The sequence below is a fragment of the Lepidothrix coronata genome, unplaced genomic scaffold (genome assembly GCF_001604755.1).
Source record: "Lepidothrix coronata isolate B3197 unplaced genomic scaffold, Lepidothrix_coronata-1.0 Scaffold44, whole genome shotgun sequence".
NCBI lineage: Eukaryota > Metazoa > Chordata > Aves > Passeriformes > Pipridae > Lepidothrix > Lepidothrix coronata.
In genome coordinates, this window is record NW_016690224.1 from 2,384,576 (window position 1) to 2,454,455 (window position 69,880).

General features: G+C 53.5%; 1 protein-coding gene across 1 annotated transcript; it reads left to right on the forward strand.

Annotated features, from left to right (window-relative positions):
- The first annotated feature begins 1,164 nt into the window (after positions 1-1,164).
- MYO18B (myosin XVIIIB) lies at positions 1,165-54,303 on the forward strand. The gene is made up of 41 exons (XM_017814391.1): positions 1,165-1,587; positions 1,829-1,895; positions 2,110-2,222; positions 2,415-2,591; positions 3,171-3,369; positions 4,029-4,171; positions 5,075-5,175; positions 5,692-5,755; positions 7,018-7,162; positions 10,788-10,958; positions 11,372-11,462; positions 12,278-12,470; positions 13,841-13,921; positions 14,339-14,489; positions 14,607-14,766; positions 15,544-15,727; positions 16,501-16,693; positions 17,107-17,216; positions 19,788-19,853; positions 21,204-21,332; positions 21,587-21,730; positions 22,370-22,459; positions 23,781-23,900; positions 24,016-24,124; positions 24,729-24,853; positions 25,938-26,092; positions 26,430-26,553; positions 27,245-27,445; positions 27,570-27,680; positions 28,391-28,495; positions 30,815-30,961; positions 34,034-34,147; positions 34,587-34,703; positions 35,367-35,450; positions 36,528-36,665; positions 36,922-37,107; positions 45,018-45,151; positions 46,173-46,214; positions 46,508-46,669; positions 51,487-52,787; positions 53,574-54,303. Exons 1-40 carry the CDS (start codon positions 1,270-1,272, stop codon positions 52,784-52,786), a joined length of 6,564 nt encoding a protein of 2,187 aa, XP_017669880.1. The 5' UTR covers positions 1,165-1,269; the 3' UTR covers position 52,787; positions 53,574-54,303.
- The last annotated feature ends 15,577 nt before the right edge of the window (positions 54,304-69,880 follow it).

The following is a 69,880-nucleotide window of genomic DNA, read 5'->3' on the forward strand; positions in this document are numbered from 1 at the left end:
ACGACACTGGCCAGAGTCAGGAATCTGAGGGTGTTTTGCATGAGCTGGGCTGGACAGCGAGGCCCAGGCTTGCAGCGTGGTGGCTGCAGCAAGCTGCAACCCTGCCCAGCTCCCAGCCTCGAGCAATTAATGCTGGAGAGTTCCTTAATGCAACTTGCCATTCTTGACCTGCTTAATTGGAAGGTGAGTAATTAAGCAGAGTGTGAGGCTCTCTGGTTCAGTGAAGAGTGCAGGAAGGGGAGCACGTGGGGCGTCTCCAGGAACAGCACCAAGCAATGACCCAGAACGTGGCAGGTGGAGGGTCGGGATGTGGCCAAGGGGGAGGAGGAGGCCACCACTGATTGCCACCCTGCAGCCAGGTCCAAGAAACCATGCACAGCCATTGGCTGCGCTCAGAGAGAGCGGGTCAGGGCTAGAGCTCCGTACAGGGCGAGGGCTGTACGTGGCATGGTCAAACCATGTGGGGTTGCAGCTCCCAGGGCTGGGCTGAGGTTGGGTTCTTTGCCCTGTCCCTGTCAGATTCAGCTCCTCTCCTTTGCTTGGCAGCCCGTGGGGAAGGACGGTGAGGCCCGAGCCAGGGACGCCCCAGCTGCCAGAGGAGGGGGGGCCAGTGAGGAGCCACTGCGGAACGGGCTGAAGGTAGAGGGGCAGGGGGGCAAGGGGGTCACAGCCCCCCCATGCAAGGAGCTGCCCCCTGAAAAAGCTGCACCGGGGGCCATCCCCAGAAAAACTCCATCCCCTGCACCCAGCCTGGCAGTGGCTGCCCTCAAACCAGCAGAGACACCCCCAAAAACAGCAGAGACCCCCCGCAAATCAGTGGTGGCATCCTCAAAACCAGCAGAAACATCCCCAAAAACAGCAGAAACATCCCCAAAACCAGCAGGAACACCCCCAAAACCAGCAGAGACCCCTCGCAAACCAGAGACAGCATCCCCAAAACCAGCAGAGGCTTCCTCCAAACCAACGAAGATCCCTCCCAAACCAGCAGAGACCCCTCGTCTGGAGGTTCCCAAGGTGGCAAAGCTGTTGTGCCCCAAGAAGAGCCCCAAGGACACCCAGCAAGGGGGCATCCCTCCAGCTCCAGTCCCTGCCCCCAGCCAGGGCCCCCAGCGTGGCAGCAAAGTCCCACCAAAGGAGGGGGACTCATCCAAGGGGATAGACCCCAAGAGCACCAAGAAGGAGAAGGGGACACCCCCAAGGCACGAGGAGCCCCCAGCCAAGGTGAGAGCCCAGAGGGAGCTGTTTCCAGCCAAGAAAGAGCTGGAGAAGATGAAGAAAGATGTTGGAGGTGGCAAGAAGGAGCCAAGGGAATTCAAAAAGCCTGAAAAAAACACAAACAAGTCAGAGGAGCTCAAGGGGGAGCTGGGAGGAATCCAAGAGAAGTCCAGAGATGTGGGAAAGGAGATGGGGAAGGTGAAGGAAGAGCTCGGAAAGGGTGAAGAGATGCTGAGAGAGAGCAAAGGGATGGACAAGAGCACTGACAAGGACGAGGCTAAAGAAACACTTGGAAAGAGCAAAGAGATGAGCAAGAGCATGATCGAGGACCAGGGCAAAGAGGCATCAGGCGAAAGCACAGACAAGGACCAGGTAACGTGGATGTTACTCAGGGTTTTGGGGCACTGATGTAATTTTCTGGTTTCATGCAGCTCTTCCCATTCCCATGGGCTCAGCTGGGGGCTGGAGGGAAGGCACACCTGGGGCTGGACGGGCAGGAAGCAGAGGGCCAGGGGGTCTGGCTGGAAGTGTTGCTGTCCAGGGGGGCAAAGGCAGTTTGTTCAGCTCAGTTTTCCTCCCACTCTTGCCCAATTCCCCTCTATCCTCCCTGCAGGCTCCGAGGGACGTTTGGTATGAAGCGGAGAAGGTCTGGCTCATCCAGCAGGACGGGTTCACACTCGGTAACTTGCCTTGCTCTGCCCTTGCTCTCCAGCACCAAAGATGTGTTGGGAGCAGGGTGGGCACTGGATGCTGTGCTGGTACAGTGCCCATCTGTGCCCCAGTGGAGCCATGGTTGGATTTGACCCCTTGGCACCTCCCCACGCCACAGCGGGCTCTGCCCCGGCCTGTCTCAGCTGTGCCAGGCTGGAGAGACTCATTAGCCTCTCATTGCAGCCACACAGCTGAAGCCAGATGTGGGGACACCTGAGCTGCCAGCAGGGAGGGTGAGGGTGCGCCGGGACGAGGACGGCACCGTCACCGAGGTGGACGAGGACAGCGTGCAGAGGGTGAGCCCCCTCCCCATTTTGGGCTGGTGCAGGAAAAGGAGCCCTGGTGCAGGGCAGTGCCTGGGCATGATGATGCTTCTCAGGCCATCACCCCAGGCTGGCTGGCTCCCAGGTGTCGGGGTGCCACCGTGGTCCGGCACAGCCTGTGCCATGAGAGCAGAGCTCGAGGTGTCTCTGGCTCTCCTCCCACAGACCAACCCACCCAGCCTGGATCAGGCCGAGGATCTGGCCGCGCTGATCAGCCTCAACGAGTGCAGCGTCCTGAACACACTGCGGCAGCGGTTCCGTGCCCGCCTGCCCTGCACCTACGCGGGGCCCAACCTGGTGGCCATCGCGCCCGGCCCCGCGCCCGCCGGCGGCGCGGGGAAGGTGAGCGGGGGGAACCGTGCGACAGCGGGATCTCCCGTGGGAAGCGTCACCGACCCCCGTGGGGACAGTGGCGGAGGGCGCCGGTGTGGCGGTTGCCGGCAGGTGGCACCGTGGGACCGTCACAGCGCGGGGAGGCTCTGGGGACACTTGGGACCGGGGGTGCTCTGGGGACACTCGGAACCAGGAATGCTCGGGGCGGGGATGCTTTGAGGATGCTCAGGGCTGGGGATGCCCTGAGATCACTCAGGACCAGGAATGCTCGGGGCAAGGATGCTCTGGAGACACTCAAGACCAGGGTAGCTCTGAGGGGTGCACCGAGGTCACTCAGGACCAGGGATGCCCGGGGAGGGGAGATGCTCTGAAGATACTGAGGGCCAGGGATGCTCGGGTCTGGAGGGGCTCTGAGAACACTCACGACTAGAGATGCTTGGGGAAGGGATTGATCTGAGGACACAATCTTGGGGGCTTCTTTACCGTGGGGAGAAACCTGTCACCCTGAGTGTGAATGTCTTCAGGTTTTTGTCTACAAAAACCTGTTTGGTTTTGGGCTGTGCTCTACCACTCTCTCCCTGCCCGCAGGCTCCCAGGGGGAAGCAGGACAACCTGCCCCCACACATCTCCTCGCTGGCACACAGAGCCTACAGGAACCTGCTGATGCAGCGGCAGGACCAGGCCATCATCCCCCTGGGGCGCAGTGGGGCCGGGAGGACCAAGTGCTGCCAGAGTGCCCTGGAGTACCTGGTGGGCACGGCGGGCAGCGTGGACGGCAGGGTCTCAGGTACAGGGCAGGGGGCTGCTGGCAGCCCCCACAGAGACAGTGCTGGGTGCTGGGCAGGGGCAACACATGGAGATTATGCAGGCTGGGTGCACCCAAACACAAAGGTGATGCTGTTTCCGTCTAATGGCCTCGGTTTTCCCCATTCCTGGCCTAATTCATGCTCCTTGGGGTGCCTTCCGAGCGGCCGATGTGGCTGCAAGTGCCACTGGCGCCGGTGTGGCTGTGAGCACCACGATCCCCATCGCAGACCCAACGGATTTGCCAGCATGAGCACCAGGAGGGAATTACTTGAATTATTCCCGTGCTTGAGGCAGCACTTTCCCACCTGATCAGGTTACTGGTGACGTGAGAGGAAGTGCTGCTCAGCACTCAGTGGCTTTAGAGGGCAGGGTTGGATTTCGGAGCTCTCTGGGTACACGGTGCTCCTGCAAAGGGCTGACGAATGGCCCGGACCAGGGTGGAGGCGCGGTCAGGACAGCACATCCCTTTCCTATCAGCAAGCACCTGCTCCCCTGGTGTGGGATGCTGACCCCATGCCCAGCCAGCTCCCCGAGTGCTGGGACAGACCCCTGGGAGGAGCAGGCAGAGGTGAGCCAGGAGGAGATGCCTCCTCCAGGAATGCAGCAGGACTCAGCGGGGCTCTGGTGCTGGTTTTGCAGTGGAGAAGATCCAGGCGATGTTCACAGTCCTGGCAGCCTTTGGGTCAGTGACCACTGGCCACAACAGCAGCTCCACGCGCTTCTCCATGGTCCTGTCGCTGGATTTCAGTGCCACTGGCCAGATCACTGCTGCTCATCTCCAGGTACCTGTCACCTGGTGAGATGGGAGGGCTGTGGGTGAAACTGGGGGTCCTTGGGGTGGGGATGAACCACTCCTGTGCTGTGCTTCCCGGTCAGGCTGGGTGCAAGGAGTGATGCTCTGCCCCCTGCTCCACTCCCTGCTTCTCCTGGACCACAGGTGCCTAAATGGCACCTGAGCAGGAGCTCTGTCAGCCCGTCCCCCTCCCTGGCAGGGAGCTTGGAGCAGAGCTGGGATGAAATGTTTATGAGGAAATGTATAATTCAGCGTTTCATTAGCAGTACCTCACACAGCCGCCTCAAGCTGACACCTCTGAGGGCTTTTATCACCATCAGGGCTCTTATCAAAGGCTCTTTAATCAGAGCTGCCTATGCCCCCGGGCCTCCTCTGAGGGAGGACAGGCCTGGAGCACCAGGGTTTCTCACTGCTGCCCCTGCTCTGCCCTGGGCACTGGCAGGGAGCCAGTGGCCTGGCAGGGCTGTCCTTGTGCAGGAGTGGGAATGTGTCCACTATTACCATCCTGGGATGTTCATGGGAGGATGGGACAGTTGGCGGGGGACACACACACCCAGCTCTGGGGTCAGCGCTGACACTGAACACTTTTGGCAAGGCTGGAGCTGATCTGAGCTTGTTTCAAGCCCAGGCAGTGACTTATCCAGATCCTGCAGTATCTTTGCCAGGGCCATCACACTTCTCAGACCTCTGGAGGTGTGGTGGGACTTTGAGTGCTGCACTCATGGACTGAAATATTGTCCCTTTATTCGTGGGGCCCAATTTGCTTGCACAGCCCTGGGCAGAAAGAGCAGCCTCCAAATCCAGCCTTGGCCCTGCAAGGAGAAATCCAGCCCCTCCTTGACAGATCCCAGTAGCACCTTACCATCTCCAGTGCCCTCTGTTCCCTCCCCAGACCTTGCTGCTGGAGAGAGCCCGTGTTGCCCAGCAGCCTGATGGAGAGAGCAGCTTCAACGTGTTCCCCCTGATGCTGGCGGGGCTGGATGTGGCAGAGAGGTGGGTGTGAGGCTCCCATGGCACCAGGTGGCTCCGCTCCCCCCCCCCGGCTGCCCAGCTGGTGGGTACCCTCTGCCCAGAGGCTCCCCACTGTATATATGTAAATTCTGCCCATCCAGTGGGATTTTTGAGACCCCTCTGATAAGAGATTGTGAAAGCGACTGTGTTAGTGACACTGCAGGGGTCTGTATACACTTATATTAGAGATTTTTGGTGAAACAGGGGCATTTTCTGGCACTTTTTTGCCTCTTCACTAAAGCTGAAATTGAGGTGACAAGTGAGACAGGGATCCCTTTCCCTCTTGCTCTGGTTCCCCCCAGGCTGTGTGTCCCTGGGTGAAGGCTCCTGGTGTGTCACATGTCAGCTCGTCCCCCTGCATGGAGCAGTTCTGTGGTGACCTGTCCCACCCAGGTCCCTCAGATGGTGCCAGAGCTGCTCCCAGGGGGAGGGCAGGGGATTGGTGGTACTGGGGCAGGTGAGGAGGGAGCTTGACTCATTTTCTGTAACTACTCCCAGGACGATGCTGCATCTGCACCAGCTGGCTGAGAGCAATTCCTTTGGGATCAAGCCATTCACAAAGGTAGGGAGAGAGAAATGCTGGAGCCCTGTGTCCACCTGCAGTGGAATGCTGCAGTGCACTCCCTTTGTCACCCCCAGTAAGAGGATATCTTGGGGTCCTTGGGTGCTGAGTGAGTCGTGATGATGCCCCTATACTGGAAGCATGGAGGGAGGGAGTGAATGTCAGGATGTGAGGAAGGGTCTGCCCAAACAGCCCTCAGCACTCCTCCAACAGTCCCAGGGGAGCTGTCAGGACTGGGGCTGCCCTACCTGGGATCTGTGCTTGGGTTTTGGAAATGCCCCAGCCAGGTTGGGAAGAGGTTCTGCTGCTCTGGGGTCCGCTGCCCTGATGTTCCCCTGCAGCAGCAGCTCTTGGGAGCAAGTGTATCCTTTCAGGAGCCCAGAATGTGATTTTTAGGGGCTAAAAGCTCCTCAGCTGATTCCCAGCTCCAAGCCCTCATTAGCCTGAGCCTTTTGCAGAGCCAAAGCGCTGGGATGAATCGCAGCAATTTGCAGTTACATCATCTATCGATGAATCCAATATTCCATCTTCATTAGGGAGCTCCTGTGCCGGTCCAGCAGCCAAGGGAATCAGTTGCTGGAGCAGCAGCTCCAAGGAGGGCACAATGAGGTCCTCACACTGCTGATGTAGCACATTTGGGTTCAGAGATGGGGTTTTACTCTCTTTTCATAGCCCACAATTTGTGTGGGTTCCCCATCCCAGCATGGAGGTTTTTCCCACTGGTCCTGGCCAAGGTGGGATGCTGGAGCCTGGAGCGCCAGGGCTGCACAGAGCAGCCTCAGCTCAGGGAGCACAGGAGTGCTGGAGGTGGGAGATGGCAGGTCCTGCTGGTGGCTGGGACCTGCACAGCTGTGGGTAGGTGTGTTTGGTGAGAAGTGAGGGGATGTGGTTGGATGGAACCTTGGGCAACCTGGTCTAGTGGAAGATGTCCCTGGCCATGGAAGGGTGTTGGGATGAGCTGAGCTTTAAGGTCCCTTCCAACCCAAACCACTCTGGGATTCTGTGATATAAAACATCTCCAGCTGCTGCTCTGTAGACACTCTCAAAGTGGGAATTATGTGTCCTCGTATGACAGCAATGTACACCAAGCTCTTGAGGAACCTGTTGGGGACTTCTCCATCTGCCCAAACGGTTGCAAGGGTCCCTTATTGCTTTTCCTTGCTGGCCTGATGGTTTCCATACTCCCTTTTGTCGTGTACCAGCCGTGCCATGATGCTCTGGCAGAGGCGGTGATGTTCCCCCCCATGTCTTCCTTCCTGCAGCCTGAGGAGAAGCAGAGAGCCTCGACAGCCTTTGCCCAGCTCCGGGCTGCCATGGGCACACTGGGCATCACCGCGGAGGAGCAGGCGGCCGTCTGGCGTGTCCTGGCCGGCATCTACCACCTGGGAGCTGCCGGCACCTGCAAAGGTGAGGGGGCTCCTGCAGAGGTGAGGGGCCTCCTGCAAAGGTGAGGGAGCTCCTGCCTCTCCATCCCTTACACCTCATCTTGGGGCTGGGGGTTGGAGCGGGGAGGAGACGTGTCCTGGTGGTGTTTGGTGCTGGGGTGTGTGGGACATGGGGAGGTGTGCGGGGGTGATGCTCATCCCGAGGCTGTTCCATTTCTGGTGGCTCCAAGCTCCTTGTCACCCATGGAGGAGCTGGGCGATGTGGGGTGCTGGTCTCCTGTCCCGCTGGGGCTTCTGGAGGGGATCCCCAGCTGCATGTGGATAGGACAGGGCTGCAGGACATCACCTTGTGCCAGCTCCTTGGGAAGGACTAGGGTGGGTGACTTGTTCTTTTGCACGTTGTCCCCAATGACACTGCAAAGGGACAGCTTCAGGTAGCACTGATTTTATGATCTCTTGAGTGTCTGCCACAGTAACTGAATTATAATAGGCTGAGTCTGGATGAAGATTGTATTTATAAAGACTTTGTTAATACAGGCGAATAGAAATTGCCTTATCCCTTATAAATTATTTTAGGACGTGCTCTAACCTGGTTTAGATGCAGCCACATTGATTTACACACTTCAGTTTATGAGGGCTGCATAAAAGCTGCCATAAACTAAGCCATAGACATTTATAAATGTCTCTGCAACATGTCATAACACATCTTATGGTAATTTATGCCATTAATCATTTATTAATTGTTTTAAAAGGATGGATGCTGGCGTCACTTAGAGTTCTCTTTCTCCTCTCTGGTGTTCTCTTTCCCCATCTCCATCTCCTAATGCCCTTCCAACTTCTAAAGATGACCCCCTGGTCTCAGGCTGATGTGTGTGAGAAGGTTTTTGCCAAAAAAAAAATGAAGGCCCTTCTGGCCTGCGAGTTTTCAGGAGAGCAAATTTTGGAGGCACGTCTCGTTTTGGGAGTGCTCAGCTCAAGGGCAGGTGGAAGGATGGTCACAGTGGTGGGGAAGCTGAAGCTGCTTTGCTCAGACTTCCTGCACATTCTGTCCTGAGCCCCCTGTAAGTCTGGGAGGGAATTGAGCGCTGTATCCAACAAATACTGTGCAATTCTTTCAGCGTGAACAGGAATGGGAACAACGGGTCCAGACAGGGCTGCGGCTCCCAAGCACACTCAGGTGTGGGATTAACAACCAGAGCATGTCTCAGTGTCGCTCGCTCTGGTATTGATTCCCCCATCGTGTGTCAACGAAAGGGGAGAAATGAAAGGAAATATGGATAAAAAATGGATCAAAGCCAGATGGAGCAAAAGTCTCAGTGGGGGCGACGAGGCTTTTAATGTGGTTCAACCTGTCTCAGGATAGCCATCTCTTCCCTTCCCCTTTCACGCCCTTTGATGTTGTGTATTCAAAATCCTCTCCTTGAAATCTCACCCAAGGGAACCTCAGTGCTGGTTTTTCACGGCATTCAGGAGCCATCCCCGTCCCCGCGGCGGCCCCGGCACGTGTTAAATGGGCCCCAGGGTGGGTTAAAGGCACCTTTTCCCCTTCTCTCCTCACACATTCAGTTTGTTCAGGGATAAATTAGGAGGGAACAGCACCACCTCTTCCTGGATGAGAGTGGAAAATGCATTTGCAGCTACAAAAACACCGAGAAGAAAAGGTTGAATTTCAAAAGCCTTCTTTGCTCCATCCCGGTGTCAGCCCTTCCCGCTGCCTTTGAAACGTGTTAGAGCAGCTCTTAGTGGGAAAGCAGCCTGGAAGCCAGAGGCCAGCGGGGCATCCTGGGTACCATTCACCTGAGTGCTTCAGTCCCTTTGTGGGCTGCAGGATATCCCCTGTTTTCCTTTATTCACTGCCTCTTTAAGCGGAAGGGAGGTTTGGGGCGCAGCAGGGGTCGGCGTTCAGCTCACTCTCAAGCTGTCCCTTTTGCTGGCTGATATAAAAATAAAGCCCTGTGGCTCCCTGAGGGCTCCCAGCCCTCACCTGTAATGGAGGTGATGTGATTCCAGCAGCTGCAGATCACCAAATCCTCCTGGTGCTACCGCAGGTCTGTGTCATGGTCAGAACAACCCCCCCCCCAGTCACTGCAGTGAGGCTGCTGCAAACCCAGGGTCCTGAACCCCTGAGAGGGAGGAAACCACACAGGAGGTGGGGTCTGGAACCTGCTGGTCAGGTGGGGAAGGCTCTGAGCTCCTCCAGACCCTGCAGAGGGTGGTGGTACCAGGGGAGCATCGTGCCCTGGGAGGCAGGAGAAGGAACATCCCTGTTTCAGACCCAGGAAACCAAGGCACGGAGCAATGCAGAGATGGCCTGGGCCTGTGTCAGGGCTGTAGCAGGAAAGGCTGAGCTGGGGTCTCTGTGAGCAAGGCAAGGCTGATGCTGACCCTGTGTTTTCCTCCTGCTCCTCTTAAATATCAAATGGGTCAAAGTAATTCCCTTTATGTGTTAAAGCTGTTGAGTTTTCCATCGTCACATTGCACCCAAGAGGGTCGTGTGATGCTGCTGCTGGTTATAGTCTATGAAGTGTGAAATGGTGCCTGGGCTCCTCTGGGGCTGAGTGGAGCCTCTCATTTTTCTCGGGGTGCTGGAGTGGCCAGTGTGGAATGCCAGCTCTGGGAGCCCGGCTGGCACAGCAGGCCTGTGCAGCCCTGGCTCCTCAGCCTCTCCGCTCACTGGCAGGCAGAAATCTTTTGTCTGTCAGGAATCAGCCTCTGTCCAGCCAGCTCAGATTAGAACAAGTGAAAACAGAATAAATCAAAGCCGAGAGTGTTGAGGCAATTCCTCTGCCTGCTCCAGCACAGCCCTTGATGTTGGAGTCCTTCAGTCAGCATAGAAAATACTGAGAAAGGATCAAAGGGGAAGGGAAAGGGGGGTTGACTTTCATGGGTGTGCTGTGAAGCAGCACCCAGCCCTCAAGTCCTGCTTTGTGCATCCCCTTGGCTGGGAGTGGGTCCCCCATGGGCTTCCCAGGGTGTGCCACCTCTCGCTCTCCATCCCAAAGCCTCTCCCCTGCCACCAGCCACCAGCTGTGTTTTAAGGGTCCATCTTAGCTGTGACCCCTGAGGCTTCTCATCCACCACCCAGAAGTGCTATCCTGAGGTCTCTGGGCAACTTTGCCTGCCTCCTCCTGTTTCTGTTCATTCCCTGTGTTCCTGAGCATGTGCTGGCCAGCTGCCTCCACAGCACCTGGATTTGTAAAAGGATTAATCCTATAGATTACTTCCCTATTGATTTTAATCATTAAGTTGGTGTCCTTATCACTGGATATAAGTACCAAGTGGAGCTCTGCCGCTACTGTGGGGAGGAGTGCTGCTCCTGGGCTGCCGGGACAGCAAACACTGCTGGGGCCAAGAAAGGTGATCCAGGATTTCGAGGGATTGCTTTGTAAACCCATCAGTTCCCATCAGCACATCTGCTGGTTTGCTCCACCGAAACTCTTGAAATTCACGGTGTTACCGATGCCTGGCTGGTGGAAGCCTGGATGGGTCGCAGGGTTCATCTGGTCCCTGGACTTGGCCTTAATAATTTTGATTTTGGAGATGCACATGGGAGCAGGTGGGATGTTTGCTGGAGACATTGAGCCTGCACCCAGCTCTGCTGGTGCTGGCCCTGCCTGACTCCCTTGTGCCCCTGTCCCCCTCCCCAGTCGGCAGGAAGCAGTTCATGAAGTTTGAGAGCGCGAGCCGCGCCGCCGAGGTGCTGGGCTGTGACCCGGAGGAGCTCAGCACCGCCGTCTTCAAACACCACCTGAAGCAGATCCTGGCACAGGTGACGGCACGGGGCCGGCAGCCACCCCTGGCTGAGGAGAGTCCGGCAGGTACTGGGATGCTGCATCCCTGTTCCCTTTATTTTGGGGGATAGGGAATTGCGGGGTGCTGCACTGGGAGCAGGTGGAGGGTCTGTGTGGAGAGGCAATGCACCCTGTTCTTCTCAGGCAGTGAGGCCCATTTAGGTATGTTAATATTAATTAAATCACTGACTGTGCTGCCCTCAGTTTTCCAGCTGGCCCTGCCTGTCTTTCCTTAGGGACACACAAAGATCAGGCGAATTTAGATAAGTGATTTGTCTTAAACGCTGTGAGAGCCCTGCCTATAAAAAGGGGAAAATCCCCAAACTGAGAGGGCAGCAGAGTGGGCTGCAGTCCTGAGTACCATCTCAGCTCCATGCTGGCTGAACTTGGCTGGAAAGAAATGACGTGTCTGTGCCTGACCTTCCCTCCGCCTGTGCCAGGGCCGAAGATGACGGGTGTGGAGTGTGTGGAGGGAATGGCCTCGGGGCTCTACGAGGAGCTCTTTGCTGCTGTCGTCTCGCTGATCAACAGGTACAGAACTGCCGGGCACTGGGGGGCTGGGGAGTGGCAGCCCCTTTTCCAGGGGCTGCTGAGGAGGGATCTTTGCTGGGGCTCTCCAGAGAGAGGAATGAAGCAAGTGACTGCTGCCTGCTGGAAAAATAGGAAGTTGTGTGAAAATCTTTGTCTGGGAAAGCACACTGGCACTTGGGACCTCCCTTGTCCTGCCCTCCTGCGGCACAGGCAGCCTGGCACAGAGACCTGGCACCATGAGTGCCTGGTTGGGATCACTTCTGCTGTCTGTTGTGGCAATGGATTTGCCATATGCAGGATGGAAAAACTCCTGTCAGAGATGGATTGGTGAGAAAAACAGCTCAAACGTTGTGGAGACAGAAGTTTTTACTGTGGTTTAAACATGTTTTCAAAATGGCTTTTTTTATTTTCTACAGTATCACTGTCTCCCTCTCCCAGACACCCCCTGTGAAGCTCTTGTCTCACACAGAGTGTCCTGGGAAGGTGTCCTGAGGTGTTTCTCATTGGTCCCTTGTTAACCCCTTTCTATTGGTTGTTGACCCTTTACCTGATGGTTTTTTCTCTGTGACCCTGAACTTGTGATTGGTCCCCTTTTGCCCCTCCTAAAAGCCTTATAAACCCCAACCCCACGATAAACTTTCTCTTTCGTCCGATAAACTTTCTCTTTCGTCCGTCCCTCCCTGTGTGGTGTGTGTGCACACTTCACCTCGCAGGTTATGGGGCCAGCATCCTAAAGCCTGGAGGTCTCCCCAAATCCCACTAATCCGCCGTAGTCTGTGGGTAAATCCCAGTGATGTGTGTCATTCTTTTCCCAGGTCCTTCTCCTCCCAGCACCTCTCCATGGCTTCCATCATCGTGGTGGACACTCCTGGCTTCCAGAACCCGCGGCACCAGCGGGCCGAGCGAGCGGCCACCTTCGAAGAGCTGTGCCACAACTACGTACAGGAGCGGCTGCAGGGGCTCTTCTATGAGAAAACCTTCCTTCTGGAGATGGAGAGGTACAGAGAGGTGAGGAGCAAGGGCTGGGAGCAGCGTCCTGGGGAGCAACTTCCCAGTGCCTGGGGATGGGGCTGCCTTTGGCCCGGTAGATCCCTGTGCCCTGTCATGGTGTGAGTGAATAACTCAGTAGCTTTAACGGGAGGGGTGTCACAGAAATGGGGAGTCTGTACAGAACTGTAGGCTTGAGCTGTGTCTCTCTTTCCCTCCTGCCCCAGTCCTGGATCCTCTTGGCTGTTTCTGACGTGCCAGAGATGCCAGGCTCTCTTGGTGTCTTTGTGGAACCCCCCATGGCAGGGGCATTGGAACTAGGTGATTTTTAAGGTCTCTTCCAACCAAACCATTCTGGGATTCTATGATATACTTGCTCCAGCTCAGGAGGCTTTGTGCCCTTCTGTTGGCACAGCTGACTTTTTCCTCAGATGATGAATAATAGAGAATAGAAAAGAAAATGATAAATTATTGCAGAAATAAGCTGCTGAAAAACCTACAAGCAAAGATGAACTTATTATTAGGCTTGCAGGAGTTACTTTAATGCCTCTAGCCCTGGGAAAATGGTTGAATTCCCATGGTTTAATACTCACACATCACCTGCGCCGAGTAAGGATAGATGTGCCCTTCACTAGTGATGAATCCGTAATTGCCTGAGCCTGGAATGCCGGAGGGCTCCGCAGGCTCCTCTTGCCTGGGCTTTCCTGCTGGCTAAGGATAGTGCAGGACACATCCCTGTGAGCCCCAGGACTGCTCTGTGAGCCCTGGGATCACTCACTCCCAGTGCTGGGTCACACATGGGATGACAGTGGCACATGCCTTTGGCAGAGAGAAACTGGGTCTCCCCTGCTGCTTTCTACTCTGCCTGCAGACCCATATTCCTTGGCAGATCCTCTCCATGTTGCCATGGAGAGACACTGAAGCCATGGCTTTTGCTGAGCATCCCCGGTTCAGTCCATGCTCCCCCTGCCCCTCTGGGGGGCTCCCAGATGTGGTGCTGGGGGTGTTGGGAAGGGGGATGAGCCCTGCAGCCCTTGGCTGAGGGAGAAAAACAACACCTGCAAGCTGCAAATTAAATAATTGATTACTTTCTTGCTGCTTTCTTGTTAAGAAATAATTATCAGTTGTAATACATCAATTATTATCACCTCCATGATTTATCCAGCTTGTCTGACACACCCAAAGCACCATTCCATGGAGCAAGGGGGTCCCAATAGCCCTGCCCACAGGGACAGGCATGGCCATTCCTCCGTGTCACGGCAGAGGTAGCTCCAGTGGCAGCTCAGCTCCCCTGGATCCCTACCTTCCTTCACACCCCTGGCAATGGATCTCCTCTTGGCTTCCAAATGCCAGACCATGACTGAAGCAAGCTTTTAAATAATGTTTTCCAGGAAAATGTTGAGGTGTCTTTTGATCTTCCAGAGCACTCTCCACTGGCCACGCTGTCCATCATCGACCTGAGCTGCTCCCAGGTACCCTGTCCCTGTGGGTACCATGGGAGCTCTGCATCCTCCTTCTCAGGGCAATGTGGGTTCAAAGGGCATAGAGGGACCCTATGGAGTGTCCTAGAACAGCCTGGAGTATTGCAGGGAAGGGCACAGCATCCTCCAGGAGATTTTTTTGCTTTTTAAAATACAAGCGCCCTCCCTGGCCAAGCCCTGCTCCCTGTCACCCCTCCCAGCCTGGCTGCAGAGCCGGGATGGTGGCCTCCTCTGGAGCACTGTCACTGGGTAGGGCTCAGGGTGACGAACAGAGATAGATCAGTCTAGGAGGGTCTCATGGCCACAGCTGGACAGTGGGAGCAGGTTGGAGAGAATGGGCTGGCGTGGCTGTGGCTGGAGCCCACAGCCCTCCTGCCCCTTCCCAGCACCAAGGGCTGTCTCCCTCAGCAGCCACAGGTGCTGCCAGGCAGCCTCGGGGCTGATCGCCGGGGGCTGCTGTGGATCCTGGACGAGGAGGTGCTGATCCCAGGCTCCGGGGACAGCACTGCCTTCAGCCGCCTCTGCTCCTACTTCATCACGAAGGGACCCGACCAGGAGGGTAAGTTGGGCTCAGCTCAGCTGCCCAGCCTCTGGCATTGCCATTTGGCTTTGGAAATTTGAGAAATGCAGCCAATTAAACATCTGACTTTTCTCTGGGCTGCTGTTGCTGTTGCAGGGGACGGGCACATGCGCCGGTGTGAGCAGGCGCTGCACTTCGAGATCTCCCACCAGCTGGGCACCAACCCCGTGCGCTACGACCTCACGGGCTGGGTCAGCAAAGCCAAGTTCAACCTCTCAGCCCAGAACGCCATCCAGGTGCTGCAGCATTCCACAGTGTAAGTACCAGGGAGGTTTCGCAGTGCCAGTGGTGAGCCCTGTGCCTGCAGGAGTGGGATGGGGATAACCCTGCCATGAAGCTGGGGCTGGACATTGCAAACCTGCCCTGGCTTTGGTCATGGAGGGGGAGACACAGAATTGTGTCTGTGTCACAGGACAAGGGGGGAAATGGCTTTCCACTGACAGAGGGCAGGGTTAGATGGGAAGAAATTCTTCCCTGTGAGGGTGGGGAGGCTCTGGCACAGGTTGCCAAAAGAAGCTGTGGCTGCCCCATCCCTGGAAGTATTCAAGGCTGGATTGGATGGGGTTTGGAGCAATCTGGTCTAGTGAAAGGTGTCCATGTCCCAGGCCATGGCCTGTTGGGGGTCCAGCACATGTCAGAGCCATGAGACATCACCAGCTCCCTGTGCAGCAACTACCCAGGTTTTCCCACTGCTTTGAGGAACTTGTGAACTAAATTGGAATTGAAAAGGAACCGAGGTGCTGCAGGTGTCTGCACACGCAGGGGATTTTAACCTTCTGCTTGCACTCTCCTGGCTTGTTTCGTTTTGTGCTTCAACTCAGGGGAGGTTTTACAGCAGTGAACAGCTCAGTGCCTGGACCAGAGAGGAGCGAAGTGGGCGAGGGGCGTCTCAGCACCCTTCTCCACTCCACAGAGCAGCACAAATCTGAATTTAGGGCCCTGGCTGTTGCATCCCTGTAAAAGTGGCTGGGAAGCCAAGGTCTCCCACCCCCACTGTGGCCCCAGTGCCCCATCCCATGTCTCATCCCTGCAGCCCCTCGGTGAGGGAGCTGGTGCAGCCGCGCGCGCGGGCGCCGCTGTCCTGCCGCGCCATGGCCGGGCTGGAGGGACGATCCCAGGCCGCCCTGCACCGCAACGCCTGCCTGAGGAAGACCTTCGCCAGCAGCTTCGCAGCTGTGAGGAAGAGGTCGGTGTGTGCTCAGATCAAGCTGCAGGCGGTGAGTGCTGCTGTCGGGACCCTCGTGGCTGTGGGTTGGGGGGTTTATGGCACGAAGTATCGTGACCCTGCACTGAGACCCTGCCTTGGACACACTCCTTCTTACTGGAGGAGCCCTGCACCCCCCCATCAGACACCTGCTGCCCCAGGAGCTGGGTGACCATTGTGGCTGTGTCTCACCCGGGATGCTGCTCTGGCCACGGGTGACCATGAGCTTCCTCAGCGCTGCTGTCACTCAGGGAGAGCATCACAGGCAAACAGATCATGAGCAGATTACACAGAACCTTGCTGTGCCGCAGTTTAATCCTCTTAAGCACTCAGACAGTAAACTACCCCTTAGTGCTGGGCACATGCCAAGTTCCTGCTGCTCTCAGCTGTAATTAGGTGCCCAAACTCTCTCTCGGAGATGAGGCTCTGCTGACTCCCTTGCCAGCCAATTTTGGGGTCTCTGTCCCTGGCAAGCCCTACACCCAGTGTCCCTCAACCATGATTATCTTTGGGGTCCCTTCCAACCCAAAGCATTCTATGATTCTGTGAACCCTGGTAAGTTTTTGCATCTCATTGACTGAAAATATGAGAAGAGTCTTAGGACCTGCACCCCTGTGTTCATCTCTCTGACCAGAGCTGTTCCTAATATGCTTCCTAAGGGCTTGGAGGTGACTCCTTCACCTACCCAGACCCACTGCAGCAGGTGCACAGGGAGAATTTCCCACTGCAAGCATGTGCTGCCCCTTTGTCCCCCTCCATCCCCACTGACCTCTGTTTGCCCTACAGGACGCCCTCACCAACCTTCTCCGACGGTCTCAGCTGCACTTTGTCCACTGCCTCCTCCCGGGAATGGGGTCGGAAGGGCTGGTATCTCGTCCCCCTGCGCCACCTGATGCAGCCCCACAGCTGGACGTGGTGGCCCTGAGGACCCAGCTGGAGGGGACCCAGCTCCTGGACGCCCTGCGCCTGCACCGCGTTGGTATGTCCGGCCCCCGCCGCTGCCACATGGGCTGTGCCCGTCCCACCCACCACTGCCACCCTGCCCCTGCCTCAGCCCTTCCAGGCTCTGCCCATCGCCCGCTTCTTACCAGCCCCATTTCAGAAACACCCCAAATTTTTATTGCTGCTTTTTGCAGGGGTTCCCAACCCCTCTCCTGCCTGGGTGGCTGCGGCTCCAATGGGGTTCTCTCGTGCTCCCCTTGGAGCATGGATGCATCCATGCATTGGGCTGGACCTGCATCAACCACGGTCACAGTTAATGTCATGGGGAAAGGGACCTGCACAGGAGGACATGCCACACTTCACAGCCCTCTCTGACCAGGTCCCTCCTCAATGTCCCAGTGGCAGTGCCCCAGGAGTGGTGCAGCCCCCAGCATGTCTGTCTGCCTCCAGGGTACACGGATCGCCTGCTCCTCACCCAGTTCCGAAGGCGCTTCCAAGTCCTGGCTCCGGAGGTGATGAAGAAACACACCTCTGCCTACGAGGTGCCAGATGAGAGCAAGGTGTGTGCCAGGCTGGCTGGGGGACACAGGCTGAGACCCCCACGTTGGGCTGTGCTGATGCCAGAGCTATTTCAACCCTCCCCAATGCCATCAGGGCTGTCTTTGACATGAGGAGCAATTCCTGGAGCTCTTAGATTCGATATTAGGAAAAATTCTGTCACTGGAAGAGCTGTCAAGACCTGTAATAAGCTGCCCAGGGAAGTGATAGTCACCATCCTTGGAGGGGTTTAACAGATGTGTGGATGTGGCACTTGGGGACATGGGTTAGTGATGGCCTTGGCAGTGCTGTGGGAACAGTTGGACTTGATGATCCTATAGAGCTTTTCCAACCAAAATGATTCCATGATTCTAAACACGAGGCTGCCCTCAGGAGGTAGGAGAAGGAGAAAACCCCATTCAGCACAGCTCTGGGCAGCACACCAGCATTGGTGATCGGGTCTGGGAGTCTCTGGGCTAGCCCACAGATTGGGCTCTGGGCTCTCAGAGCTCCTTAGCAAGGATCAGGAGTGATCTGTCCATGGGGCTGCATCCTGCAGCACTGGATTTGGGGGATGGCTTTGCTTCCTGCTCCTCTTCACCCTCCCCATGGTGCCCGAGCACGCAGGGACATGGATCCTCCAGTAGTCTGGCAGGGCAGCTGAGCTCAGCTCTGCATCCCAGAGTCTCTCCCCTGAGGACTGTTTTTGCCAAGGCAGTAAATTCCTGGAGTGGGCTGTGCTCATGAGCATTATTGCACCATGGAGAGGACTTGGAGAACTCAGTCTGTTATTGTGTCTTTTTAATACTTAAGGGTAAATGGCTTTGACAATCCTGTGTGCTGAGGATTCCTGCTTGTCCTGGTTTGCAGGACAGGGCACAAACTGAGGGCAGGATCTCTGCGTTGCTGTGGCCCAGCATGGCAGCACTCCATCCCTCTTCCTGGATCCCTTAAAGCTGGCTGGCTGAGGACAAGCCAGGCAGCATTCCCAGGAACCCAAGGGAGCAGGGACCATGGGGTCTCCTGGGGTATTTGGCATCACCTACAGCCCAGGGTGGCTGCTCACCTTGTCCCACAATGTCTGAAAGTCAAAAGAGCTCAGGAAGGAAGATGGGGATGTACCAGTTTTATTTGTTTCCTAATAAATTAGTAGCAAAACCATGGAAGAACCATCCCAGCCCCTGGAATAAGGCTGTGGGCAAGCTGGGAAGAGCTAAGAGGAGAAAAATTAAAGCTGGGCACGTGCTGTGTTGTGCAAACTGCCTGCCAGCGTGTGCAAAGACAGTTAAGACCTCGGGATTTAATAAGACAAGTTTGACAGTTGGAAAAGGTCAATATTGCTCTGAAATGCTGTTGAAGGCAGAGGGTGTCTTGTCAGCAGGGTGTAAGCAGGGGATTTGGAAAATCCCATCCTCCCTGGAGCTTGCTGCTGCAAGGTTTTGTTGGCTGGGGACTGCTTCCTGGGAAGAGGCATTAACCTGACCGCTGGAGCAGGGGAGATGCTCATCAGCAGTGAGGTGACAGTGCAGCAACAACTGGCCCTATGCTTGTGCTGGGATGGGGATGAGATGGAGAGGGGGATGGAGAGGGAGTGGGGATGCAGTGGGATGAGGATCAAATGGGGATGGAGGTGGGGAGGGGGTGGTATCGTGCTGCACAGCCCTACACCAGTCTCAGCAGTGCCTCTGGAGCAGGGCACAGCCACAGTGCTGGCGCTTCTTTGCCTCCAGCACGGGATTTCATGCCCTGTGGTGGTTCATATCCCCATTCCCTGGTGTACTCCATCCCACCCCTGCATGGCTGCTGGTGAGACCAGGAGTGAAGTTCTGCTGCACAAGGTATTCCTGGGTCCATGGTGAAATATTCATCCCATGGGTTTGTCCTTTGGGAAGGAGATGTGTGAGGCTGCCAGAGGATGTTGTCTGGAGTGAAGTATCAGCAGAGGATTTCTGTTACCACCCATTCAGACAGACAGCGTTTGCTGCCCCAGGGGAATGTCTGGTGTTGCTGCCTGTTATGTTCCTGTGTCGGTCCAAAGCTCAGAGTAATTGAGTTCAGGCTTCTCCCCCTGATTAATCTCCTGCTTGAATCCCTGTGAGGGTTCTCTGCTGTGCTGGTGGGCTCGGGGGGAATTCTGTACTTTCCCACCTGCTTTGGCTTCATAGGACAAGCTGTTGGTGAGGTGAGCAGAAGGGGAGCACTGAGTGCAGGTGGTTGTAACTGGGACAGGCTCTCACTGTCCCCTGTGTCACCTCCTCCCAGGGCTGTCCAGGCATCGGGGTCCTTCCAGACCAGGCATGGCAGCAAAAGGGGGAATAACTTTCATGCAGCTGCAGATCTCTGCCCCTCATCCCACCAAAAGCCTCCAGGACAGAAAGTCCTTACACCAGGACTTATGACTGGGAAGGTGGGCTTTGGCATGGGGAAGAGGAAAGGAGAGCAGAGCTGGATGTACCTTTACGTGGTGCCCATAAGCTGGATGCACCTTACTGGGCACCCCTGAGGACCAAGGATCCTTGCACCCCATTTCAGCAGGCTCATGGCAGGGTATAAATGTTTCCTGAGCAATTCCACAATGTGCTCCTTCTCCACAGGCTATAGAGGAGCTGTTCCAGGCGCTGGATCTGGAGAAGAAGAGCATTGCCATAGGACGCAGCCAGGTACGGTGGCTCCAGTCCCTGCTTCCCCATTGCTCTTGGTGTGGGGGGGCACAGCCTACCCCGTGCCAGCTGCCCAAAGCTTCCCAAACTGGGAAGAAAGCTTCACCTTCACTGCTCGACATGGCATCAGGTGGGCTGGGAACATGAGCCTCACCAACAATCAGCACAGAAGGCTCCTAATTCGTATCTGAAAGCAGTACCCTGGATAAAATCTGTACCTGATTAACAAAATCCAGCCCCTCGTGGCATTGATGTCTCGTAGGAGGGAATGGGGCTTGAACAGTTCATGGGTTTGGTGGACTGGGGTTCACATTGCAAAGCCAGGCAGCTGTCACAGCAACAGTGTTTGAACTCAAATGTAATGGTCTCAAAGAAAAATTAATTTCCTGTGCGTGCTTGCCTTCAGCTCTGCAGTCCGTAAAGAAAGAATTCATGAAACAGCTCTGTGGAGCAAAATAACTTTCTTTTATTCTGCACAGCACAGTTTGCAATTATCTCTTCTCTGGAACCCTTGTTATTAATCAATAGCACGATGGCAGCCCCGGTCACATCTCGTTGTGGAGGAGTTCGCTTTGCCGTTGCTTTGAGCATTGATTTTGTACTGGCTTCGAAGCTTGCTGGGTTGGGGAGTTAATACAGACATTAATGAGGCAATTGAATAGGTGGTGGAGCAATCATGGCATTAGCTCGAGAGAGCGAGTTTCCTTGGGATTGTTCTTTGATTCAATTTGGCATTTTAAAATGCAGCTCTTTGAGCACCCGCTGGCCTCACACGTGTTCTTCAGGGGTTGTTAAAGCTGTGTTATGCAAATGGGCTGCGATAGTCGTGAGCACCTGTATCCCAAGTCCTGGTCCTCTGTCCCGAGAGCTTTGCCAGGCAGTGACCCAGAGATACCTTAAACACTCAGAGGTTGATACCGGGCTGAATTCAATGGCATCAGCAGATCTCTACCATTTACATGGTGTTTGTGACCAGTTCAGTGAACGAAAACAACGTAGCTCGCTATCCTAATGCACTGTTGCTGTTACCTGTTTGTAGCTGGTTTTACTTGTGCACAGCTATGTGTTACTGTGCCTGTCTGTGTGCTACCTGTGCTTATCTCTGTATTGTCTGTGTGTATCTGTGCACTGCCTGTGCATGTCTCTGTGTTACCCGTGCATAGCTGTGTCTGACCTGTCAGAAGCCGCTGAGATGTCCATCCATCCCTGCACTGGGGGGAACAGGCAGCATCCAAAGGGAAGGGTTTTGAGGAATTGCACGTTGTGATAGTCAATGCTTCTGTTAAACAGGAGGAGGGAGAGGTTTCAGTCCCTGTCCTGGGGGTGTGTAACCTCTGTACTTGCTCTCAGGTGTTCCTGAAGCCAGGGGTCATCTCCAGACTGGAGAAGCAGCGTGACAAGCTGATAACCCAGAAGATGACCCTGCTCCAGGCTGCTTGCAAGGGCTTCCTCAGCCGCCAGAAGTTCAAGAGGTTGAAGGTACCCATCCCGTTGGTTAGGGATACCTGTGCCCACTCGGATCAGCACTGCTGGGATATGGCCCAGAGCATCCAAATTACAGCTCTTTTGAGCTCCTTTGAAGGGTACCCGCTTTGCCCTGTCCCGTGGGCAGCCGTGAGATGCCACACTGCCATCCCCTGACCTCCTCTGCCACCTCATCCCCCTCCAGCCTGGTGCCCCAGCCTGGTCCTTCCTGGCTGGGTGAGAGTCACTGCTGCTGTGTCTCCCCGCAGATCCAGCGCCTCGCCATCCGCTGCATCCAGAAGAACCTGGTGGTCTTCCAGGCAGTCAGGCACTGGCTCTGGTGGCAGTTGCTGAGCCATGTGCGGCCCTTGCTCAGTGTTAACCTGGCGGAGGACCAGCTCCGTGCAAAAGAGGTGTGTACCGAGGAATGGGATGGGTGGGATGGGGCAGATCAGTGCTAAATTCCTAGTCAATCTTCCCTGGCATCCTGTTCTCCCTGTTGCCTGAGTGAGGTTTTAACAAGGTGTTTTCAGGCTGGTTCAGCTGAAATAAAAGCTGCCTAAACCCACCTGGGAACCATCAGGCCCCATCACCCGTTAACCCCTGTTTTTATCAGGACTCTGCACTTCTGCTTCTGCTCAGTGTTGGACATCAAAGCAGGACAAGGCTGCACGGAGCAGCTCCTGCTGCCTGGAAAGGAATCACAGCCAACACTGTGCCTTTGCACTGCGCTGTGATACCTGCCAGGGCCCTGGGACACTTCCTGGGCGCGATACAGGCCTCTGGCTGTTCAACCCAGGCTTTTGAGGTTTGCTGCTTTCTCATAAAATGTGCTCTACGCACACCCAAGCTGACATTGCCTCCGATGGAATTCATGTCAAGGGCTGTAGTCCCAGCAATTTGCAGTGAGCAGCCTTCAAAACTGCCTGGTAAATTTTACTAATAAGGCAGCTATGTCTCTTCCACTTATTTTGAACAGAAAACAAGGTTTTCATAAATAAACCAAGGATGCTGGAACTCTCCATGTGTGTTTTTTTCCCAATCTTCCCTAGGAGGAGCTGGCGGCGCTGAGAAGGAAGCTGGAAAAATCCAAGCAGGCATGCAGTGAGCTCAGGCAGACTGCAGAGAGGCAGGAGAGCAAGGTACAGCCTCAAAAACCTCTGATACAGCTCCAAAAACCTCCGGTACAGTCCCCAATGCCTCTGCCACAGCCCTGCTTGGCCAGGTTGGGAATGAAGCTGTATCAGGATGAATAGGAGCACCAGTTCCACCACAGCTGGAGGAGCCGTGGGCAGCAGTGGGGTGGGCAGTGGTGGCTGCCAGCAATGACCTTATCTGGGAGTGGTTCTCTGAGCAGAACCATGATGGGCTGTGGTGCCCAGCTGCAACATTCCAGACTGGCATCACTGCAGGTTGCCCAGAGAAGCTGTGGCTGCTCCATCCCTGGAAGTGTTCAAGGCCGTGTCGGACAGGGCTTGGAGCAACCTGGTCTAGTGGAAGGTGTCCCTGCCCATGGCAGGGGCTGGCACTGGATATATTTGGGGTCCTTTCCAATTCAAATCATTCTGGGATTCCATAATCCCCAGATAGCTGCTGGTCCTTCGTGGGTTCTGCTCTCTGATGCAAGGGCTCTTGTGTGATTGTGCCTGGGATCTTGCCAAGCATCGTGGAGAGAAGGAGCTCCCAAGGTTTCTATTAATACCTGGGCTTGCCCAGATCACTGGGCTGCAGCGTGGCTGAGCTGGGGTCTAGGCTGCAGCTCTGGTTAAGGGTGCCAACAGCCCCGAGGGCCTGGAATCTCCTTCTCAATGGGAAGGAAGTAAAGATGATTTAGTTTAAGCTCTCTGTTAAAGGGCTGGGAATGCTGATCAAGTTGAATGCCTCAGGGCAGACCCAAAAAAACTCCCCAGGGACAGGAAACCTGTGGGATTTGCTTACTGAGTTTAACTTGTGAGACCCTCTAAGGAGCTGCTGCCTGCAAAATGTGAAGTGCCTTAGAATGCTGTCAGATGCAGAAAAAGAAGCATTGGAATCTTGTGTTTTCCTGTGGCCCTGCTGCCTCTGCAGCCCCTCGCTCGGCCAGCTGAGCAGGATAGAGCATGTGCCCCTCTGCTCTGCGAAAAATGAAATTGATTCTCTGAATTAATAATTCTCCCCTTCATTCATCTGCTTCTGGTTTCAAAGGAAATTTAATGTAATCAAATAGAACAATGGAGAAATCTGATGAGCCCTGGCTGCAGCGCAGTGCAGGCAGTGTGGCACAGGCAGCCTGGCAGAGGCAGCTGGACGCTGCCAAATGGGATCCTGGGCTCCCACTGGTGGTGCTGGTCAGCGCTGGTGTGCACTGACCACCTCCCCAAAGGGCAGGCAGAGAGCACTCAAGACTGTGGGGTTGATGTGGGATGGCTGACCCCACTGATCCGGCGTGCACAACCATGCCCAGACTGACCTCCATCCCCCCAGATCATCGACCTGACAACAGAGCTGTCAGACGAGTGGTACAAGGGCGATGTCATCTGCCAGGCCCTGGATGGGGAGCGAGCAGAGCGGCTCCGGGGTGCCCGTGAGCTGCAGGAGCTGCAGGTATGAGAGCCCTGAGCCCCTGGGCCATGCCAGTGTCAATGCCTTCCTCCTGGCACAGCCTTGCTGGACCCTAGACCCAGGTAGACCTGCTCCCTTCCTCCTTTGGTTTCCCCAGAGCAAACATAACCAAGTGCAGAAGAAACTGGAGTCAGTGGAAAAGCAGCTGGAAGAGGCCCAACAGCTGGTCCAGCTGCGGGAAATGAAGATAAGTGGCTCTGGAGGAGGTAGGAATGTCCCTCTGCAGGTGATGCATGCTCCAGGCATCCAGCCTGATCCATGGGGTCAGCAGAGCCACAAAGCAGAGGGCAGAGGTTTGGCCACTCCAGTCAGTGCCACTCCCCCCGCCCCTGGCATCCCAGTGTATTTTGGCAGCCTGTCATCCCACATGGCTCATCTGGTGGGATCTGGCAGTGACAGCTTGGTCACATGCAGTGCTGTCTCTGGCATGGGGCTGGGGGTGACAGCAGGGATTCTGCCCCAGGGTGCTCCTGGCACTGCCTGGCAGTGCTCAGCACTCCCAGCACCTCAGAGTGTGTCTGAAGTATGTATGGTGGGATGAGGAGGCTGCTAAGGCACAAGTGGGATGGCATGGAATGGGATGGGGTAAGATGGGGTGGGATGTGACAGGATGAGCACACGCTCTTCCTAAGGCTTGGGGCAGCTCTGGGCACACAAAGCAGCTCTGTGCCCTATGAGCTCGGTGCTGGTGTTGGTGCTACCCAGGAGCTGTGGTGTCCTTGTGCATCCACCCATCCACCCCTGGCACAGCCACTGGGGCTGGTCAGGCCCAAGCACCCACCAGCACCCCGGGGTCTCTCTCTGTGGCAGAGGACGAGTGGCAGGTGCGGTTCGACTGCGCACAGACGGAGATCGTGTTCCTGCGGAAGCGGCTGGTGCAGCTGGAGGAGCGGCTGGAGTCGGAGCTGGGCACCAGGACGGGGCTCGAGCAAAAGGCAAGTGCTGCCAGCCCAGGAGGGGACAGGGACCCCCAAGTCACGCCAGGGAGTGGGGCTGTTGCTGGAGCCAGTTGTTCTCTCCCTACTCCTGGGGCAGGCAAAGCTTTGCAGGGCTGAGGCTCAGCTTCACATGTGCTTGTTGCTGCTGCTCCCACTGACCAGGGAACACCACTTGTTTTCTGCTGGCTTTGAGAATAAATGCCCAGAAACTTCCTTCAAGCTTCAAAAATCACTTTTGCACCAGAACATGGCAAAATTCCACCTTGGTCAAGTGTGAGTGTGGGCAGAGGGTGGGAGCTGCGGGGTGGGGAGGCTTGGTGGTGCGTCTTGGTGCTGTTCTGGGTTAGGGAGCTGGACAGGGCTGTGCTCACACTATGTGTCACACAAAGAGCTGCTGATGTAAAGAGCTGGCAGTTCCTGAGCTTTGTCCTGAAAAACCAACGTGCTTCCTGAGCGGTGCCTGGGAGTCAGGTCACTTCCTATATGGAAGAAACAAAGAAATGAAGATTGCTCATGGTACATTAAATGGTAATAAGCAAAGCAGCTGATTCTTAGGAGCTCGAGTAAAGCAAAGCAGCCCATTTGCTTTTAGTTAGCTTGGAATTACAAGCTTCATTAATGCAAGATTTTGCTTATTTAAAGTCATTCCTTAATGACTCCATTCCCTGACGTGTAATAGCTCTGTGTGTGTGTCCCAAACAGGATGTGAATCCTTGGGGGATTCTTCTCCCTCCATCCAGACACTGCTTTTTGTAGAGAAATGGGATCAGGCATTGCCCCGGGGCAGCTTTGCTGACTCAGCAGGAGAGCTGGGATGCTGCAGGCACTTGAGGGGGGGCTGCCTGAACCTGAGGGTTCAGAGCACCTCGGTTTGTCCTTATTTAGTGAAAAATCTCGGGGCGAACCATCCCCTGGGACCTAAATGGGGCTGAGCCCCAGGTGGGGATCTTACCCGGGGTTTATGTGCAGTGGGGTCCCTGGGGGTCCCTTCTGCGGGGCGTGTCTGTACCGCGGGGTCCATGGGGTGCCTCCCCTGCGGGATGTGTGTCCCGCGGGGTCTCAGGGCCGTCCCTCCCCGCAGCTCGGCGAGGCGCGGGCGGCGTGCGAGGCGGCCAAGCAGGTGTCCCAGCAGCTGCGGCGGCGGTGCCAGCGCCTGTCCTGCGAGCTGGAGGACGCGTTGGTGCTGGCCGAGAGCCAGCAGAGCCGCAGCCATGAGCTGGAGAAGAGGCAGAAGAGGTAAGGCTGCTGGGAGTGCGTGGAGGGCTGGGGAGTGCTAGAGCAGGAGGGACAGGGAAGGGGAATGATTACGGGTGGGTAAGAGGATCCTGGAAGGGCTGATGTTTTCGTCTGTTTTGACTGCTGGAGGTTGCACCACACCTGGGGGTTAGTTTTACATCCTGTTGCCGCGTGAGTTTATCATGAAATCACAGAGACTGTTTTGGGTTGGAAGGGACCTGAAAGCTCATCTCGTGCCGCTTCCTTGCCATGGGAAGGGACACCTTCAACTAGCCCATGTTGCTCCAAGCCCTTTCCAGCCTGACCTAGGGAGAGGTAACTGGTGTTCCCCCTCCAGGTTTGACCTGCAGTTAGCCCAGGCCTTGGGACAGTCTGCCTTTGAGAAGAGCCTCCGTGAAAAGTTGTCCCAGGAGAACACCAGCATCCGCTGGGAGATGGGTAAACTTCAGCAGAGCTTGGAGGTAAGAAGAGTCATCCCACTTTGCTGCATTATGCCCCGTTTTGGGAACAGCTTTGGAAGCAAAGCAATTACAATTAGAGCAGAGGCAATCAGGAAACTTGATTCCAATTTCTTTTAACACAGTTCTGGGAGGCACCTGATGTGTTTAAATAACTTTCTCCTCTGCTAGAAGAAGGGCTGTTGCTGTGTATAAGTGATCCCCATCCCGTGATTTAGCTAACCAGGCCCACCCCCATTGTCACTGAAGTCATTTGTGCTCTTCCTCACACCCCTACCCCCAATCTCACGTGCGGGAAGCTGCCAGTCTGTGTCCCACGGGATGGTGCTGCACCAGGTGCCACTGAGACCCTCAGATCATTGACCTGACAGTGGCAGGGGCATGACTGTGGGGTTGGGTAGAGCCTGCAGGGCTGCTGCCAGCACCCCAGGCAGCAGAGGCTGTGGGGAACCCACAGTAGGGACACCCACAGGAGTGGGAAGGTGAGCTCAGGATCAAGAAGGAAAGGTGTGCTCGGGGCTCATGGTGGGGATAGGGTTCTCAGTGTGGGGAAGGGGCTGCCCACTACTTGCTGGTGCTCCAGGGGTCTTGGATGATGCTGTTGGGAATGCTGAGGATACTAAGAGCAGGGTGTGAGTGCCAGGGCCCCCTACTATGTCCGGGCTCTGACCCCCTGCTCCGTCTGGCCGAGCAGCAGAAGGAGGCAGAGGTGGCCAGCCTGGCACAGCGAGTGGCCGTGCTGGACAGCCGGGTGCAGGAGCTCAGCACCGCTGATGCCACGGACACCAGTGCTGTGCCTGCACTCAAGAAGCAGCTCTGGGACCTGGAGGGCAGTGCTGCTGAGCAGACGAAGGAGCTGGAGCGACAAAGGGCTGCTGTCGATCACCTGGAGCAGGTACTGTGGGGCTGGGTGTGCCGGGGGTGTCCATCCCCACTGGGCACATCGAGCCCAGACCAACACCATCCCCGTCCCTTTGGGGCTGAGTGTTACCACTGTCCTTCATCTCTGGGTCTTTCAGCTTCACGAAAGGCTGGAACTGGAGATCGAGCGGATGAAACAGATCCACCAGAAGCAGCTGGAGGACAAGGACGAGGAGCTGGAGGACGTGCGGCAGTCCTGCCAGAAGAGGGTAAGTCCTCACTGGGTGTGGGGACGATGCTGGGCGCTCCTTGGAGCTCCCCATGTGCTCAGTGCAGAGGAGGAGCTATTCCAGGGGTCTGTCCTCCTCAGGAAGTGTCGAAGTGCTGACTTCCCACCACCAACCCAACATGAGCCTTGGTCACATCCTAGGTGTGCAGGTCAGGGTTTGGGTCAGGCATGAGTCCCTGCCACACTGGAGGGGCTGCTGGGGACAGTGTGCAAGAGCCATGTCTGATGCAGAACATGGACACGCTGCTCCTGGTAACTCCAGTGTCATGCCACAAGGGCACCAACTCCAGTGTTTCATGTTTGGGGATAATTTACAGAAAATACCATTTCTACAAGGCCATGAGGTCAGTGGGTGCAAACATAAATTCCAGAACTGCAGCGACAGCCTTTGGCCATGTCTGAGTGTGTCTCACAGGCAGCATGGCTCAAATAGCCATCCTGTCTCCCAAAGTCCTGCAGGCTCCTGGACTAATTCCCCTCCTCTGCACTTGCACTGCCGGGGGGGAGGTGCTCCAGGGGACACAACCCATTCCTGGTTCCCAGTGCTGGGTGGAGGGGGAGACCTCGATGTAACCCCTCTCCTGGGGGGTGCCAGGGCCCCACTGTGGTGGTGGCTGTGCCCTGCTGGGACATGGGGCTTTTGGGAGCTGGCTGGGATCTGAGCATGGCTGGGATTTCTCACACACACAGCTCCGGCAGCTGGAGATGCAGCTGGAACAGGAGTATGAAGAGAAGCAGATGGTGCTACACGAGAAGCAGGACCTGGAAGGGCTCATTGCCACCTTGTGTGAGCAGGTAAGAGGACAGTGTCTGTCCCAGGGGCTGCTTCATGGGCCATGTCCTGGCTAAAAACACTGCCCATAAAAATTGGAGTGGGAATGCACAAGTGCAGACGGAGCAATATCCTGGTTGTTGATGCATGTGCAGCTGTCCAGGATGCTCCTGTCCATCACCTCTCCCAAATGCCATCCAACAGAGCAGCAGTGTGTGCTGCAGCAGCACTGGGATCTGGGGGCTTTGGAACTGCAAGGATCACACAGGAGCCATGTGGTCCCACTAAGGACCTGCAGAGGGGAACTGTTCCCTTTTGTATGGGAGAATTTCTGAGCAGAGGGAGGCATCTGCTTTTTACTGTTGTTTTCATGAGAGTCAGAGTAGCCACATCTAACACTGGAGTGCATCTAACTGCCTAGAAAAGCAGTTTATCCAGTCCTGCTCTTTGCAGAGAAATTCTATCCCAGCCACATCTTTTAAACAAATCCTTTCTCCCTCTCTGATGTGTCTGTGGCAGTGATTGAGGTGCAGGTGATGGGATAGCACACCCAGCTGCTCTGCGTTCAACCAGCAGGTGAGGGGCTGAATGCAGCCTCCTTGAGCAGATTTATTGGCTTGGGCATCCCTTGGCATGGCCCGGAGGCCATCACGGTGCTCTGGTGACTAAGTGAGGTCCCAGCTGGCCCTTTCCTGGGGCCTGGTGCTGCCAGGGCTGAGGATGGCACCAGCCCAGTGTGTTCAGAGTCACCATCTCAGCGGTTCTGCACCCCAGGGCTCTCCAGAGCTCAGCCTGGAGGGTCTATCCAAAGCTTCCTGTCCACCCTCACACAGCCTTGTCCCAGCGCCACTCACCCTGGCACGGTAATTAAGCACTGTGTCCTCTGGCCATTGGCACAAGCTGGATTTCACCATTTCACTAGCCCTGGCAGTCACATGTGTTCATTAAATGGGATGAATCTGGGAGATTTGCAGCACTGGAATGGTGGGTATATTTCAAGTAGACACAAAGTGGTCTGATGAGGCTTATCCATAACATCCCCCCAGCTCCTGGCTTAGAAGATGTTTTGGGAACTGTCACAATAAATTGTGCTGCATCAAAGCAGGGTATTATTATAACAGTCCAACATGTCTTGCTTATTTGGTGGAGAACTGAGATGGATGAGGAAGCAGCAGGAGCTCACAAGGAAAGGCACCTTCTCCCTCCAGGACTGTCCCCAGGTGCTGCCCTGGCATCCCCCAGTCCCCCAAGGGCAGTCACTGTGTGAGGGGAAGGGGAGATGGAACTGTGCAGCTGGGAATTGCTGTAGTATGTGTGAGATACAACTGCAGCCTTGGCAGAGCTATTAAATGAAATCCTGCCTTTGTCACCTAAAAACCCTGGGCTACAACGGTGGGAGGGGGCAGCTGCTTCCAGCCACAGCACCAAACACCCTCTGGTTTGCAGAGGACAGTTCATTAAAAAGAGAAAAAAAACAGCCAATCCAGAAAACTAATTAAGAAAATGGAGATGCCAATGATTTCTGGTTCCAGCAAATTCCAGCCAGCTCTAAACTGGGCTACAAGGTCAAATCTATGCAGTTCATTTTAGCTAGTAAATAGAAAATAGGAGAAGGGGTTTGAAGCGAGAGCCGTGGAAAACAGCCTAAATGGAAAATGCTCTTATACTTCAATTAGGCTGAAATCAAGTGCTGAAACCATGTCCCTGTTTGTTTGGTGTTTTTCTAATTCCTTTATCCCTGTAACCATGGTTGCTCTCAGCTCGAGGGGGGAGCATAGAGGGTGGGGGTTTTTACGGTGCTTCCTGCAGTCATGTGGCCAGGCTGCCCCTCTGGCCACAGGGATGGTCACTGGGCAGGGATGTGGCTGATGGAAACCAGGGCTGGGCAAATGTTTTCAGAGAACGTCTTTTTTGGGGGAGAAAAATGTGGTATTTTGGTGGAATCTGCTAGTTCTAATGTTCACAAAATTTATTTGCTCCCTTTCGTTTAACTATTAAATTATTTTTATTTGAAAGAGGTGATGGAGTCACCATCTCTGGAGGTGTTCGAGAAGTGACTGGATGTGGCAGTCAGCACTCTGGTCTAGTTGATGAGGTGGTGATGGGTCAAAGGTTGGACTCGATGATCCTGGAGGTCTTTTCCAACCTAAATTATTCCATGATTCTGTGATTCTATGATTCTATGAAAATGGTAATATTTATACATACATATTTAATGTGTTCTTGCATCATGACCTCAGCATTACCAAAATGTTCTTACGTTGTGTGGGGAATGCCTTGGGGTGAGATGAAAGGTTCTGATGGAGGTGAAGGGCTCAGGACACCCTCTGTCCCCTCCCCAGATCGGCCACCGTGACTTCGACGTGGAGAAGCGGCTGCGGCGGGACCTGCGCCGGACACGCGCCCTCCTCGCCGACGTGCGGCTGCTGCTGGCGGCCCCCACGGAGCCCGGAGCCAGCTCCCAGGAGCTGGAGCTCCTACGCAAGCAGGTGGGGACCTTTGGCAGAGCAGGGAAGCCACAGGGAATATTTCCAGCTCTCCTGCTTTGAGTCACATGCAGAGCGAGCGGTGACCCCGCGAGCATCACCCACGCAGGCAGGGTGCAGTGCCTCACACACTTCAAGGGCTCCTCGGAAGGAGCACTTCCCCATAATTAAGTCAACAGTGTTTAAGTGTTTTTCCCTTTTTTCCTGTTAATTACCTTCTGTTTGGAGTTTCTCTCTGTCTCTTTCGAGCTGGGTTGGGGCGGTGTTGCCATAGGGATGCTGTGAGAAGGAGCAGGGATCGAGCTGGGTTTGCTGTAGTTTGAGCAGAGATACCCCGTGTTCAGTGGTGCTGAGGGAGCACCTGCTGAGCAGCTACAGGTGTGTGCCAGCTTGTGCCCACCAGAGCAGGGATAACCCCAGAGTGAGCTTAGGGTGCTGCGGAGTGCCCTGCCATGGACAGGGGTCCCTCGGGGCTGCCCACCCCAGGCTGACCATGGACATGCATCCCACAGTGCTGAGCAGGGGCTGAGCTACCGGTGCCGGTCCTCCGGAACAGCTCAGTAATTAATCTGTACTGTACATTTCCCCTGGAAACAAACTAATCGGGAGGCATGAGTGATTCCAGCAACATCCAAATATAATTGGGATGGTAGTTCTGCATAAATAACAGCTGTGAGGAGCAGCTGTTCCCACCTGTGCTGAGGGAGAAGGGGAAGGTGAGCTCAGCCTGATGGAGCCAGCAGTGTATCTGTGTCCATGGCCATGCCCATGTCTATGCCCATGTTCATGTCAATGCTTGTGTCCATTATCTGAATATTCAGGGCAGGGGATGGCCATGGCTGGGACAGGCAGTGGGAATGGTCATTTTTGGCAGTCACGTGTGCTCTCTCTTATTGACCCAATGATGTAATGCTGCACTTCATAAATCCTTCAATGTTTCCCAAATCCCACTTTGGGGCTGGAGAGGTTGCACCACGCCTGTTTTTTCCTAGCCCCTGGTACTCTTAATGGGGGAAGGCCCTGTGCTCAGCTCTCTTCCATATGCTGATCCAAGGGACCAGCAGTGATGCTCTGGGATGCTCGCTCTGCCCAGGGACTGTGGCCATTCCCATGGTGTCTAGCCCCATCTTACTGGGGGAACAATGCATTTGGGCAAAGGAGTTGGTGAAGGATCTAAAGAATAAAGTCCTATGAGGAGTGACTGACAGAGCTGGGGGGGCTCAGCCTGGAGAAAAAGAGACTCAGGGGGGACCTTCTTGCTCTCTCCAACTCCCTGACAGGAGGATGTAGCTGAGGTGGGTCAGGCTCTGCTCCCAGGGAACAAGGGACAGGATGAGAGGAACTGGCTTCGAGCTGTACCAGGGGAGGTTCAGACTGAACATCAGGAAGAATTTCTTCATGGAAAGGATGGTCAGGCATTGGAAGGGGCTGCCCAGGGAGGTGATGGAGTCCCCATCCCCAGAGAGGTTCGAGGAATGACTGGACTGGGCTGGGTGACAAGGTGGGGATCGGGGACAGGTTGGACTTAGGGTTGCCTTGTGTTCAGAGTGAGTGAACAGCCTTAATTTTGGGGATTTTGAGTTTTTGCTGTGCCACCAACACTGAGACTCTGCATGTGTTAAAAATGCCACGTGATTATTCTGTCCTTTAAATTTAAACAATTTCTAATGGCATTCATGACGACTTTCTCAAAAGCCAGTGCATCCTACCACCAGCCCACGGACCTCCACAAGGAGAAAAGCTTTGCTAAAATGCTGCACTTCCGTTAATCAAAATCCATATGGCTGGAAGTATAGCATTGTTTCTTAATAAGGCTGAGGCATCCATTTTACGCAGGTATTTAACAGATGGTGTTCACAGCAAACTAATGTTGTTCTGAAGTTCATACATTATGCATTTTGGGGGGGAATTTCAATTTATTCTTCCCAAGTGGGAAAATTCCATTACGCAAAGTGAATTGGAAGCTGGTATTTAATGAGAGGTCTTGGAGATGTGTTTCTCTCTGGTTAAAATATGAGGAATTTTGGTGAGGTCATGGCAGAGGAGAGATCAGTCCCAGGGCTGGTCATGGATGCAGCTGCTTCTAGAGGAGCAGGGTTGGGGCAGCCCTTGGCCATAAAACCAGGGATCAATCCAACTGGTGTCTTCAACTCATCCCAGCAAAACACAGAGGGTATTTTTCTCCTGGTGCCCTCTCTAGTGGGAGGTCTCAATGACCTCCCACAGTGGAGGGAAATGAGCCAAGGATTGCTCCAGTTATAATCATTTCATGATTTCCCTCTTTTTGAGGGGGAGAGTTTAAAAAAGGTAAGTAAACCCTGAAAAAACAGCCTAAAATGCTCAAGCTCTCTCCGTGGCATGCAGTGGCTACTGTTGCTTTCGGGAGCTCCACAGGGAAACCAGGACCAGGCACAGGAAATGAGCAGTGAGCAGAGGGGTTCAGTTTTCTTTTTTGTAAAGAAAAGAAAGAAACCCCAGGGAGCAGGGAAAGGAACTGGATGTTCAGGTCCAACCTACGTAAACTCCTCCGTCCTGGCAGGGGAGAGTTTTCAGGATGACGCTGCAACTTCCAGGTGTTTGCAGCCCGTTGAAGATCATTGTGATCTTAATGGCTGAGCTGTAAAACCCGAGAGCAAATTAGCATTTATAAATGTGATCTTCCATGTGTATTTGCAAATGCAATTTACACCACATGAAAAGCCCATTTGCAAACCCCCGAATCATGAATTGCTCTAATCAGGAATTACATGTAATTCACATAATTTTGCAAATTAATGATCCCAGCTCTACATCCTGGAGGTAGAGGGTGGATGTACTATGGAAGGCTGTCTGCCATGCTCACCAGGACAGACAGAAGTGTTGGAATCTGTGGTGAGATGTGCTGGGAGCTGTCAAGGAAGCCTTGTTTTCCCTGTCAACCAGGAGCAGACAGGCTGAAGAGCAGCACAGGTTTAGAAGGTCAAGATTCCATGTGTTTTACTGGGGAAAAATGCTCCAGGGAAGTGGGAGTAGGCATGGCTGTATGCTGTGGGGCAGCATCATCAGTGATCATTCCCCAACCCTAATTTTTCCTAGCTGGAAGAGAGTGAAGCAAAGTGTGCAGAGGCCCAGAGGAACCAGCAAACAGCAGCCCTGGAGCTGGAGAACTTGCACATGGAGATGGAGACCCTTAGCAGAAGCAAGACCCTGGTGGGTTCCTGGAGATGTGGCCAGGGCAGGGGAGGTAGGAGGGCACAGTCCCCCTTCCTTGGGTTTGGCAGCAATCAGCAGCTGGTTTGCTAAATCAGAAACTACCAGCATGTTTAGTAAATCACCTCAGCATATTTACTACATCACCAAGTATATTTACTAAATGTCCGAGCATATTTACTAAATCTCTGAGGATATCCACTAAATCACCCAGACTGTTTGGAAACAACAGCCTCCAGGTGGTTTAATGGGTGGACAAAATTACTACAAGGGCCCAGCATCCCACAGTTCTGCTCTGTGGATATACCAGGAGCTCCCATTGCCTTTCTGGTGGGTTGGAGGCTGTTGGCAGCATGTCCCAGAGGACACTGCAGCCCGGGTGATGTGGTGGGTTCCTTGTGGGATGTGTGAGCCAGTGGTCCGGTGGATCCTCCTGCAGGTGGATGAGCAGCTGTTCCAGCTGCAGCGCGAGAGAGCTGATCTCCTGAAACTTATCGATGAGGACAAGGAAGTCCTGAATGAGCTCATGGAAAAGCACAAGGCTCTGATTGCCCAGGTAGGAGCTGGCACAGCATCTCCCTCCCAGGGAGGGCTCTTGGAAAACCCTGAGCCTGGCACAGAGCAGCCTGTGATCCCTGTGGGTGCACAGCAGGGTGGGAACCTCAGGACTTAGATGTTGTGATGAGGAAGGGACAGCTCATGGGTCTGACTCCTCTCAACTGTAGTTTTGAGTCTTTTTTCAAGTCTTTGCTTTAGTTCCAGTATTTGTGGAATCCTACAACTGCCCCTCTAGATCTTTTTTTTATTCTTTCTTTTGCTGCTTTCTCGTGCTGGGACTTTCTGTGCCCTATCCAGACTATGTCAGGCTCTCCCAAAGGATTGTACTGGGACCTGAGGGACACCAAGGCTCCCATAGGCACAGGAGCAGGCCAGCCAGGCTGACAATTCACAGTCTGGTGCCCCTGGCAGTGGTGTTATGGATCCAGGAGTCTGTATCTGAAAGGGCCCCGTGGGCAGAGATGACCTTGACAACACAGTTTCTGTCCTAATCCGCAAATATTTATTTCAAAAATTAGGAAAGCTGCACTGGGTTGGGAGACCGAAGCTCTTGCAGTGCAGTCAAGGTGTAGCTCACTGTGTTGGTGGCAGGAGGTGGCAAGAGCCAGGCCCCTGCTCCGAGCCTGGTTCTGCTCCCACTGCCAAATTTCTCTTTCTGCAGTCAGCAACAGACATCACTCAGATCTGGGAGCTGCAGACACAGGTGGAGGATGTGAAGAAAGAAAAGCAGAGCCTGCAGGAGAAGGTAATTCCTGCCCAGCCTGTGGCACCCAGAGCTGAAGAGTGGGAGCATCCAGGTATCTGATGGCATCTGAGTCCAGCACATCATCTGTGCCAGCTGTGGATGCCATGCTCTGGTCTGAAATGAGATCAAATGTCTGTCTGTGTGCCACAAAGCCATTTCTCCTCTGTGATGTGGTCAGGAGCCTCTCCTCCTCCTGATGGGCTGTGAGTGCCCTCGAGAGCAGCATGGGTGCTTCTGGGTGCCCACAGCCCTCGGGATGGGATAGGGCCAGGGCAGGCTGTGGGGCTCTGCCAGCAATGGCCTTGAGCTGCAGAAACCTTTCCATGCCAAGGCTCTTGGGATTCAGAGCCCTACTTATCCCTCCTGATCTGCTGGTGCTGTGGTTGGAATGGGGCTGACCCCAGTGCGGGGCTGGCCCTGGGTGGACACCAGTGGGTGCTGCACTCCCTCGCCTCTGCAGCTGTGCCAACCCTCCCGAGTGATGGATTTAATTTTAAACACATGAGTAATCCCATTAAGTTAAGTGCTTTATTGGAGCGTAGCTAAGCTGCCCAGGAATCAGAAGCAGGACTCGCTCCCTCCGAGGCGGAGCGGGTGGTGCTTTAGAGATAGGCCGGATAAAAGAAGGCAAATTCCTGTAGTTCTAGGTCAAATTCAAAATCCGAACCCGAGTTGTAGCGGGATCACTAAAAGGGCAGTTTCCTTTGGAGATCTCAGCGTAACAGTTGAGGATACAGCTTGGCCCAGGCAGCTTTCCACACAGATTGTGAATTTTTACGCCTGCTGTCCTCAAAGAGTGTGTGAGATGAGAAAAGCAAAGGATACCCAGACACGTGTCACTTGCCAGCAGGTTTTTCATTCAAAAATACATGTTGGTGTCAGGCCTGTGCTGTGTGGCTTTAACAGCGGGGAATCCTTTGGGAAGTGAAGGCAACGCTTTGCTGTGGTGTTGTTACCTCAGGCTTACGAGAAGCCCCCAGTGCGTGTGGGGGACTGGTGAGGGATCCAGGAGAGGTCTGAGGAGGTGTTTGCATGGCCAGGGGCCGGGAGGTGCTAACACAGCCCATCCTCACCCAGCTGCAGGCAGTGCAGGCGAGAGCGGCGCAGCTGGAGCAGTGCCCGGCCGAGCGCTCCATCATCAGCCGGCAGGAAGCCCGGATCCGCGACCTGGAGAGCCAGCTGGACTTCCAGACTGTGCAGATGAAGCGCTTTGAGGTACCCCCTCCTCACCTTTGCTTGTAAATGGCAGGCACAGCGATGCTGCCACCACCTTGGCTTTGGGGAAGGAAGCACCTGGGAAGGGGTGGGGAGGGCCAGGCGGGAGCTGCAGACAGTCCATATGGTTCATGGCACTGCTGTTATCTCTGTGTGCTTTGCTGTGGGGTTTATTGACAGTCAACACTGGCTTGATGCTCGTGGAGAGCTTTCTAACACCTCATCTCCACCCCCCTTGCTTCACCTGGCACCCCAGGTGCTGGTGCTGCGCTTGCGAGACAGCATCATCAAGATGGGAGAGGAGCTGGAGAACGCGGCCGAGTCGGAGGCACGGGAGAAGGAGAACAGCAGGTACTACCAGCGGAGGATGGAGGAGATGAAAGCTGACATGGATGAGCTGGTGCAGAGGGAGCTGGAGTCCAGCCGCCAGCGTGTGGAGCTGGTAAGGGGGTGCTGCTCCTGGGGGCTTGGGCAGTCCCATGGCCATGGAAGGGGATTACTGCTGGTGGAGGGTATCCCTTTGTGACCCCAGATTGATCTAAGAGCCCCAGAAATATATTTTCTGTGTGATGCTATGTGTGTTCTAAGTCTGGGGATGGAGCTGACCCCTCTGAAGGCACACTGTGGGTCTTGGGCTACTCCAGAGCTTGGAGGAACAAGAAATCACTTTATATCCCTCCACAGCCCCAGACTGTTGAACCAAAGCTGTCCTTGAGGCCCCTCGTGTTCCCTTTCTCCATGGCTAGGTTGGCAGCCTGGGCAGTCCTTTTTCTCCACGTTTTTTTTTAATGGGAGGGAGTTGGCTTTGACTGTTCCACTTGAAGAAATGCAGTTCACGTGTAGATGTGGCATTTGGGGACATGGTTTAATGGTGGCCTTGGCAGTGCTGGGGGAATGGTTGAATTGGATGATAATAGAGGTATTTCTAACCTGAATGAATCTGTGATTCTAAGTTGCTCAGGTCATTCCTGCACCTCCTCGTGCTGGTTTCCCTCATGTCAGGCAGAACCATAGTGGATGGGAAGTCCTCTGTCCTCCTGCCAGTCCCCAACATGCCACGTGCTGATCATGGGGCTCAGTGTGCTGGCGCTCAGGGCTCAGTGCCAACTCCTCACAGCGCTCCTGGCTTTGCCAAACCCACCCCCCTGCGCCAGTGGTGGTGGCTCAGATGGTGCCAACCAGCAGCTAAACCCACTCTGAGAGAGCAGAGCCTCAGCTGGGTTTGGAGAGCAGCAAAAATAGATTCACCTTCACTTTACAGCCCTTTACCAGTGTCTCTTTTCATGTTGTTTCTTCCACTAATCCAGGGGAAAGCCTTGCTCCCAAGCAGTAATTGAAAGATATTGCAGTTCTGCTGCCAGCAGGGCCAAATCAGGAGCAGTTATCTTATCAATGATCTTTTATTTAACAATCAAGGCGATTTCAGCATTTATTCCACCCCGAGGCTGCCAGCCTTCCTGAGGGGAATGATGTGAATCATTCCCAATCCCTTGCCTGTGCCAGGGACAGGCTTTGTCCTTGCTCTGCCAGGCTGAGCCCTGTGTGCTGGCACACCAGTCCAGCTGCTGGGACACCCTTTCCTGGGCATGGATCGAGGTCAGAGTTGTACAGCCACCGATGGGCTGCAGAGCCAGGAGGTGTTGGAGTGAGAGGCTCTGGGTGCCCCTGGGGTGCTGCAGGCATGCTGGGCTCCTTGGGCCACAGGGTTCCTTGATCCTGCTGCTTTCCCTGCGGGATTGAGGGAGCCACAGCTGTGTTTGCTGTGTTGACTGGGTGTTTCTTGCAGCTTTGTTGGAAGCACAGTGTTTGGAACACAGATGTGCTGGCTGTTAGGTGAGTTCTTCTCACTGTGTTTTTGGGTTTGTGCCAATATTTTGAGAAGCTTTTTTGATGTTTCATATGGGGATGTGAGTGATGGGTGAAGCAACGTACTTGGACTTCTTAGCACTCTCCTTTCTCCCAAATGAAGCCTGCAAAGAGGTCTGAAAGGGATTTTAAAGGCACCTCTCAAATAAGGCACAAAACTCCATAAACAGCTGAACTTGTATCTGCAGGAGGAAGGAGCCAGCAAGTCCTGCGGGGGGTGGGCTCCCCCAGGCACATCACACCATCCCAGTTTTTCCATGCTGGCTGATCAGAGTGACTGCTCCATGAGAACAGACTCCATGTGCACGACCACACCACAGCCAAGGGCTGCTGTGACTTTCCCGGGAGCAGAGGCATCCCCCAGACTGTGTGTGTCCTCTTAACAGCACTTAAATAAAACATGGGGCAGAGCTGTGATCTCAGAGCCCGGCCGTGCTTGTCGGGAGCCTGGCGGGGGTAGCATCAATAGTTAATAGAAAGCCACTTATGGCTCTGCTCCTGCTAAATCCCCCATCAATTATAAATCCAGCGTGAATTATTCACTTGACATTACTTAAGTCATGGTCTGCACCTAACAATTTTTTTTTAAATTTATTTAAATACCCAGTGGCAAGGTTGTGGACTTACCATGCACTGTTGAGGTTCAAGGGGTGCTTTGAAGGGACAAGTCCATTGCACAGACTGGGTTACAAATCCTGTCTTGTTTCCTGGGGTCCTAAGAGCTGCTGCCTGGATAGGTATATATATGGTATCTATATACCATATACAAAATAAAAGGTATTTTGTTCTCACAGCTCCTATTTATTAATGGTCAAGGCACAGGAAAATCCCGTGCCACCATCCCCACGCCCCCAGCCAGGATCAGGGAGGCTATTTCCATCTCTTCCTTGTTTTCTACCCAGCTTTGTGCAGTTGGAAGGCAGATTTGTGCCATTCAGCAGGGAATATCCAGGGAGGAGCAGGGAAGGGAGCTGGAGAGCTGTCTGCCAGGCAGAAGGCTTTGCCTTATAAATTTTGTAAGAAGGATGGATTCTGAACACTTTCCAAGTCCGGTGCCATCACAGCGAGGGAGGCTTGGTTTGTAACAAACGGCACTTGGCCCTGCTTGTCTCTGTCTTTGCTCTGGTTGCACGTACTGGGTTTCCTCCCTGGAGCTGTAGCTCCTATTCCCAATAAAATCTGGATCCCAGCCTGCAACAGCTCCTTGTTTCTCAGCTGCTGTGCTGACACCCAGAGCTTGACAGGCCACCTGCTCTCCTTGGGCTGCAGCAGACACTGAGCCACAGTGAGGAGTGAGAGATGGATTTCCAACTTGGAGTTAATCCTGGGGAGCTTAAAACAAGCCCTGATCTCTGGGCTTGTCGTGTGTGCAGATGCGCTCGTGCTTGTCCCCGTACAAGTGTCCCCTTGTGAAGCTGCAGTGCATGGAAGGATGGAGCAGGGGCTGGAAAAGATGAAGCAGAGGCTGGGAAGGATGGAGAAGGGTTAGGACCAGGCATGGGGGTCGGGTGTGGGCGATGAGCTGCTGTCACAGCAGCTGGGACCAGCCACCATCTGGGGTTTCCCTCCTGAGGCTGCTCATAGAACGGGATGGTGCTGACTGTGCTGCTGCTGACTGAACTGCCCGTTCAGCTTGGATTTCATGGCAGAAACCAGTCATCTGGGCTGGGGGTTCTGGGATGGGACTGGGATGAAAACTCTGGAATGTGGTCCAGCCATGGGCAGGCGCCCCTGGAGTCCCTCCTGCCTGGAGAGCCAGGTGCTGCCTTGATGGGATGCCCAGGGAAAAGCAGGGTCTGATCCTGCTGGGATGAAGCCCTGGCTGGCTGAGGTACAATCCAGGGAGATTTACTGTATCTCCTCCTGACCCTCAGTACCCACATACAGCTCCATTAACCCTGGAGCCCCTGGCCCTGGCACACCACGGTGAGGGAGGGGGCTGCAGGCGCTGTCCTAAAATCAGGTTTCTTTATCCTAAAATCATTTTCTTTAATGAAGCTGTGAAGTTCATCAGCATAATAATTAACTAATTTTACAGAAAACTGAAGTACAGGTGTGAAGATATTCTTCACAGGTTTGGTTTTTCCGTAAAAAAAGGTGAGACCTCAGTGTAAATAACCTTTTTTTCTGGTTCTTTTGCTGGCAAATCTGTGCGCTGCAGCCCCACTATGGCCACGCTGTGTAACACAACACAGCCTGAGCTTTAGGATTATTTTTTTGTTCCTTTGCAAACTTTAAAGCGTTCTTTTTGGTGCTTCCAGTGAACTTTAGAAGCAAAGCAAGAGCTGATTGTGCCTCCAGCTGGGAATGCCACAGTCCCACCCAGGCAAACCCTCAGCTCCCAGCAGGGTCCCAGCAAACCCTCTGATGTCTCTTCAGCCCTCAGCCCCCTCCCTGCCTGCTCCTAGGTCTTTCCAGCTGCTCTTTCCTTGAAAAGTTAATGACTTTGACGAAGTGTAACGACAATTATCATCAAAGGCAGCCAGTCCTTAGAGGTGAGGTTGGGTGATGGAGGAGCCAGGAGTGAAAACTCGGCTGTGTATGTGCTAATTAGAGCTGTTGTGATTCTGCTTTGCCTTTAAAGGAGTAAATTCCTTAGGAATCCATCAGCACTGGTGGCTGCTCACACACCAATTACGATGTGTTGTTCACCCTCCCCCCCCCACTCTTCAACTGCACAAATTTTGTCACTTCAAAATCTCCGAAAACCTGCGAGCTAATGACTTAATTAAAAATAATAATGATGGATGAATACTGCAGGTGTACACTAAATTATTTAAAGAAAAGTGATCCAAATTGGACTAATTAGATTACACTTCACTTGAGGTGGATGGGAGCGTGCAAGGGTTGTGTTGTCACAGCAGAACCACAAGCAAAAATACAAGGTGGTGACAAGGACGCGGCCCTGGATGCTCTGTGGTGCTGGCCTGGGCATCCCTTAGAATCCCACAAATCATTTCCCTGCTGATTTTGATTATTTGCTTTTAACTTCTCTTCAAATGCTTCTGCGACAAAATTAGTTGGAAAAAAAAAGCTCTTAAGAAAAACAGGGTGTAGAAATCCTTTTCCAGAGAAGCAATGAAAGCAAAGCTGGGATGAGGAGAGGTAGGGGGAGGGAGCTGCTGATTGAGATGTCCCCCCTCTCCCTGTGTCCTGTTGAGCTGCCAGCTAGTGCCCCTTGTGCTGCCCTGGCTGCAGAGGGCTTGAGCATCTCCTCCTGGCTGTTGGAAAAGTTGGATTGCAAATGGCAGGAGGAAGCTGCAATGGTGTTCAGGGAGGTGGTGGAAAGAGGGGTCTCACCTGCCAGCTGTGCAGGGGCAGGGCAGGACTGCAGCCCATCTACATCTCCTCCTGTCCTTGCTGACTGTCCTTGCTGGTGCAGAGCCTGCTCTTGCCTTGACCTCTCCTGCTGTGGCTCTGGGTTTGGTGACAGCCCTGCTGCTGAGCCGTGCCAGTGGCGGGGTGTCACGGTGTCGGGGTGCCAGGGGCTGTGTTCCTGGGCTTTCTCCTGTCAGGATTTCCGCAAAGTGTCGGTGATATTTCCCCTTTACAGCAAATCTCTTCCTTTCCCACTGTCCCTGCAGTGAGAGCGGATGGTGCTGGGAGAGGTCAGAGGGCTGCAGGGGCTTTGAGCAGGGTGGGTGCAGAGGGTCCGTATGAACCACAGGGAAAGGCATCCAGCAGGCCAGACCTGCTGCTGAGCACTTGACTGTGTCACTCACAGTAGGAGTTAATGATTTTTGCAGTTTAACTCATGTTGTCACGGTCCTTCCATCAGGGATGTGCAGCAGCCTCCTCCTGTGAGCCTGCGGGCGGGGTCACGAGTCCGGCTGTGAGCAGCAGCTCTGTGTGGGTTTGCTGTGTGCTGGCCATGGCCGAGCAAGCTTCTGTGTCCCTTGTCTTGGGAGAGCCTTTAACCCAGGCCCCCTGTCAGTAGGAATCAACCTCAGCCTTCTAAAATCACGGCTTCTGACGTGCCAGTGGGACGGTGCCGCTGGGGTTCGGGAGTCGACCTGTCCACCAATTGTGAATGGGAGGATCTGGTTTGGAAGTGTATTCGGAACCAGGCAGAACACATATTTTATTTATTGGCTATAAAATATGCATCAGCCGGGGGTTCTGAGCTGGTCAGGCCGGTCCTGCTGTGCGTGACTGACTGGTTTGGTGGAAGGAGCCAGAGTTGCTGTTGCCAACAGGGATTTGACAGCAGAGGATGCTCCTTGCAGCCCCCCGGTCAAGTTGCGGCTCTATTTGCTCAATATTAGGAGTTTTCTCAATGAACGTATTTCCTCCTTTATTTGCCCCCATTTCCTGCTCAGAGGAAACAAACAGCCAGCACTGCCCTGCAACTCATCCTGCTTGAAGAAGTCGGTGCTCAGCCCAGGAACTGTAGGAAAAGGGAAATGCTTCTTGGATTTACATTTAGATTGAAACAGTGTGTGTCAAAGGTGTCTAACAACTCCCTGAGTGCCAGGGTCCTGATGTTGGGACCAGCTTTGTCAGTTTGTGTTATGAAGATGGTATTTTGCATTTGAAATACAATTATATTGACATAATTATTCCTTTCCTTGACACATTTTAGGGTACAGAGGATAACATAAAGTGCCTCTGTGGATGAGATTTGGGCCAAGTGGGATGTGGCGTTGAGCAGTGTACGATCTTATTGATAAACGAGTATTTTATTTTCAGGCTCACATTCAAATTGCCACTCATGTGGCCTGAGGGCAGGACACCCCAGGGTTATCCACAGTCCCCAGTATCACCCCACATCCCCCTCCCAAGGCCACCAGTGTGGGTGCCACAGACTGTGGATGCCCAAGGACATCCCTGGGGGGAGCCAGGCTGGAGCCCCAGCTCAGCAGCATCAGCCCCGTGGAGGTCCCTTTTCTCCCATGGCTGTCATGCAGAAGGTAGTGAGGTCGGGGGGTACCCCACCAGCCACCGGGACACACTGTTTGCTGCTCCCACAACCATCCCTGGGGGATTTTGTTTGTCGGTGGCTGGGGAAAGCAGGGTTGGGGGGCTGGGGGAGGGGTGCTGCTGTGTGTCCGGCTGCCTCCCTGCCCATCTCTGTCAGGTTAATAAGAGAAGAACGGAAGAGAGGAATTAAATGCAGCAACTGAACTATATTTAATTTGCACCGTATCCTGAAGCCAAAGAGCAGGTTTAACAGAGGCTCTTATCAGCCTGTGGAAGGGCTGAGCTCTTTATCTGGTGGTTATTTCGCTGCCTTATCCTGCAGTCCCAAATAGCTGAGCACAGGCACATAGGCATCTGGAGCCTGAGGCTCTGTCCCCTTGGGCTTTTCTCCTCTTGGGGGTTGGTGTTTCACTGTATGCCCCATCCTGAGCCCCTGAGGTCAGCCTTGGTGTGGGAGCATCCCCACTGCCTGGGCCATCCTATGCCGTTTGGAGCAGTTCCCTTGATGAAACGAGTCCTTTCCACTTTCTGCCTGAGCCAGGAGGGAAGCAGAGGGCTCAGAAGCATGCAGTTTCAGAAAGCGTTTCTCAGAAACATTCAGGTTTTCACCAATACTGGTGCATCTCCAGAAGCCACTGTGATGCTGTGCGACCCAAACTGGGCTATTTCCTTGCATGTTTTGATGAACTGAGATGCTCTTCCCCTCGGGCCTGTGCGTCCAGTGATTCCAGGACTGCCATTATTTGGTGTGACAGTGTGCCGGCTCCTGCGCCGGGGCCTGTCTCAGCCTTGCTGCAAATCATCCCTCACCTTGTCACCGCCGCGATGGCGATTTCACAGCTGGCAGCTTCAATCACCGCAGATTTGCGGCTCGAACTCCCTCGCCCCCTCCCTCTGCCCTGTGATGGCTTAGAAACAGTAGGAAGAGTCCTTTCCTGGCTGGAAGAAGTTGGAATGTGATGAACACAGGGGTGCAGTGCCAAGTTGGCATCCTTAGTGTGCTGTGAGGCCTCCCAGCTGTGGGCGATGCTGGGACTAGGAAGCCAAGTGGGTTGTGTAAGATTGTAGAATCCTGGAATGTTTTGGTTTGGAAGGGACCTTAAAGATCGTCTTGTTCCACCCCCTGACACGGGTTGGGACACCTTCCACTAGACAGGTTGCTCCAAACCCTGTCCAAACTGGCCTTGAACACTTCCAGGCCTGGGGCAGCCACAGCTTCTCTGGGCAACCTGTGCCAGGGCCTCCCCACCCTCACAGGGAAGAATTTCTTCCCAATATCCCATCTAACGCTGCCTTCTGTCAGTGTGAAGCCATTTCCCCTTGTCTTGTCACTCTAGGCCCTTGTCCAAAACCCCTTTCCAGCTCTCTTGGAACCCATTTAGGCACTTCAAGGAGATGAAGTTTATGTTCCACAAGCCATTGCAGGTGCTGCGGGGCGCAGTGTGGATGACAAACCCTGGCAGGCACAGGGATCACTGGGGGGGGGGGGAGCTTTAGCAGACCCCCTGCTCGTGGTTTTGGGTGCCGTGTCGGGGAGCAGGCACTAACCCACTGCCACCCGTGCAGGAGCAGCAGCTGGCAGAGCTGGCAGAGGTGCGGCAGGTGCTGCAGGCTGATCTGGGCACCTCCATCCGGCGCATCGCAGACCTGCAGGTGGCCCTGGAGGAGCTGCAGTCCAGCAACGAGAGCGATGCTGAGAGGTGAGGAATGAGGGCTTGTGGGAGGCTGTGGGAGGGCTGTGGGGGCTGCAGAGGAGCAGGCTCAGCTCCTGTGTGGTGGGGAAGGATGCTGTGCTGGGCAATGCCAGGGTGGCTGTAACTGCATGTCGTTGTCCTCATGTGCTTTTGCTGCAGCAGCAAACGTGTATGAACAAAGGACTTGGTGTTAATGGAAGGTTTAATGAAAAGGTTTCACCATTGAAATCAATCTGTGTGGCCCAGCTTAAACTGAGCAAAAGCCCATTTGCAGTGTGGGTCCCATTCCTGGAAGTGTGCCATGCGGTAATGGGTGCCCTACTTTTATGAGCCACAAGAGCTAGAGGAGCCAATGGAACTGGGTGATTGGGTAGAGGATTTCACTAGCAAAAAAATGAGGAAAAAATTCCAGTGCATTTTTCAGGTGTTATTTCTACAGCCCTCCAATTTTCCCCTCTGCTACATGTCTAAAGAAGCATTGTGACAAATGGAGACAAAACAGATAAATGAGTTTAAAAAAATAAAGAGCAGAGGTGTGCTTGTCAGCACGCCGTGAAGGGAGATTTGCTCTGTGTAGTGATTAAACCAGGGAAGGGTGAGATAGAAACCGTGAGCTCAGACACTCGCTCCTTCTCAAAAGAAAAGTGATTTCCAATGCAGCCAATGCACCAGCCGGAGGTGAGAAATGCTTCCTGGCGGGAATGGCAGCTGCTGCAGGAGGAGCCGTGTGTTATGTGTTGGAGTGTTCTGCTCTCTGCCCTTTGCCCTGGGGTCCTGGCTCAGCCAGGGCCGACCCATGCAGAGAACAGTGAGGGCTCTCCAGCCGTTCTGGCTGTGCCCTGGTCTCTGTGGCACCGCTGCTCTGGCTGTTTAGGGGGTGTTTGCTGGCTCATGCAAACCTGTGCTCCGGTCATACCAACTGCCAGAGCAGCAAGTTCTGATACAGTCAGTTTTTTCCCCTTCTCAGCCTTGTGTGGTGGCTTTGGGGAGGCCCCCTGAACCATTGTTCTCTTGTTGTCCCTTGCAGTGTTCAGACAGCGCGGGAGTCGCTATGGTCCAGGAGAGAGACGTGAGTGAGCCCGGGGAGCTGCTGCTGACAGGCAGGAGCCTGTGCCTGCTTCTACCATGGGTTATGGATTACTGACTGCTGCAGGGATGGGTTACAGACCACTGGCTGTTGCAGCCTGCATGGGCAGGGGTCACAGTGACATCCGGATATCTGATGTGTGCCCCATGCCCATTGACCCGCTCCCTTTCCCTTTGAGCTCTGTCTCTTATCCCAGTGGGATGCTCTCACTCCTCTGAGCTGGTGCCTTCCCACCTGTGCCTGTGGATCTAATGGGGTCTCTCCTCTCTCCACAGGGATGCCTGCTCTAGCGTTGGCTCCACACTCAGTCTGGAACCTGCAGAGAGCGTCAAGTCCTGGCCAAGTTCATCCACAGGCTGGACATCCCTGGCAGGTACCAGCATGGCCGGGAGCATTTCGGCACAGTCCATCGGCAGCCGCAGCACCCAGAGCCTGAGGTAAGGGACCTGTGTGCATGGGGGATGTTGCAGATGCACTTTCACTGGGCTCCTTCAGGATGTACAGAACCAGAGCTCGGGGTTGTGGCGGGACCTGTGGAGTTTGAGGTCAAAACATCAAATCAAGGAAGGCAGTCACTGCCACGCCAGGATCAGTGAAACACCAGATGAAAGTCACTACATCAAAAACATGCTTCAAGCAGTATAACATCCCTTGATGTATTCTCTGGAGATAATTTAAAGAGGCGATGCAGCCTATTTGAGGATTTGTATGCCATATGCTCACCGTTACTGACTGAGGAAGTGGGATGCGTTTCTACAGTTCTAATATCAGATATGTTAATTTTTGATGGTGATGTTCATAGGCTGTGAGGGAGCTGGAGAGGGGCCCAAGCACTCACACAGCCCAACTTCCTCCACTTGGCTCCAGGGGAGACACTTCGGGGTGCCTGGGCTCAGTAGGTGCTCATGTGTCCAGCCCGAATTGGTGCCCATCAGAGGAACACCCCTACCCACACACAAACCCCATTTTACAGCCATCCCCAGCACCACCGAGTCACAGAGAAACTGGTTCTTTTTGGTTCATGTGTGAAGCAATTGCGCAAGTTTTGTTTTGAAAGGCCATGTAAATCAGGGTCTGGGGGTTGTGTCATGGAGGGAGATGGAGGGGATGGAGGAGGGTGTTATCCACTTGGAGGCTTGGGAGGGGAGAGGTGGAGCAGGGATGGAGCTTTGAACCCTGGGGCAGGGAGCAGAGCAGGGCTTGTATGGATCCAGAAAGCATTATCCCTGAGAGTATCACCCCCCTGTAGGGAAGGTGGGAAAGGTGCCAACCATCTGAATTCAGGGCGGGCAGGCCTGGCAGTGCCCCCCTTTGAAGCCCCTGTAGTGCCCCTGCCTGCAGGTTGGAGCTACTCCTGCCTGCAGCCCCTGGCTCAGGGTCTCTCTGATGCACTGCTTTCCCAGGGGTGGTGTACTGGGACATGCATCACTGTTTTCCCAGGTTTTGCCCCTATAACCAGGGCAGGTGCCAGGCTAAGGCTGGGCACAGCTCACTGCAGCTCCCACCTGCTCCCTGCTCATGTTCAGGTCCGTAGGTAGATTCTCCAAGCTGACAGAGTGTGGTCAGGATTGCAGAGTGCAATTTTGTTAGTATTAATCTCCCTGCTCTGATTCTGGTGAGATCTGTCCCCACGGCACCCACAGGCCTTGTACAGGGGAATCACTATTGTCAGAATCAATGTTCTGAAGAGCAAGTCCCCCTGCAGGAAACCCCTTGGGTGAGTTGGAGCAGTTTGGAGCGGTACAAGGCAGAGTTTAAGAGCATTTGGGCAGGGCAAGGACCTGCAGGGAGATCACAGAATGATGATCTTGGAGGTCTTTTCCAACCTGAATGATTCTGAGATTCTGGGATTCTGTGATAGGCTGGGCTGCCTATGGCCGTTGTGAAAGGTGAATTGTTCTCAGCCCTGGTCACAGTGTGGCCATCATCCTCGGTGCTGGGGGTCGTGAAGGGGCACATTGCAAATCCTGGTGTGGGGGCTGTGTTTGTCTTCAGCTAATCTAAGTTGGAAATAGGAGCGAGGGTGTATGAAGTGCAAACAAACAGAGGACGAGACTGGTAAGGTAATAAAAATGAGATCAGGGAAACGAGCTCTTCCTTATTAAGATTCCTTTGTCTTACACAAGCACCCAGTAATGAAAAATGAGCCTTGCTCTCGTTGGCTGCTCAGCGCTACATCTGGGGTGTTTGCTGAACAAACAGCTGCCAAGAGCCAGAGGAGAGTGTGGAGGCTGCTACCGCCCATGTGGTTACAGGAAGGAGAACTTTGATTAACAGAACCTTTAATTCTCTGCTTTTTAAATGCTTGTACAGAGTGCTGACCAGCAGACCTAAGCCTCCATAAATATGACACGGTGCAAGGTTGGAATAATATAATTTTTTTTTTAATAAAAAGCCAATTTAAATCTTTATGTATTTATTCTGCCCCTTTCCAGGCAAGTCAGGGTTGTGGTGCAATAGTGGGGTTATCCGGAGATGCAGGCAGGGAGTGAATCCACAGCCCAGGGCTCTACTTCTCCACCCATGGCACTGTGGCATCCACAGCCCTGGCATCACCCCAGCATCACCCTGACATAACCCTGGCATCTCTTCCCATCCCGCCTTAGTTCACAGAACCAGGAATCCTCGTCCCAAGGCTGCTGGGGATCCGACACATTTATTTTTAAGCACGATTGTGTCAAAAGCAAATCATTACATGGGAAAGTGGGAGCTCTTCTGTAGATGATGGTGTGACAAGAAAATCCTTTTCTGACAGAAATTAGGCCAGTGGCTCTTCCCTCTTGAAATGGAGTTGTCTTGGCTTTATTTATGAGCTCCTAGGAAAAGCAGCTGAGCCACGCTTTCAGCCCTGGTCATGTGTTGCAAAGCATGTGTGGATTTTATTGTATAAATTATTTCAACTAACATAATTGTAATCATGTTAATTGCTCTGTAATCGTTGCTAATTATTGTTGTATGTCATTTGCTTTGGTGTGAATGGTGTATTGCAGAGCTTGGTTGGCTTACAGGCGCCTCCTGAGTTCGGCATCCGGCCGTGATTTTGCCTTTGCCTGGGAAAATCATCTTCCCTGAGGATGATGGAGGAGCAGGGCTCTGCTCAGGGCTGGAGCAGTCTCATTGTCCTGCAGCATCACCCTCCTCCGGGACTTCCCAGGTCTCCCCAGGGTCATTCCGAGCCCTGGGAATTACTGCTGGCACATCTGCCATTCACCAGGGATTTTATGGATGAGCAGAGGATGCCACAAAATGGGATAGGATTGTTTCGCTCTTGTGCCCTGCTTTGTGAGGAGGATGAGGATAATGAAGTCTAGGCATGATTTTGGCACGATGTTTTTTGGTAGCCATCAGGGCTAAAGAAATGAATCACAGAATGGTTTGGGTTCAAACCTTGAACACCATCCCATTCCACCCCTCCTTGGACCCCAGGGCTGTGGGGTCTTGGCAGCCGGTCTCATGCCAGATGTGGAAGCTGAAACAGTCCCACCTCTGCAGCTTTCACTCCATTTCAGACCCTAAAGATTTTCATAAAAATAGTAACTGTCCATCATGCTGAACAGGACAATAAATAGTGATGTGTAACTGTCCATGTTCACAGCACATTAGCGCTTCTCTCTTTTATCTCAGCCTTAAAACCCAAATAAAAACACTTATACTGGTGTTTAAATTACAAAAGCTGCTCATGCAGCACACAGGTTACAATATTATTTGGAAACATGCAGAGTGATTGGAACAATTTTTGTACAATTTCTCATGGAAGGATTATACCAGCTATTTAACTGCGATGCAATTTAGGATCCTAAATACCCGCATTTTCGAAATGTCTCAAACTATTCCTCAGTGGTGCGGGGTGGCCCTGGAAGGTGCAGGTGTTCAGGGGGATTAAATCCCTGGTTAATCCATTTTATGTTTAATAATCAAATGGTTTGGGCTGGTTTAATGAGCAGGGAATGGTGGTGGGTGCCGGGGCAGGTGGGCACCTCGGTGCCCCAGGCTGTGCCAGTGGGCACCGGGAACCTGGAGCTGCTCCATTCCCCCTTCCCTTCTGCCATCACACGTTTCCCAGCCGTGGAGTTTGTCTTCAGCCCATGTTGGAATGTAAATTATTTCATGGGTCAGCAGAGCCTAGTCCAAGTGCATCCCACGCACTGCCTAGATTATTCACTCTCCCCCCATTCCCATGGCAACACCAACATTCCCGGGGCAGGATGCTTCATTACCAGCGATGTACAACTTGACCGCTGCTCCCGCACCTCGGAGGCTGCTGGTCTCCCAGAGCTGGGTTTGTTATTTGGGTTCTACTACCTTACTTTGCCTTTTCTCTCTTTTTCCCTCCTCCTATTTTTCTCAAATTCACATCCCAACAGACTTCCCACTCAGGCCAGTCCTGGGTTCCCCTTGACTGAGCAATGCTGGGGTACCTGAGTGTGGGGATACGGCACTGCGGTAGGTGCTTGGAGAGTGTCATAAATTGTCCCATCAGGGGCTTAGTGTCACCAGTGACCCCCAGCCCATGGGTGACTGCAGAACCTCCCCATCTCTGTGCATCAGCTGCATGAGGACAGGGACAGGCTACAGAGAAACTCAAGTGGGGTGACCAGTGTGGCTCCTCAGGGGTGAATGGAGGTGGATTTCACGTGGTTCCTTTATCAGCCCTTGTCTTGGGGTGAGGTCTCAGCCCTTGTCTCAGGTTGAGGTCTCACCCCTTGTCACAGGTTGAGGTCCAGCACTCGTCTCAGGGTGAGGTCCCAGCCCCACACATCATATTTGGCCATCACCCCTCGCTTGATGTGCAGCCCCTGCCCAGGTGTTACTGGGCTCTTGCAGTTCAGAACTCCTTGAGCAGCAGCCTGGGTGAAACATGCCCCGCAATAGCATTAAGATGCGTCTGGGGTGCACCACAAGCTGGTTTCATAAAATTTTAGTGAATAATCTTTGGCTTTGACAGAAATAAAATAAATCCTACATATTGCTATAATCTGTCAAGGAAAAGGATATTTGGGGGTAAGTGTTGGCTTGGCAGAGCTGAAGCCAGGCACACCACACACTCTACGCTGGGGATTATCCAGGCTGGCTGACCTGGAGTTATTTAAGATAAAATCCTTGAGCGCTGCCCAATGCTGGATGCAGCAGTGAGTTTATTCTGAGACTCCCATGCCAATACTGGCTTTTCGCTGCTCAGCCTTGTCCTTGCTGAATGACATTCCAGTCACTGGGAATCCCACAGACTAAACTAACACCAATTTTTGTTGTTTAGGGTGAGCAGAGACGCCAAGGACCCAGTGCTGAGCCTTCCTGTGTCTTCCCGGAGCACTGCCAGGCCCAGCGATGCTGTGGATCCAGGGAGGATGGCAAGTCCCCTGCTCGGGGCTAGAAGACGGGAATATGGAAAACCTGCAGCAGATGACGAGGAGCAGGAAAGCCCGAAAAAGTCTGTGGATAGGATAGGAGAGACGTCCCCATCGGTGCTGCAACGGGGGAGCTCCCCTGCCCCGGACAGAAGGTTCCCCAGCGCGGTCTCTCCGACGGCACCCAGGAGGAGGAGGCTCTCCGTGGCATCGGGGCCGGTGCCCAGCTCGTCGGCAGCTCTCTCCGAGTATGTGGAGGAGCTGCGGCGGCAACGGGGAGCGGAGCGGGAGCCGGGGCACCCGGCCCTGGAGGAAACCTCTCCCCTGCCCATTTACCGCACCACCGGCGCCGCGGCCCTGCGTCGCTGCAGGGCTGTCCCAGCGGCGGAGGATGCCTTGGGCAAGCTAGATGGGAATCAGGCAGGGGAAGGTGAAGGAGCAAGCGCCAGCCTCCCGCGCTCCTCCAGCCTGCGGAGCATGGCCTCGGAGCCGGCCGAGCCCTCACGCTCCCCAGCTCTGAAAAGGGCATCCAAGTTCGGCTCCTACGACTCCCTCCTGCAATCCCTGGACAGCTCCGGCCGCCGGCCGAGCTCTCCAGCTGCCGGGATGGAGGGGCCGGGCACGCTGCGGCCGAGCTCCTGGAGGAGCTGCCTGGAGCCGTCGCTGGAGGATGTGCAGTTGGAAAGGGGCTCTGAGGGAGTTCTGAGCTCATTGTCCAGTGACGGGCTGGGAGAGGGGAAGGGGAGCGACCCCTTCAGCTGGCGAATACCCACCCTCAACTACGAGAGGAGAACCAAGGTCGACTTTGACGACTTCCTCCCGGCCATTCGCAAATCCCGCTCCACGAGCAGCCTGGCCAAGTCCAGGAGGGACAGAAGGGACGGCCACCGACCCCTCACCGTCCGCTTTGAGGATGAGGCCATAGGGGGAAGTTTGGAGTCCTCTGAGACCAAGGGCACAGCCAAACGCAACCCGGCCCCTCGGGAAGACCCTGGAGATCCCTCTGACTCCTCCTCATCCTCTGGTTCCCTCCTCTCCTCCCGGAGTGCCGACAGCATCAAGCGTCGGCCACAGCCCCAGAGAGGGGATGGGGAGGGGTCCAGTGGCAAAGACATCACCCAGGGCAGTGGGACGAGCCACCGCGCTGAGGCTGAAGGAAAGGAAGACGATGTCAGCAGCATCATGAAGAAGTACCTGGGTAAAGACTAAGGTAACTGTGCTGAGCCACTGCCTGGCACTAGCTCAGGGCAGCGGGGACAGGTTTGGGCTGTTGGCCCCAAGCTGCTGCCCCTCCTCAGTGTCTGCACCAATGTGGGGGAGTGCGTGGAGACAGGGTCCCAATGCTCCTCCCAGCATATCAAAGCATCCCAGGCCATGGGAGGCTTCAGCCTCGCTGCCAGGATGTCCCATGGGGTGTGTGGCACTGGGACTGGCCACCCCTTGCCCACTCTTTGGCACCTTCAGAGCTGCAAGGGGGAGGGCAATGGGGATACTGCCAGAGCCAGAGACAGCCTCAAGAGCTGGCCACAGCACCACCCCTGAATCCACAGGGGCTTTCCAAAATTAGCATCCCCCAGCTTCCACACTACCCAGACACACACCCCCAAGCTCCACAAGCCCTCACTTCTCTGGGACCCAACCTTGTTTGGATAATTAGAAATCAGGTTGGGCTGGATGCTGGAGGTTCCCTCTCCAGAGGACCAGGCTCATGCCTGGTGCAGACATACCAGTTATCAACAGCCTCTGACACCCACTTGGATGCCATTTCTGTATTGCAGCTGACACTTGGAGAATTAGGATTTATTGCTGCAATCCAGATTTGAAAGTGAAGTCCCTAATGAATGCGCCACAACTGTAATTAAGTGTTTAAAATAGATTAGAAAAACATTTTGTAAAACCATTGCCTTTAGACTAACTTATTGGATGTCAAGCTGTGACCAAATTGACTAAGCCAACACACGAAGAGAGCGTGTGTTAATAAAACATTTCTTTCCAGGAAGCTGATTTGCATAATGCAACGTCCCACTTTCTCCAGAATTTGTTTTGATAAAGTGCAGCAGCCGAACCCCAAAGCCGCAGCGACGAGGAGCCACGTCGGGCAGACAGCTTCCCTGCTCCTGGTAGGATACACCTCATGTGAGCAGCGACTGCAAAGGGCTCCCTGAAAGTCATGGGATGGTTTTACGAACTTTTTTGGTTTTGGACATACTGTGGTTTCCTTATGCTCCTGCCCCGTTTCCCAGCACCTCAGCTTTGCTCAGGGCCAGCCGTGGGGACAAGAGACTTTCCTGTTCTCCTGCAGTTGTTTGACTCAGGAGTTGGTGCTTTAATTAAAACCCAGCGGCTGCCACAGATGCTGAGGACGTGCCATGGCCAGGGAAAGGCCACACTGAGAAGAACTGGAGTAACACCAAACCCCGTCTTTTTAACCCAGAGGTGCAGCTCAGGTGTCTCATTCCACACAGCACTACTCAAAAATCATCCCAATGGCCAAGGGTCATACTGTTCTGTCTTGGTGTGACACCAGTAAAAGGGGAGCTCTGAAGCTTTTATAATTCCTTTGGTATTTGAAGATGGATCCATATGAGCTTCCATGGTTCCTGTCCGTTTGTGGCATCCGGGCACATCCCAGTGACACGAGGCAGCACTGCAGCGGGTGGGGCAGTGTGAGGCTCTATTTGATGTCTGCTTGGTTTTTACACAATAAAATATGTGCTTCTTTGACACACAGGTCACTTCTTGTCATTCCTTTCCCTGCAGTGGGAGTGGGTCTGTGGAGGTGGTGCAGAGCCAAGCCTGTCTCTCTGCATGTGTGAAAAGCTCATATCTCAGCCTCAGCCTAGAAGAGATCCAAATTTACTCACTGGTCACAGGTTTGGGGCAAAATGATACAGGTCCATGTGCAAACTTCTCCTTTCCATCAGGGATTTCTAAGTCATCTGCTAGACTGTGAAATTTGCACCAGTTTGCACAACCTCGCTGGCCCCTCCAAGGTGGCCACGGGCAGCGGGGGCTTGAAAGGCCAATTGGTCACTATTCAGCATTTTGTTTTTCCTCTCGGGTTCTTCACATTCATGTCTAATTTAAAGTGAAGCCTTGCAGCAAGCAGCATTTCCCTTGTCAGCGATGGATGCGGAGCCTGGGGCTGAGGGCTCACATCAGCACTTTGCTTGGCAGCCCGTCAGCAATTCCCAGCAATCCTTCTGTCCCAGCGGCTCCGCAGGGCCGGCAGCCTGGAGGGAGGCAGCTCCGCTCAGAGTGACATTCCCTGTGCTTCCAGGTGTCCCTCTTGCAATGTGTGACTCATGCAAGAAGGCAGCAAATGAAGAAATTACCTCTAATTAGTTTAAAATCGGTCTTTCTAACGATTCTGCTATTTCTGGAACCAAAAGGCAAGTGCTTTTCTCTTTGCAGTGAATCTTGCTCTCCAGAGGGATTTCACAGAACCATAGGTTCTTGGAATGGTTTGGGTTGGAAAGAAAGCTTAAATATCATCTTGTTCCACCCCCTGCTATGGGTTGGGAAACCTTCCTGTAGCCCAGGTTACTCCAAGCCCCATCCAACCTGGCCTGGAACACTTCCAGGGATGAGGCAGCCACAGCTTCTCTGGACAACCCCTGTCAGGGCCTCATCACCCTCACAGGGAAGAATTTCTTCCCAATATCTCATCTAACCCTGTCCTTTATCAGTGGGAAGCCATTGTCCCTTGTCCTGTCACCCAGACCCTTGTCCAAAGTCCCTCTCCAGCTTCCTTGGAGCCCTTTTAGCCACTGAAAGGGGCTCTAAGGTCTCCCTGGAGCCTTCTCTTCTCCAGGTTGAACATCTCCAGCTCCCCCAGCCTGTTTTCAGACCAGAGGGGCTCCAGCCTTTGGAGCATCTCTGTGGCCTACTCTGGACTCACTCCAGCAGCTCCATATCCTTCCTGTGATGGGGATTACAGAGCTGGAAGCAGCACTGCAGGAGGATCTCACCTGAGCAGAGCAGAGGGGCAGAACTGGACCTGCTGCCCACATGGATGGGGGTGCAGCCTGATGCAGAAAAAATTTCAGTGAGGTGGGAATGTCAGGATGCTGTGACCTGGACAGGCTGCTCCTTTGGCATGGGGGGACAGGGAGGCAGAGAGTGTCTGTCCCATGAGATAGACGTAAAATATGGGATATGGGGCAGTACGATGCCAAGCAGGACATGGATCAGGAGTGAAGGCAGATGGGCTATCAGGAAGAGCATTGGAGCACAGCTTCCTCCTACAGCAAAACAGCTCTGCAACACAAGGTAATGGGATCCCCAGCTCACCCAGAGCCAGCTGGTGGCACCTAAAGGGGAGGGACACCAGTGGCACCTGGAGGAGGAACACACTGAAGGACACCCACTGCCAGGAGCATTGTACCACCTTTGGCCTCTGAAATCCAGCCTACAACTCCTTCTGGATGAGGAGTCAGTTTGCAGCTCATTTATAATCTAATCTCAAAACACAACATAAATTGCTCATTATTTGTGGCTGTAGCAAAATGATTCCTTTGACACCAAGCCTTTGATTTGGAATTAGTACGGCAGTGGGTTTGCTGGAAATTAAGCTGTTCCTACTTCAGCTTGCAGAAGAAAAGCAGATTTGTGTGTAATACGCTGACTTTTTTCTTTTCCTTTTGCTTTGCAGGACACAAAGGAAATTGCTCTGTCACTTGGAATGGCTGTGCACATCCTTTAATGACAAACCCGGACAAAACGATGCTTGGCCTGGAGTGTTTCAGGCTGAGTCCAGAGAATTGTTTGCCCTTGGAGCAGCCAGAGAGCAAAGCTCACGGATGGCAAGACCAAGCCATCCATCAGCGCCGGCCGATGGTAAATACGGAGCGTGCATGGCATGGGGGTCAGAGATCCTGTTCCCTGCTCCCCCCAGAATGTTCAGGAGACACAAAACTGATGGCTGAGTCAGCCGAGTGCAGCACCACGGTGGTTTATAACCTGGAGTGGGAGGACAGGAGTCATTCCCTTTGTCCCTGTGTTTTAGCCACATTCGCTGCCTTTCAGCACAAGAGCTTTGCCCTTTGCTCCTGTGAGGGATGGAGCCCACAGGGAGGGAAGTGTGGAGACTGCATGTGACCCTTGAAGAAGGGCTGGCCCAGAGCCTGCCAGCCAGAATCCTTCACGTGAGTGCACCTCAGAGCTGGGATTAGCCAGGAATGTGAGGATAACCCCCCTGCACCCCTGTGCCCACAGCAGCCGGCAACGCTGTCCCTCCCTGAGAAAGGCAGACCCTGGCAAAGAGAAATGTCTCCACGTCAGATGGAAAAGCCCTGAGCAACAAGACTGCCAAGTTTCTAATTAGCGTAATTGAAGTGTGCTCTTTTCTTCCAATGGATGTGCCTGCGGAGAGCCTTCCTCAGAGGAGCAATCTCTGTAAGAGCTCCTTCTCTGCACGATGCTCATCACTCAGGATTGAAAGTGTCTGTCCAGAGCTGTCCTGCAGTGCTTATGGAGCCGGGGTCAGCTGCTTTCCTGCTGGTAGAGCTTCCTTTGGCGCGTCACATCCATCACTGATGGAGCATTCAGCGGCAACGCAGGCGAGCTGGGCAGGCTCAGGTGCAATGCCTGGTCCCTGCTGTGGGGAGTACCAGTGCTGGAGACCCCCCAGGCTCCCCATCCCTGAACATAACACCTTTGCAGGAGCTGCATGTCGGCGAGTCATAGAATATCCTGAGTTAGAAAGACCCACAAGGATCATCAATCTCACCCCCGTCCCTGCACAGGACACACCAAGAATTCCACTGTGTGCCTGAGATGCTCTGTGATCCCCTCCAATGCTCTCAGGGCAGTCAGGAATCTCCATTCATTACACTTCAAGGTTATTAGCTGGATCTGTAAGCCTCTTTTCTTACAAATAAGCTGTTTTTCCCAGTGCCTGTATCTGTGAACGCTCAGCTTTGACTCCTAACTCTGCTCAGTGGGATGGGAAACACTAAGTGTTGCCCATCCTCACCTGGCAGAGCAGCTGGGGCTCTCCTGCAGGCTGGTGGCTCCAGCAGCAGGATGGGGGTGAGGGACCCCCCCAGCCTGCACAGGGTTCAGCTCCCGCCTGCAGTGACAGGATTCAATTTCACGGCAGTTGGATGCAGGGAGTTAATTCCCAGTTGCTGCCATGCACGGAGCCTCTCTGCCACTTAAATGTGTCCCTTCCAAAAGGGGGTTATAATTGAAATTAGTCTTCCTGCAGGCAGTTCAGCAGCCATGGAAGCCTCCTCCTTCTCTCTTCACTGTTTGCTGTTGTGGGTGGGCTCGTGCCCCAGCGGCTCCGACAGCGGCCAAGCCCATACCCAGCACAGTGACCTTCAAATGGGTTGGAATGGAGAATTTGGTCTGTGAAGAGATGAGCCAAGTCTTTGGCATGGCATAGTGTGGCATGACAGAAATGTGTAGAAAGTGGAAATTACCTGGATTTGCCAAAGTGGTACAGCCTTGGTCACCCTCCGCCTCCCTGTGTGGATGGAGAGCAGGGATGGTGCCCCCATGCTGTGCCAGACCACTAAGGATGACCCCAAACCCCATGTCCCCACCAGGATCTGGACCCTACCCCTGCCCAGGGTGTCCTCCCGCTGCCCAGTGCTGTGTCCATCCTGGTGTGGGACTGTCAAGAGGAAGGCAGGATGTGCTCCCTACCCAGCTCCCGCCTTTCTCCCCAGCTCAGGGCTGAGTGACTGTGGATTCAGGGCCATCTGTCAAACTGGGGCTTGGTTTTATCAGGCTGAGCTTTATCCTTACTGAAGTCACACCGGGATTCCTGTCTCAGTGCCAGCCAGCCCTCACTCTCCTGCCGTGCCGGTGACAGGCGCGTGCTGTGCTCCAGCGAGGCTCCTGGCAATCCTAGAGGAGCCCAGAACGTCCCGGATAATCTGCTGAATATTAACTACACCACACACACACGTGCCATCACCTCACACTCACTGAGGGGAAAAATTCCTTGAAGTCGGGACAAGAAGTCAGAGGAAGAGCTGGTGTCTCTGGGCTGAGGCTCTGCTGGGCTCAGCTTAGGCTGGCACTGATCCCACAGCTCCTGGGTCCTGGAAAAGCTGGGATCCAAGTAACAAATGAACAGAGGATGTGGCAGGGCTGCAGAGCAAAAACAAGGAGCCAAAGGTGGGGTTCAATGACCCCCGCCCAGAAGACTCTGCTGCAGCAGCAGGGACAGGGCTGGCTCCACTCCAGACACTTTTGGTGTCTCTCTCAACAAAAAAATATATGTATTTTATGTATTATATTTTATATATATCAACTATATTAAATTTATATGTATGTAATATTATATATTTTTTATATCTCATAAAGAAACTATTAGATACAAATATAATATGTTAGATACATATCATATATTTAAGCATTTAGATATTATATTGTATATTACAATATATTACATTATGTATTATGTGTTATGTATTCTGTATTATATATGTTATGTATTCAGTATTATATTTATCTAGCCTATGTTTATAGAGGAGTTTGCTATGTCATCGAATGACATTGTGCATTAGGGAAAAAACACTATAATTATCATCATTCCATTTTCTCTTTAGACTAAATGTACTTTTGCTTGAACTGTTATAATGGTTAATTTTTGGTTGTTATTTTTGAGTGCAGGCCCACGCAGGCCTTTCCCACCTGTATCCAATAGATCACTTTTACCACACACCCACTCATGGCCACCCTTGTCATTAAGCAAAATTGCTGCAAAATGAACCCAACACAGTTGGATTTTGCTGGACAGCTAGTGATCCATCCTAGTAATTTGTATTGTGCTGAATAATTTATATAACATGAGGACTTAGAGCAGGAGACGGGCCCTCCTCCGCTCACTGGGGTGATGGAGAGGGAGCAGGGACGCTGCTGGGGCATTAACCTCACACACTGACCATGGCTCTGGGTGAAAAGTGTTGTTTCTCCTCAATTCCCAGTCAAGCTGCTGATCTGAGCGATGAATTTCTCTGAATCGAAGTCCTGAAAGAACAGCGAGGGCTTAATTACAGTGAAAGGTCTTTGTGCTCATGCAGCACATTGCAAACCAGCTGGGGAGAGGAGCTCCAACAATAGGAACCTTTTCAGAGCACTGTGCTGGCTCTGGGGCACCTGGGGCAGAGGGAGGGTTTTAAAGGTAAAAAAAGTACACCAAACAGAAGCAAATCACTAAGTCTGAGGCTCATTTGCATTCCCACTGCAGACTCCAGGCTGGCACTGGAACTCCAACCCACCCAGGCATCACTTCCAGCAAAAACACCAAAGTGGGGCAAACTGGTGCTGCTGAAAATGGTCTTCCTAAGGAATATTAATATTTTCATCTTCTGGCCTGAGGGGCCTGGGCACAATGGCCGTGCCTTGGGAAAGGGGCCCCTTGGAGATGGCTCTGACCCTGTGCCTGTCACTCTGCTGCCACTTTTTCTGATGTCTTAAAAATAGTTCAAGGCCTTGTGGTTTTTAAGACAAAGGTTTGGTACCTGTCTATTTTAATTACTTTCCAACAGCACAGCCTTTGTCAGCTGCCATCCTACAGGATGCTTTGCCAGAGTTTCCCAGGAATAGTGGGATTTCACTGGGAGCTTGCATGCCCGGTGCTGTACAACAATCACACAGGGTGCAGGACAGACCAATAGCCCTGGTGATCCAGGACTCCTTCACCAAGGAGAGGTGGCAGTGAGGGGCAGAGGGGTTTTCTTTTGGGATGCTCTGGACAGGTCTGGGACATGGTGGCTCAGCTGAGCACGGAGAGCGTGGGCAGGGATCCAGGGAAACGACTCCGTGCTGGAAACGTGAACATGTGCTTTCTGGAAAGTGCCAAGAAAGCAACATTTGGAGGTTAAGAAATGGCAGAAAACAGACAGATTTTTTTTGTGTGATATTCGGTGAAACGATGACTGTGAAGTTTCGTGGAGCACAAGCTGTGCAGCTTGGAAAATTAATTAATATTTGCTAAGGGCTTTGGGCTCCTCAGTGGAAGGTGTCAGTGGCATCACCAAGATGGGTGGCCGATGACAACGCAGCAGTGAAGGGGGCTGTGGGCTCTGCCATGAGCTCCCTCACCCCCGTGGGCAGTTTGGAGGGTGGTGGGCAGGGCTGGTGGTGCAGCCCGGGTTTGTGAGGGGGCACATCCAGTACAGACCTGGAGGGCTCTGTGCTCAGGTCCCTGATCCCTGATGAACCACAGTGAGATGGCAGTACCCCCTCCCCTGCCCCAGAGCAGGCCCAGGGGGCCCAGCTTTGTACCCTTCCAACACCTTTGCATTGGTTTTGAGCCAGAAACACCCCGCAAATTAAATTATTTATTCCTATGAAATGTGCTTACAACTGCAGAAGGAATTCACTTAATTGAGAGTGCAGCCAGCATTTTAATAAAACTATAAAAGGGTGAAACGTGAATAAACAGAAAAAGTGTTTAATCTTGGCGCAATCACTTGATGTTAGTGAGAGCATTTAGCTTCCAATATAGCAAAGCAAATAATACCAAGATCCCACGAGCAAAGAGATATTTTTATCCTTTTGCACAAGCCCTGGGTTTAAATTTGACATTCTAATTGTGAATTATGGTAGTCCATTACCATAGCTACAGGAGGCTCTGACCAGCCAGTGGATCGCATTACTAATTGTGTCACAGGTTGGATGTGGTGGCAGCAATCCCTTGGGACTGCTGTGCCCTGGGTGACACCACTGAGCTGGCATCACAGCACGTGGCACTGTGGGCACAGCATGGGTGTAAGGTCAACATGGAAAACAGCCTGCGCTTGTGTTTAAGGCACTCAGATCACAGGAGACGTGACAAACACAGCTAATAAAGGGAGGGGTTCATGGCCAAAATCCCCAGGGATTTTGGGCACATTATGAGCATTAACAGCAGCTGAGCAGGGGTAACCACTTTGGCTTTGCAGGCCTGGGTCCTCCCACTGCTCTGGAGGGCTCAGAAAAGTGTTACAGGACAATTTTGGGCTCCTTCTGTTGCTAGGCTTAGCTTAAATTCCTGTCCAGGATAAAGCTGTGGGAAAGGAGCTGCTTTGGCCTTGGGGCTTGCACAGAGTCCATGGGATTTGCTCTGATGGCAGTGCTCAGCACCTCTGCAAAACCAGCATGATCCCCTGTCCCACATCCTCCTCTGCTGAACATCCTTCCAATACCATCACCAGCACCCAGGCTCTCTGTGTGATGGAATGAGGCAGCAAGAGTTTGGGAACCTCTCAAACCTGGGTTTCAAACTCTCTGCTTAACAGCCTGGTCTCCAAAAAAAGCATTTGTATGGTGTACTGTAACCAAGGAGACTGGAAACTCAGGGAAAGGCCAGTCCCACTTATCAGGGGTTTCTCTTCATCTCTGCTGGTGCACAGGATTGTGCTCGGTTTAATAAAGAGGTTGAAAACGTGTCTCCCTTTGCAGGGAGAGACAATTCTTCCCAAGGCACAGACATCTCAGCTGGCATCTGCCAACAGGAAAAATGGGCAGCTTAGAAATCCATGCAGCCAGAAGCTGGAATTCTCTGCACTTCTCCAGGCATCAAACTTACATCTGAATTGCAGAAATTACCGGGCAGTTTCCAAGGCATCATGAGCTGGAATTGCACCCAGGAAGGCTCCTTTTGCCAGCTGGGGGAGGTGGTTTGGGGGGCTGCACCCACATGCTCTGTCTAAGAGACCTCTCAGCTGCATCCAGAAGACATGGAGACAGAGACCACTGGGAAAACCCCAGAGGATGCTGCACTTGCAGTTCCCAGTGTCCCACAGCAAGGTGCTGCTCCTTCCATCCACAGGACAGAGCATTAATACATTCCTGATTATTTCAGAGCCTGTTCCTGGGGAGGAAAGCCATTATTTAAACATTAATTCCTTGTGTGGGCTCTCCTGCAATAAAGCAGAAGTGCGGAGGTGTTGAAGGAATTACGTTTTTATTTAATCACAGAATAATTACAGGACCAGAGCTCTACGGAGTGGCTGTGATTGACTTCCCAGCTCAGCCCCAGCTCACGGGAAGGGCCAAACTGTCTGATGCCAAACACACAATAACAACCTCACGTCAGGCATGGCCACTGCAATGGTGCAACTGCTGGAGGACTGTCAGTGTGCCATAGAAATGTAAATAAATATATATTATATATATTATATATATAAATACAAATATATATATAAATAAATATTATATATATTATATATATATATATATATATGTGCATATATGTATAGTGTCCTGCAAGGAGAATCCCAGCTTGGGCAGGCCTCTGTTTCCAGGGTGGTTTTGTACAGAGAGCTGTAGCCCTATCACCCAAAGCAGGTTGCCAAGGACACATCCAGACCACTCTCCAACTCCAAATTTTATAAAGGCACCATTTACCAAAAGCAAATTAATTGCCCTGAGGGTGGCAAGTGCAAAAGCAGGGACAGTGGCAGGACAAGTGGCCCTGGCTTCACTTCAAGTGGCCCTTAGGGAATAAGGATACGCAGGGAAATGCCTCTTCTCCTTGTTCCACAGCCATGACTTGAACCTGGTTTTTGCCTTAAAATTTCCACCAGTTTCATCAAAACAGACTTTAAGGCAGAACTGCAGGGTCTGGGCTGACCTTCGAGCATGGGAGTAAATTCCTCCAGTCATCTATGTTCAAGTAAAGCTTCTTAGAAAAAACATCCTCACTTAGTCTGAAAACTTCAAGAGACTGAGAAAACATCACTTCCCCTTGATAATTCGTTCCAGTGGTTAATTACCTCACTATTAGAAATGTGTCTTTTGTTCTAATTTAAATGTGTCTGGCTCCAGCTTCCAGTCATCAGCTCTGAAGTGCTTTCCTTGTTGGATTAAAGGCCCTTTCAGTGCCTGTTGTATCTCAGGATGGATTTTGCGCAGTGGATTCAAGACGCTTCTGGATCCTCCTTTTGCTAAACCCCAGGGACTGCTGTCCCCCCTCACCTCTCAGAGGTGTTTTTCCATTCCTCAAAGAATTTTCTTATCTCTTTTATTCACCGCCTCTTGTTTGCCAAACCCCTCTTTAATTAACCACAGATCCCTGACCTGCCTGGAGTATTTCACTTGGTCACACGGGTATGTCAGGACCATGTCAGGACCATGACAACTCCCCTAACCCCCCACCTGACCCACAGCTGTGCTGGGGCTGTTCCCTCCAGCCTTGGAAGGTCCCCCACTGCACAGCCCTAAGAGCACCCGTTGAGCTGCTTTTTTTCCTACAGACTCCAAATTATTTTCACATTTGATGTTTTCTGGGACGCAGCCTGCCAGTTTGTGAGCATGGCCTATATTTCCTGTCTCTAGATCGCGACATCACCTTGGATTTGATTAAAATCTATTTTTTCTTGGATGGCACTTGATTTACCAAGGAACCCAGATCTCACTGCTCCCGTGGGACACCAGCAGTCCCAGCAAACGGGGCTCTTCACCCAAACCTTGCAGGAAGGGAACCATGTCTGAGAGCTTGAGGTGTTTCTTAATCCCAGAGAAGTGCCCTTGGCACTGGCACCAGCATTGAGCCCTCAGCTCCTGGGCACCACTGTCAGCACTAATAGGTTTAACATTGGGCCCTGTGGCTTAAGCTCCTTAGTAGGAGTAATGCTAGGTTTGTGGGGAGATTAGGGCAATGCTGCTGCTCAGGGATCCCCCTTCCCATCCCTGGCAGCCCAGGAAGCACTGGGGGAACTCCCTGCTCTACTTGGTCCTTGAAGCTCTCCCGTCACTGCTGGTGTGGCCATCCCACCAGCACAAACCGATGGCATGTGAGGGGTGGCCAAGGAAAGTGGGGGACGACAGCGCACGCCCAGAGCTCTGGCTTGGCAACCAGACCCCAGGCAATCTCCCAGCCCCCCGGTGCTACTTCTGGGTTATCGGGCAGAAAAGGGGCAAGGGAGTGCTGGTGGGAGAGCAGTTGGTTCCTGGGAAACACAGAGGTGATGGCTGGCAAAGCCGAGGGTGCTGCTGGTGCACTGCAGGCAGGTGGCACAGCATGGGCACCTGGCGCAGTGGTGAGGAGCATCCCATCCTGGGCTGGGCATGCGCTGGCGGTGGCTGCGGCACGCGGAGCTGGCACTCTCCCAGCCATGCTTGCAATCACAGGGCTGCAAGCCTGAGGTGTTCTCAGCAATTAGATGTCACCTCTAACAATGTCTCCAGTCAGCAGCAGCATCATTGCAGCTCAGCTCAGTGTGGGAGCAGGACAGCTCTGTCCCAGACCACTGACACCAGCAGTGTCCAGGGACCACCAGGTGACCTGGGAACAGCGTTGGCACAAGCACTGCTGTCAGTACTGCACAGGCATCACCCACCCAGTGCTGGTCCTGAGACCCCATCCCAGGGCCATCCCTCCTTCCCAGCACAGCCCTGGCGTCACAACCTTCATTCCCACATCTTTGTGTCACAGCCTGGTGAGCAGTACAGCACCAGAGTCCGTGTTTGGTGGGTGGCTTTGACATCTGTGGGTGTCCATCTCCCATGGGGACAGTTTCCAGGTCAGGGGACACCACTGAGAGCTCACTGGGATTACTCATGGCTTGCTCCTTGCATTGTGCAAGCAATTGTGTGCAGACACGGCATCACTCCTACTTCCTGGCTGGGTGACAAACAAACAGGATGAGACCACGCAACACCCACCATCACACAGGAGGACGTGCGGGGGCGTTTCTTCAGCAGTAGGGAAATCTCTGGCAGCTTCTTTGAGTGAGGCAGAGGCCAGTCTCCTCCTCTGACAAAACCAGTGCCTCTGTATGAGGCAGAATGGGGCCCTCTGTTTTGCACGGGAGAGTCCATAAATCATTATTGACTTGCTCAGCCCTCCTCTCACCAGAGCCAGTCTGGAAGTGCTCCAGGAGGGTCCTTGCGGAACTGCTCCTCCTCCTCCTCCTCCTCCTCAGTGTTCCACAGCAGCACCACAAAACCATCAAGTAAATAAAGATAAGACTCTTACTCACCGCTGCCCACGTGAATCATCACTGGGTCCCACAAGGGCAGCAAAGGAAAATGCTCCATTTTCCCAGACCTCTGCAAACTCACTAAAAAAAGCAATCCTGGCTGTCCCCTCGCCCTTGCTCTGGGCTGTGCCGGCAGCGCTGAGCTGCCAGAGCCCAGCACAGGAACCCTTTGCCAAGCAGCTGCAGCCGGCACAGAACAGAGCACGGACTGTGCTCTCGGCAGCCTTTGCTGCTTTTCTGCATCTCTTTTGCTCTGCCAAGGCATTTGCACACAGGGGAAGAGCACCAGTGGGAAAGCACCAGAGGCAAGGCTGGCAGAGGGGGGAAAACAGTGTGTGCAGCAGGGACGTGACCTGAACATCGTCAGCCTGGGGATCTGCCGCCCTCCTGCACTGCCCACATGGCCGAGCTGGGCACTGGGGGCTCAGGTGGCTTCAAACCCCAGCCAAAGCCCTGCTCAGCGCTGTGAGGCAGCAGCCACATCCCACACACTGCAGGGAGCACTGAGGTGCAGGGCTGCAATGCTGCTCCAGGACCAGCAGCTTGTTATAGGGGTGATTAAAGGAACTGCTCTGGGAGTGAAGCACCCCACACCAGAACCACACCTTGCCAGGGGAACAGGCCACTGTGTTCATCTGGGCTCCTCTTTGAAACTTGGGCAGGTTTTATGGCTCAACAAATGGATAATGCCCCATCCCTGGAAGTGTTCAAGGCCAGGCTGGATGGGGTTTGGAGCAACCTGTTCTAGTGGAAGGTGTCCCTGCACAAGGCAGGGGGTGGAACGAGATGAGGTTTAAGGTCCCTTCCAACCTAAACCCTTCTGTGATTCTGTGACAACAAGAGATCTTACCACCAGTGCATCCCCAGGGTCCCTCTGCCTCCCAGCCTCCACAAACATCTCTGTCCCAGCTTCCAAGCGATGGCTTTAAGAGCAGCCCTGTTGCAGAGCCCATCTGCTGTCAGCACGTTCCGGGCAGTGGCAGCAGCCAGCACAGAGCTCCTGCCGGGAGCAGGAGCAGGAGGAGAGGTAGAGCACCAGCCAGCACAGCCTGCATCCCCCACCACCTCCGAGACCAGCCAACATCCACCGCTCGCTCCCGTCGCAGGGCACACGTGTTGCAGCATGACGGATGTTTGCTCTGTACCAACCCAGGAGCCGAAATAAATTGCAGCCATACAATGAAGAGGCACTTTATTGCTAAGGCATTAGGCAAAGCTAATGTAATCCGAACTGATATTGAATACAAATCCTTGGCTGTGACTCACCCTGCTATTACATTGTGTTCTGCAGAGCAGCCGCGTGCCATCAGAAAGTCAGGCTTTAGGAAAAAATAAGAAAGGAACATGCTTTTCTTTCTGCCTGTGAAAGACAGCTGCAATGACGGCCAAATCACCCAATCACTGCCTTAATTAATAATTATTTGGAGCCTCCTGGGATTGATTGGATCATTATAACACCAAGTGAAGCCTGAAGAGGAAGAACTCCTTGGGGGAAGACAGTGCAGATTCCACGTTCGCTTTAGCTCTGCTCACTTGCAGGAGAAGCATATCAAAGCTGAAGCAGTTCAGGAGCCCACAGAGAGGGAGAACCTGCATTTTTCCTGGGATAACTCTTTCTTGCAAGAAACGTGAGACACTACAACCATCACCTGCTCTTTCTGCCTGAAGCCCAACACGGGGCCAAGTCTTGTGCTGGGGGGGAGCTGCAGCAGAAGGGCAAGGGGATAGGGGAGCTTTTTTCCTCCCAGCCTCCCTCGCCAAGACTGGAGCTGGGATCCTGCTCAGTACAACATTTGTTCTGCACAGGATGGTTTCAGATGCCACATTGGTGCCTGATGCACAATTCACAGCCAGAACAGCACGTCACACAGCCAGAGCACCCCTCATCTCAGGGGAGGGGTGGGTTTCAGCAGACACTGCAGAATCAAAGACCCCAAACACTCCTACCAGGCAGGTGGTATCACTGCATAGTGTTAGGTGAGATTTAGATTTGAGCACAGCCTCGTGCTGAGCTAGGAAATCTCTGCTGCTAACCACACCTGAGGTCAATACTAATGCAGTCCTTGATCCCACAGCCAGCCTGAGACTGCAAATCTTCCCTCTAATACAGCCAAGAACCTCTCCCTGCTCAAACTCCCACTTTCCCTTTAACTATTCATTTCAAGACCAAAAAACTTGGGTAAATCAAATTGTGTCCCTGGTCCCCCAAGGCCATGAGCCCCAGAGCATCCCAGACAAAAGCCCAGCAGTGCTGAAGGGCAGAGTCCATCCTCACTCAGTCCCTGTATCCCTGATCCCCTGCCAAAACCTGCATCCAGGCACCCCTGGGGACAGCCTGCTTATTCTCTACACCCCTGCACAGAACTTCTTGAAGCGTGCCAAGAAAATAAACATGATCCCAGAAAGAGAAATCAAAGCACCTCCCACTCCTGTGTTGGATCATCACCCTCTTGGATATCCATGCTGTGAGCACATGAGGATGAACTAACCATGAGTGCTGAGGGTGGAGATGGATCTCCAGCACAACGAGGTGTCATTCCTGGTTGCAGGCACACTTCCAGCCCCATGATATGCAGCCCAGTGACAGCCCTTGTGCAGCCCAGACCTCAGCAGCAGGGGGCTGCAGCAGGCATTGCATGGCCAGTTGGTGAGGGAATACATGGCCACCAAGCCAGTGCTGATGTCACTTGCATGGACTGAAACTGTTTTCCATCATGGGAGGCTGCATGGGCAGCACTATTTGGTGTGCCCAGCTTGCCACTGCCCTAGTCATAGAATCACTAAATTGTTTGGGGTAGAAGGAACCTTTGGTCTCCCAGTCTGAACCCCCTGCAATAAGCAGGGACCTTTTCAACTTGATCAGGATGCTCAGAGGCCCCTCCAAGTCCTGTCATTTTTCTTGTGAGCAAAGTCATGGATAAGCTGGGACTGTCCTGCTTTGGATCATCTCACCAGCTCCTGCTGGGCACCTGCTCTGGGCTGCAATGAGACAGTGACCTTCAAAAGCACCCCTGAGCCCTGCACTGCACCCTAGTCCCTGCCCCAGAGACATAACACGTGCTGAGGCTGTTTCAGGTGATGAACATGCCTGCTGCTTCCCTGGCTTTGGGGAAGAAGGAATGAGTTGTGCCTCACACTGCCAGCAAAGCCCACAGTGAAGGCAGTAAGTCATCTGCTCCTCTCCCTTGCAGTGCACCCCTGTTTAATGAGAACATCCATCACCAGGGTTTTTGGAAGCTATCAGCATGCTCAGGGTGAAAGACTTGGTCATTGGTCACAGGGATCCATCAGGGACTGAAGGCACAAGTAGAGGCACCGACTGCTTCCCAGAGCAGCATTGCCCTGACCCCACAGAGCCCCTCACCTCTGGGATTTGGGGTGCAGAACATGCCCTGTCCCACCAACAACATGTCCAGTCCCACAAAGGCAATGTCATGATGGTCAAGGCTTTCTGAGCACAGATCACTGACCCAGACCCTGGGATGGGCCCCACCTTCCTGGTAGTGCCACTGCAGTGCCACAGAGAAAGCTGCACACAGCAAAGATCAGCCCTGCCTGGGTGCTGAGGCTGTTCCCTGGAAAGGTCAGGCTGGCAGAGCGCAGTCTCTGGGTAAACGCTCCCCAGCCCCCAGCTGGTTTGTTTTCTCTCTGAAAAGCACGGGAAGCGGAGCAGAACTGGGAAGGCAGCAGGATGAAAGGGGATGCAAACAGATGGCAAGACCAGTGGAGACCAGAAATACCTGGAAGGCTTGAACTTCAGAGAATTGGTCTAATATGCGAGTAAGTGCATTTTCCACAGTGCTGTGCATGGCAGGAGGACAGGCAGGGGCTGCCTGATGAGTGGCTTCTGCACCGTGAAATCAATCCCACCCAGCACACACAGGCTCTTTCCAGCAGGAATCCTTCCTGGGTCTCACTGACCCACCTCGGGTCAACACCCATGGATGGCAAATGGAATTAGAGCAGAGACGAGTAGATGGAGACCTTTTTTTCTAGAGTGGGAAAAAAGCTTATGAAAGTGAGGAAAATGCTGGTTTTTAAGGAGGTGTGGGAAAGGGCTGTGAGCAGAGGAAGCTAGCACAGAGCAGTGTTGGTAACAGCTCAGTCCTGGGGTGTGGAGCCTGGCACTGCTTCCCAAATTCCACATCCACCAGGACCACACACTGCAGCAAGTTCATGTGTCAATAGCAATTTGTGACAGCAACAAGCATCGCTCCACAACACCCTGAACACAGGCTCAGCAATCCTGAGGAGGTTTGTTTGACAAGCTGAGTTTTGCAGAGTGTAGGAGCAGCCTCAGTCAGGGCACAGTTCTGTCATTTCTTGAACACCCTCAAGGGTAGTAACTCCACCACCTCCCTGGACAGCCAGTTCC

Excerpts from the sequence above, each read along its gene's own strand:
- MYO18B (XM_017814391.1), top strand. The coding sequence starts at position 1,270 with ATGAAGAAAGATGTTGGAGGTGGCAAGAAGGAGCCAAGGGAATTCAAA. Across the intron at positions 1,588-1,828 it reads AAAGCACAGACAAGGACCAG|GCTCCGAGGGACGTTTGGTA; the intron begins GTAACGTGGATG and ends TCCTCCCTGCAG. Across the intron at positions 30,962-34,033 it reads TGGAGCTCCTACGCAAGCAG|CTGGAAGAGAGTGAAGCAAA; the intron begins GTGGGGACCTTT and ends AATTTTTCCTAG.